Source organism: Saccostrea cucullata, unplaced genomic scaffold (assembly GCF_032062105.1).
Source record: "Saccostrea cucullata isolate Sc308-1 unplaced genomic scaffold, CSIRO_AGI_Scuc_v1 ctg1264, whole genome shotgun sequence".
Taxonomy (NCBI): Eukaryota; Metazoa; Mollusca; class Bivalvia; order Ostreida; family Ostreidae; genus Saccostrea; species Saccostrea cuccullata.
Genome location: NW_026921944.1, coordinates 29,842 through 101,930, shown reverse-complemented (window position 1 = coordinate 101,930; position 72,089 = coordinate 29,842). Strand labels below are relative to the sequence as shown.

General features: G+C 32.6%; 1 protein-coding gene across 1 annotated transcript; it reads right to left on the bottom strand.

Moving 5' to 3' along the window:
* Positions 1–26,906: 26,906 nt before the first annotated feature.
* LOC134260942 (uncharacterized) lies at positions 26,907–38,951 on the bottom strand. The gene is made up of 4 exons (XM_062743464.1): positions 38,483–38,951; positions 38,063–38,293; positions 27,617–28,096; positions 26,907–27,166 (listed from the first exon to the last, which is right to left on the bottom strand). The coding sequence occupies exons 1-4, from the start codon at positions 38,949–38,951 to the stop codon at positions 26,907–26,909; spliced, it is 1,440 nt and encodes a 479-aa protein (XP_062599448.1).
* Positions 38,952–72,089: the final 33,138 nt, after the last annotated feature.

Genomic DNA, 72,089 nt, shown 5'->3' with positions numbered 1-72,089 from the left:
CCCACTTCCGCCCCAGCCCGGGGTTGAACTCTCGACCTTCGGAATCTGTCTCCTAGCAGTGCAGGAACAGCGCGCTAGACCGCTCGGCTATCTAGGCAAGTCAAAAAACTTGCTTCCATGTAAAAGTGAATTTCTTTGTGCTTTCTATATTAATATTTCTTCACTTAGGGCAGTTATGTTAGTTTAAGAGTTGTTGTAAATTGTGCTTTATAAATAATAATTAATTTCATTACAACATGTATTGGTAACAATCCTCTGTTAAAACTAATGTCCAAATAACTGTATCTCACTTCTATTCTCAATGACCGTGTAGTGTAGGGCAGCGCCGCGAGAATTCCATCGGCATCGAAAGCAAGTTTTTTGACTTGCCTAGATAGCCGAGCGGTCTAGCGCGCTGTTCCTGCACTGCTAGGAGACAGATTCCGAAGGTCGAGAGTTCAACCCCGGGCTGGGGCGGAAGTGGGTATCCATGTAAAAGTGAATTTCTTTGTGCTTTCTATATATATATATATATATATATATATATATATATATATATGTTGCCAACTTCCGGAGGAATTAATTATTGGCATATAAAATACGTGAAGTTAATCATTATCATGATTTATAAATATCTTTGATATTTTATGATTAAAACATCTACAGATCATTTGACAAAAAAGTCTGTCTTCCTGTGCAGATATTGGAAAACATTTTATTTAATAATGAAGGAAAATAGCAATCAATTTTAAATCAGCTTAAAGCAGACAAGGATAATGAAGAAATAAAATATCAAAACATATCTTCTTATTCCAAACATGACCTTATTTTATTGTTTTTATGATCAAATCAATCCATAAGATAAAATTTAAAAAATCAATCAAAGCAAACACGACAGGAAGTCTTTTCATTACATGAACTGTTAAAGATTCTACTGTTGGATCTCAAGAATTGCAAACCAGTGTGATTCAGCATATTAATTAATAATTAAATTGCCAAATAAAAAAGTGTGGAAAATGATTTGTTAATTAAACTCAAAGATATCTCTTTAGCAAATTAAAATTTCAAGGGAGTACTGGTAATATTAGAAATTCAAAATGTCAATGATGTTATCACAACAGTTATTTTTTTGAAAGTACTCTTATTCAATTTACTTTTCTTTGATTAAACATAGAGACCAAGATAATTTCATTCACATAAATAAAATACTTTTATTTTCACATTTGATTTTTAGTATCGGATACTTTCAAAACCTATTATTTCAAAAATGACCTTTAAAAATATTTCTTTAAAAGAAATTCAGTTCTGTCTATGTGGTTTTTTTTTTTTTTTTATAAAAAAAATCTTGCTTCATTTGAATAATATTATAACAATATTGACATAATATATATCTAAACTACTTTTAAAGTTTGTAGTCTTTTAGCGAGCCTTCTTTCTGAGAACTGATAAAACGCCTAAAGGAAAAATTCCTCTTAAATGTATTAAAAAATGCCAAGCACAGGCATACAATCCTTCATTTTCAAAAGACAAATTGTTTAAGCATTTCCACCTTACATGGATTTATTCTGTCTAAAACCTTTTTTTTAGTATTTGATGTATAAAAAACGTAAATATGTTCTCATAGTCAAAAATAAAAAAAATGAAAGTTCGAAACTGAAACGTGAATATTTTATGTTTTGAAGCATGGACATTTTATTTCTTCCTTGTGCTTTTGTTATTTGCATTTATAAAATACTCAAAATTACGCCCTTTTGTTCTATATGTATCAGAGCCTTTCATGTCAATAAGATTACGTACGTATATATAGGTTTAATTTTCCTTTCGGCTATTGAAATAAGAATATTATTTGAATAAAGTTGTTTTTTCAATCCACGGGCATCTCATTTACTACAACTGAGAACACTATTTCAAAACTGTATTCTAAATAGCGATTGAAATGAGATTTAGTAAGGATACTAAAGTACTTGACAAACACTAGGTGTTGATGATATTTAAAAAAAAAAACAGGGACATATACGATGCTGCAAAATCACTAGCAACAATGTTAACTATCCATCTCAGTACATATACGGTGCGTTATTAAGTTTCATGAAAAAAGGTTTGGGAACAAAGAACTTTAAGGTCATTAGCGGTTTTATTTTTCAATAATATCATTAAAAAAATATTTTTTCCAATTCAAACTGTGTTTATCGCTTTGCAGTAAATCAAACGAAGCTAATAGTTTTGCTTGGGCGAGATGACTAAAAAAAAAAAAAGACAAGGAAGAAGATGTCTTCTTTTACAATTTGATTTATTTTCTTTATCAAAAGTATGATTTTAAAAATAGTTTCATATTTAAATATCAATTTAAACGTTTTAGACGTATTCAGTATAAAAAAATATTGCAAAAAAGTAGGTGTTGTTCCGCTCTCCCGTCCTTCCGAATTTTCATTCTTCGATAGGACCTTTGTTCCAGAAACTTGTCTTAAAACCTTTAAATACTCAAATCAGGGGTATTTCTTTCACGGTTTTAATTTTACACAAAATGAATGGAAGATGTCGCGTGTCATTGGTTATTAATAATGGGTGCTGTTAAAACTTATCGGGTCATCTTCGTACGACATGAACAAAGACCTGGAAATCCGATTAGACCACAGCTAGAACACAATCAGACAAAGTTATGAATGGTTTACATGATATTGAGCTGACAAATACCTTGTCTGGATCAAGGGTTTACATGCTTCAGTGCTGATTCAATTAGTATCAGATCTTAAATCAAATGAGTAATTCACCAATTTTTATCTTTTAAATTATAATTTCGAAAAAGCTCAATTGAATTTAGATAAGGGTGAATTTGACGTCAAATGAAAACGTGTTCTACTATATACGAGGGTTGATCCAAAAGTTCGTGGAATTTCTTCATAATTTATTCATTTTTAAGTGGAATTGGTTGAAAATTACAAATGAAAATATAGACACTTGGGGAATATTTTCTATTGAAAAACATTTTAAATATCTTTGATAGTAACTCTATGGCAGTTGCCATAGAAACAGTTGTTTGGAAATGCGGGGGAGACATTAACGCGTTTAACGTGTTATCATTTTCCTTGTATGTAATATGTAAAAATCTACCATCTAGTCTATTTATACATTGAACGCTTGTTTTTATATTATTTCTTATCAAAAATGCAACTCCTTTGGATGACATATCTACACTATCATAATAAATTTCACCGTTCCACAAATGTTTATAATTTTCTATAAAATCATTCTTCCAATGAGTTTCTTGTAATGCCACAATATCATATTTTCTGTCTTCAAATAAACTAAAAACCATTTTCATTTTATCAATATTGCACAATCCGTTGCAGTTCCAAGAGGTAATAAACACCATTGGTAATATGAGTAATGTAATATTTATTCGCATAATTTTATTTGTTCTTTTTTGCTTTGCTCTTATCTTTCCCCTCTTTTTCCTTTTTTTCTTTCCGTTGATGGTTACTTCTGACTCAGGATCAGACTCTGAACTAGACTTCTCTTGATCGCATTCGCGCATGTTACTATCAGTAATTTGTAAGTTGTCTTTTTCAGGATCATCTTTGTTAATTTTCTCGTCAGTTTCGGGGTTTCATTTTGAACATTATTATACGCTCCTTCTGCTTCGTCTTTTCCGTTTTCTAGGATGCGTCCTTCATTTTGCTCGCCCAGAATTTCCTGTTCCCCTTCCTTCGCCCCTAGATCGTCATCGATGTTTACCTTTGCACCGTCCTCGTTTGTCACCTCCTCGTCAAATCCCCATTCACTATTGTCATCTCTGTCCGATTCATTTTCACTGTGTTCACTCATCTGGCACGGACACTTATGCTACCATTCCCCGCATTCTTCACAGCGGACGGATTTACATGCCCTTGCATAGCGTCCTTGATTCTTGCACTTAAAACATGTGAATTTGGGACATGATCTGAACAAATGCTCACTTGAAAAACATAAAGAACACACTTTGATTTGTCCATTATGTAAACATTTACAATAGTCTTTCTGAAATTTCATTGTATAAGGTAGTGAAACAAATATTTTCAGGCAGTTTGACCTTTGCATATCGTGTGCCGTCGGCTATTGTCGTTCCAGGATAGAACCTTCTGTTGATTGGGGATAAAAGTTCAACTCCAATTGATCTTAGTGTCATTTCAATTTCATTGTCATCAATATAAGCGGGCAAGTGCATGAAACTTACTACCAGTGAACTTGGAAATACCTCGTGACAATCGAACGTATTCTGTCCTATTTTTATCCCTTCTAAGATGTACTGTAAGGGGGCTTTCCCATCCATTGTTTCCTGATTTTGGCACACAAGCCAACAAACTACCCACGCCACAATGAGAATGAATGTACTGTATCATTTCATCAGGTTTAACTGTGGAGTTGTCTTTCACATTTACATACAATGTATTTTCGCGGCAGTATTTTCTGCCTGAAAACAAATTCGTTGATCCGCCAAGATGGCGACCACTTGACGTGGCAGCCATCCCTACTTTTCGAAAGTTATTTACTTCTTTTGATTATTCAAAATTATGTACAAACAGCAAACAAAGTCAAAGTATATACAATAATCTTCCACTGGAAGCAAAAATATTTCCCTGGTTCACCATATACAGTAAACACTATGGATGTATTCGAACAGCCAAAATAATACGTGCTCACCTTTCCATGCGCAAACCAGAAGTCCAGAAAGACGAACGCCTTATCCATTAGGCTATCGCTGCTCTTGATAAAAAAGGAAAATCTTAAATATTTAACCTTTATTTTTTCAAAATTTGTTTGGACTTGTAAAGGTATTTATCCAAAAGTCATGAATTGATTTATTAATCAAAATGTAAACAATTTTATTTGTGGATCTTTTCGAAAGGCTTATACCACATTAATATTTCTACACTGAGTTCGGCTTTTAGATTGATGTACAGTAATGTTTTTTGAGTTCTTCGCTCTGTTATTCGAAAGTTTCCGAAATGTAAACATTAAATCATGATTGAAAATAAATTAATTATAGATAAAACACAAAAATTTATCATCAAAAAAGGAAGGAAAAAACAGATTCTACTATTATTTTTAATATACTGCGGATATTAACGTTTTCTGAGTCAACAATTTAGTGACAATCCTCGCGTAAGAGTTACCAGGTTAATGACGTTTACAAAAACTTTTTTAGAATATCATATTCAGTTTCAATTCTTTTTGTGTCATAATGGGTATCAAAATAATTGACTTTTTTACGATGAATCATAATTTTTAATTTATTATATGCTTGCCTTAAATTTAAATTTTGTAAAAATAATTGATCATTAAAATCTGTCAGTGTACGTTGTGTATACATGTATAGTTTCCTGTCAGTTTACCGGGGACGAGGGGACACCTAATTAAGGTCTATTGTCTTACCAGTCTTTTTACTGTACACTGATCATTTGTTAATCTTACCCCGTTTCTCAATGTGTATACATCTGGTCGGATGTCATGTTTAGTCTGATCGGCCTTTCCTCTGAAAATCGATTTTGAAATAGCAATCTTAGAAGACCGACTAGATATTGACAGATACTTTCCGCTGCATTGTTAAAAAAATAACAAATTAATTAGAATTATTCATGATGTAAAAGCCATTTAAAAGTTTTTCATGGTAAAAGTCAACATTTGTATACCAGTAGCTAGTCCCCCCCCCCCAAAAAAAGGAGATATTTTTTCATGAGATTATATAGTTATATTCCTGTGAATTCTGTAGCGGAATCTTTCTTTTAACATATGAAATAAAATATCATTTTGTTTTTAAAAAGTAATATATATTTTGTGTTCATGAATATAGATAATTTTAAGAACAAATTGATTTTTGGTATTGTTAATTTAAGATATTTCACAAGGACTTGCTCACAGTGTGTAATAATTATTTTTTTAAAAAAATCATATACACTACATATAAAAACAACGTATGTAATAATGATTTATTTAAAAAAAATAATATGCAGTTCTGATACAGTATGTCTTGCTTTATTATCACTGTACATGATTTAAAAAAAAAATTAGACACTTCGAGCAAGCCCCTGTGGCTATTAGCTAACTTTGTTCCCAGTGATCAAGTTTATGCATGTTGACAAAAAACTCGTAGAAATTATGATCGAGACAAAATTATGAGTTGGAATAGATTTTGCGAAAATGATATTAAAATAAATAAAAGTTAGTTCAAAGGTTTAATATAAGATGCGTAAAAGTTTAATGAGGGTTGACCATTAAGTCCCCATTAAGCTCAGCTTAATGGTGGCTTAATGGTAGCTTAATGAAGTTTGGACATTAAGCACCTGTAAGTTGCAGCTTAATGTTGGCTTAAGGTCAGACGACACGTTCCTCAAAAATATATAATTTTTCCTAAGAATTTGTCATTGAAGTATAGGTACCTAAATAAGATTCCTTGCAAAAAATTAGGGTACCTTACCAGGCATTTGGAGACTTTACCATAGGGTGAAATTTCTTATATATCCCTTATGGGTAATCTTCTGGATGACTTTTATCACCAATTTTGGTGTACTTTAATTTAAAAACATTTTGAAAACAGTGTAGAAATCAGAAGACAATGACAAATATGAATATTTTTTAATAATACCAAGAGATACAAAACATATATGTGAGGAACGTGTCGTCTGACCTTAAAGGAATTAACTTCTTTAAGCCACCATTAAGTCACCATTAAGCTACCATTAAGGTGGTCTTTCGTCTTGTGGTCGACATTTAGATATGACGCACGTGGCCCTCAATATCAAACTCCTCAAAAAGCTTCAAACCTTTAGCGCTCGTCAACTGCCTTTCAGCGCGTCCAGTAATCAACAAATTGTCTCCAAGCCTCTTACGCACTGAAATTAATTTATATTTACAAAAACCTAATATATATATATATATATATATATAAATATAACTGCAAACCAACTGTATGCATTACTCGAGAATGAAATTTAACCACTAAATGTTAAATCTGTTTATAAAAGTGAAATTGATATTTGTTGTCTGGTCTGACTGATAATGCATCAGATTCACCTGGCGAAGTTTTATGGTATTTATAATTTCCAAACATAGTTGGGAATATAAGTAGCACCTAGCAAAGGAACTCTGACGTCATCAATCTGTGCTGGAACATTTATCAACCCTCCAATCCCTATCAAACAGTAGTCGACTAGGATTTTTAAAATTATGTGTAAAGTTCAATATATTGTTCTCACATTGTTGACATTTGTTTAATTTATCTGAAGATTTGTTAACAGTTTTTGTTTCTCCTTTTCATTTTCCTGCGGAGTATTTTTTATCGTTTCAGATTAATTATTTTTTCAAGCCTAGCTGCGTCATTATAAGGAACCCCTCGTCAACGCCCTCTGATTATATCAACCATACATGGCAGCAGTTGACGCCAGGCATGATTGACTTTGCTGGTGTCTATTTAAGAAATAAAGTCTGCGTTTTCGTGAATGTTACAGAATAACCTCTGAGGTCGAGAAATCTTGTTTGAAAGATAAAAGCCGAGGTGTTAGCCATTCACGACATCAATGACTTTATTTCTCTTCTGCTACATCTACCAGCATCTCTCAAATACGTTTTTCTATAGAGGAACGAATTAAGTCACAATGCTACGATAACGCTGTTCCATTTAGAAGCAACGTGTAAAGGATGACTGCACTTAACGATCTGCGAAATTTGAGTTTAAATAATCTTTCAAACAGAAATTTTTCTTTTGATTGCAGGACTGATCAACATCTTATTTACAACTTTTCTTAATTACAATATATAAAAATACGTATTAACGATTTACGAATCTGATTTCTGAGGCGGGGGTCATGACAATTTCTTCAATCTCCGTACGATAATAAGGACGCCCACATTTTTACTGACTTTATGCATAGTCAGTGCATGTTTGTCTATTGTTCTTCTTTTCACAGAAGTTGTATATTTGTATAAGTAATGATATATTAAAAGGAGATTTGTATGTCTCTGTTATCTCTAATGTAACAAAGGGTTGTGACACGTTGAATATTATTATTTACCACGTGATATATTTCCTCAGGTAATTATGTGAATACTTAATTCCGTCACGTGACATAGATATCACGTTTTAGCTAATAAGGACACTGTGCTCGAACACGTTATGTAGTCAACCGGCTATTTATATATTCTTCAGTTACATGGATGAGCTCTACGTTTTAAACCTTTGTAAATAACGTACTAGTGCCATACAGAAAACAATAGGAAAATTATAAATAGAAATATCGTATTTTTTAATACATGTTATTGTTATTCATTCAGTCTAATTTTAGATTCATTCTTATGATATGTTAGCTCCGCCTCTCATGCATAAATAATGTTCAATCAAGGGCAGGTAAGTGTAAATTATCTGTATTTGGAAAACTGTAAGGACAAAAATATGAAATAAATAATTACAATACAGTCCAAAAATAGTTTTAACATTTAAATTTGGTGTTTAATTGACAGACCACTGTTACAGTTACTGTAGTAAATATATAAAAGTGAAGTAAGGTTGACAATTATAAGGAATAGAAGCGACCGAAAAATACCCAAAACACAACGTTTAGTGCAGTCATCTTTTGTTTGTTTACCTATTAAAAGACTGCAAACGATGTGTGGTTTCGCTGCATCAAAATTAGCCTTTAACATGTTTCAATTATAAATCTGTTTGTAACTTAATATATATAGATTCATCTTTTTAAATATACTATAACACAGTCATTTTCCTATTTTACCACTTTACCACTAAATTCACGGAGTTTAAATATGGCGTGGGGAGGTTCGTGAAAAAGCCCCGCTTGGCTTTAGAAACCTACATTCATCAGGTACTTTCTGTAATATGCAGTAATTAAATTGCAAAAGACGACACATCGATGTGGTCTAAATAAGTATTTATTCTTAATTTATATGTTACATGTACATTGCAACTGCACAGGTTTTAATACATCTGTACGTGTTTCTTATCTAATATTTTTTTGATGACGTTCGTGATTATTGAAGAATAATGTCTGCGGCATTTCTTTGACCTCGGCAATAATCATGGTAGAATGATCTCCATCCTAGCTAACAATGCCAAATCCACATTTATTTATAAAATAGTAATAATTATTTTTTTTCTTAAGGTCACGTATTACGAACGATAAAGTTTCCCCTGGTTCATAAAAATCCTTAAATTTCTATGGTTATATAATTTAATATACATATCGTACATGAGTAAGATGATTAGGATTAACCGTATAAAGATTTTTTTCAATAATTCCTCACTTCAGAATCAGATTAAAGTTAAAAAGAATTTTGAGAGAAATTGTAAAAATTGGAAGCAATGAAAATAAAAGAAATCAAAGCTTATCTAATAATTTAGATATTTCCTTTTTGTAAAATTTAATTACAACCAATTTAGTCCTAAATTATACACCAATCCAAGGATGGAATGTTTGGTTTTTGGTAAGTGCCTTTTGAGAGAAAAGGAGAAAAAGCATGCACGTACTTATCAGGGGGGAGGGCACGTTTTTCCAGACAGAAATTTTAATTGTTGAAAATGTTTTTTTTAAAAAGGCGGACTGTTGCATTTTGTTTCAACAGATTGAAATAATGGTTAATTTCTTAATTAAGCTTAATTTATCAACATTCAAAAATGAAACTACGTGTCTAGGAGAGAGAGAGAGAGAGAGAGAGAGAGAGAGAGAGAGAGAGAGAGAGTTTTCTGAATTTAACAGCTGTTATTGCCATCCCCCCCCCCCCAAAAAGTTAAAATACAGACTTCTATATGAAAAATAAAGGGAACTATAATTTAATCTTGTGTCACCCCAATATGACTTTTTTGCCTGTCAGAGAATTTTTGGTAACCCCCCCCCCCACTGAAAATATTTGCTTGCCCCCTCCCCCCTTCCCCCTCTACCGAAATTGCTTCCAACAACCCTGCCGCTGTATCCTAATGATAAAATGGGAGCAAGGTGAAAGGCTTTTCACTCTCTAAATTAAATGACCGGTTTCAATATTAATAAAATTTAAAGGACTACTAACCTTATGCATTAAAGAAAACTGACATCCACATTGGTGCACCGCCAGTGATCCTTATATCCATGTACGAGTACGAGCTCAAGATGGCGAACTCTTGAAATATCTAATACTTAAGAAATGAAGTTTGCGTTTTCGTGAATGTTGCAGGATAACCCCAGAGGTCGAGAACTGTTGTTTGAAAGATAGAAGCCGAGGCTTTTAAATTTGAAACAACATTTCGAGACCAAGGTGGTTACACTGCATAATTCACGACAACAAGGACTTTTTTGTATTCTACTAAGATCGCTAAAATACGGCTGATCATTCCCTCTTAAGAGAAACGAAACAGTTCACCGTGTCTCGATTACGCGGTTCCATTTAACAACAGAGGAAAAATTGGCTTACCTTTGTGTGGAATGCAGACGATTTGAGCCTTCTTTGCATAAAAAACGCCTTTAATTACAAATGTGTTCTTAATATTTATGGGTTCATTTTAATCATTATAAAATAATAAAATCATGTTTCTGTTTTACTGCTTTATTGAGACTATATCACGTTGTATGACTGTGTAGGGAGATCTGAGGAATAGCTCCGCTTGGCTAAAAAACTGACATTCATCAGCAACTATATGCAATTAACAGTGTTTACACTGCAAATGACGACACATCGATGTGGTTTAAACGTGTATTTCATTCTATCGATAAAAAGAAGGATATGGAGATAACGAATATTCAATCTCAAAGTCCATTAAACAATATACAAAATCAGAGCAGAGCAAACACGTACCTCCGAAACATCAGAGATGCCATGGAGGAGTTAGCATCCCCTGCCGACCGGTCAATTGGTATAAAAAACGGCAGTCAGCATTTGACTCAATCATAAATTGCATTTGCTGACAAGGCCATTGTTTCGACCATAGAACTTACGAAATGATGACTTTAAACGAGACTGCTGATATTCTTATTTCATCAACTTGCTTGTCAATAATTTACCTCGTTTAAGAAATTGTTCATTGTACGTAGAGCATGCTCATGCATATCGAATCAACTGAGATATATATACTCCGTATGCAAGTGATGAAGGTATATTGCTGTTTAAGTAAGGGAAGCTGACGATAGATAAGTAAAGTCATCACGTGTATCATACAGCTTGGTTGTTAGATTACCATTAGTGTCTTTTTCAAGTAAAAGATCCAAATATGAAGCAGAAGTGTCGCACTCTGTGGTATCTTTTATCTTAAGCTCACCAGGATATATCGTATAGACTTAGGAATGGAAATTATCATTATTAATTGACAATACGTCGTCGATATATCTAAATGTCGAGTTGAAGGCCACAGCAAGTGTTTTCTTCTTTTCAGGCATAAGATTTTGCATAAATTCTGCTTCATATGAATATAAGAATAAGTCTGCTTATAACGGAGCGCAATTTGTATCCATGGGAATTCCAATAGATTGTTGGAATATCTGGTCTCCAAAAACCACATAGATATTGTCAATCATAAACTAAAGCATCTTCTTGATGTCAATTTCAGAGTACCTATGTGTGCAATCAGAATCTGTTTTAACAAAATAATTTTGCAAATGACCAACGACGGGGTAAGTAAATTTACGTGTTCCATTTTTATTGAAGAAGCAGCTATCAATGATATCAAAAAGCCTGGATTTTAATTTGTCGTGGGGAATTGTTGTGTATAAAGTTGAAAAGTCGTAAGTTTATAAGCTGTTGATTTTTGTAAAGTCTTGTGATTTCAAATTCTCCAAAAGTTCTTTAGAATTTTTAAGTTTCCACATCTTATTCACATTACTTCTTGAATATATAGTTCCACAGTACTCTTGAAGTTTATCATTCACCACTGTCAGTATCTTAGTGAGGAGTAACGAAAGAAGCTTGGTTGAACATTTACTGGAACCTGCAATGTATCTTTGTTTGTAAGGATTCTTATGAAGTTTTGGAATCCAATTGGATAGGGTAGTTCAAATCCATTTTGTCTCTGAGGAATATTAAAAGTATTCAAAACTGAGAGGTGATTTTGAAGAATTTCTTCCTTAGAAAGGGAGGAATGAGTATAAGTAGGATTACAACTTGTAGAATTAAATCCAAGATCTTGTAGAATGCAATTTTAAAATAAGCCTTACAAACAAAGACAATGTTGTTACCTGCTTTGTCGGCAGGAACCAGTACGTACTGATCGTGTAATCTATCTAAATCTTTTTTCACTTCTGGTTTATTGAACACAGAAGGATAGATGGTTTTCATTTTGCCCCTCAATCTGTTAATACGTGACTTTAACATGGATCTGATACATTTATTCCATTCTGACAAGGTGTCAACGTCTTTGTTTTCATATCTGGCCCATCTTCTGGCGTAAATTTCAACAGAATCCATAATATTTATGAAATTCCGACGCCAGTTGAAGGATCGGGGTTCCCTATATTTAGGACCTTTTACAATAAGTGATCTAAGGTTCTCATTGCGAACTATATTTACGTCACTTGTAATAACCTGTCCAGCAGGAATATAGTTATAGGGCGAAGTAGAACATGAACACGAAGGGGGATTATTTCTTAGATAGTCGGTATCCAGGCCATGTAAAGTGTTTTTGTAATTGAAAAGTTTAGAAGCAATGGTCGATGTGTATTTGTAGAAAATACAAGGTGTAGTCTTAAACTTGAAATATAGTGGAATACAGGACTGGATCCTTTTGTGATTAAGAATATTACTTACAATGTATATTAATCGCGTCAATTCCTTTATTGGTATGTTGAAGTTTAAGGAAAAGACGGATCGTTTTAGCTGCAATTTTTTCCGTGAAACATACATTTGAATTAAACATGCATTTGAATTGTTCGGGTTTTATACGTGTTTCTGATTTGATAATTTTTTGATGACGTTCATGATTTATAGAAAAATAATGTCCGCGGTATTTCTTTGATCTCGGCATAATCGTGGTAGAATATGTGATATGTACTTCAAAAATTCAAAAAGAACATTAACTTACAAAATCCTAAGAGTGTTGTCAATTTTGTCATCATACGTTCATAATTTGCCAAATCATCATTAAATGAAACAAATATGATCACCCGTGTCTATCGCCGTTTAATTTGTTGATGTACGACAACGTTTTTGTTTCTTTATGTGCGCTCCCTCTATCTTCTACACTTTACTTGATGAGATTTCACGTAGTTAATGAAACATAAAGAAAACAAAATGTATTGAAGATCAAAAGTCAATACAACAATTTTCTATACAAAATAGGAGCAGAGCAAACACGGACCTCAAAATCATCAGAGGTGGGATCAGATGGCATGGAGGAGTGTGCATCCCTTGCTGTTCACATTTCAACGTGACTGACTTTGGAGACCCTGACAAAAATGTACATTAAATGTGCATCTGTTCTCTTTTTGAATCTTTTTTTTGCACTTCAGAGAAGTATACTCTAGATGTACGTCCTGTTTTATTTATTTGTAACTAGTTTAAATATTTCTTATGTCTGTGCTAGTTTTATCAAGGGTGAAACTTTGCAGAATGCTTATAATTTTCAACACTATTTTTTCTTAGACATTCTATATAAATTTAATGAAAATTTCACAGAACTAACAAAATGAAGTAAAATTAGCAAATTTTACGAAGCAAGTGTGTCCTATCACATGGGTGAATTACACTGTAACAGGAAGTTTTGATTACAAATGCTCACATCTTAAGCGATTTTTCAGTAACAATCAGGTAGGCTGGACTGCCATTAACAATTTAAAAAAATATATGATTTATATCCACAACTTTTTCACTAATAAAAGTAATTCTCATAATATGAAAAGCCTTTCCATAGCTTGTTCTTGTTGCTTGAAACACTAGAGAAGACATGAGAACTTGAGTTGAGTGAAAATGTCATTTATTGACCAGATAAATGACAAAAGTGAACAAAAGCACATAAATATACAATATTACACACAATCATGTAAATTATAGCTGGGATAAGGCCAAATAATGACTAGTTTTAACTTAGATATGATATTTTGCGACTTAGTGTTTATCCCAGCTATTGTTATAAAATGATTACCAAGTTTGTGTGACAAGAAGATAGCGTGAACAAAGAGGCCACACAGCATGCTAAATGCATGATCTTATACAATGAAGAAAAATCTATAAAACAAAATTCAACAATAAAAACAAAATTCCATTTCAAATATTGATATTAAATGGGAGGAGGATGGGAGGTGGCGGTAAATTGATTTCACTTCGTGTTTCTGTAAAATTAAATTAATTGAGTACTCGATCCCGATCAAGCCGAACCCGATCCAAACATGAGTTCGATCCCGATCCAGTCGACCGAAATACATAAAAATCAATAACTGTATTCTTAATTTAAATAAGTCGAAAACCATGTTAAAAATATTGTATAGAAAACATTTTATGAAACATAAAATTTTATTCATATCCACAACTTTTCCACGAATAAAAGTAAATCTCATAATATGAAAAGCCTTTCCGTAGCTTGTTCTTGTTGCTTGAAACACTAGCGAAGACATGAGAACTTGAGTTGAGAGAAAATGTCATTTATTGACCAGATAAATGACGAAAGTGAACAAAAGCACATAAATATACAATACATGTATTACAAACAATCATGTAAATTATAGCTAGGATAAGGCCAAATAATGACTAATTTTAACTTAGATATGATACATTGCGACTTAGTGCTTATCCCAGCTATTGTTATATACTGTAGATCACTTTATTTTCGCCACACCTTATTTTCGCGAGATTGTCATTTAGTCTTTGTAAGCGAGACATCCTTTTCATGAATAGTTGTCATTTCTCTATATAATAGTAAGGAATACTTTAATACGTGAGAATTTATTTTTTGCGAACGTATTGTCTCGAGTATTTACAGTAATGATTACCAAGTTTGTGTAACATGAAGGTGGCGTGAACAAAGAGGCCATATAATAATTTACACATAGAAAACTGTTTGAAAACGTATTTATGTACATGTTCCTAAAGTGCTTTTAATTTTACGGTGCCAGTCCGTGAAACGTTTTAATAACTCCTTGTATTAATATATATCTGTCTGTTATCAATTTATAATGCGATGAATAAAGTAATAATAACCATCCGTTCCAATACAAACATTGATATTATAAGTCTTAAGAAGTATTGACGAATAAATTGTTATTGATTGAATATAATATATGCTATATTTTCATCATAGTGTGCTATCAATTTTTCTTTTGTATCAAACTCACTTCAATATACAATTCATTGTCTTTTTCATCACGAAAGCCATACTATTTCAAAACACTTTCTGAAAGCAATTTAATAGCAACCAATACTTTTTCAATATTTCTATCTTATTTAAATCTACAAGAACCAATACTTTTTAAGTTCTTCTATATTGATTTTTTTTCCTGTTGCAGCAGTATTATGCTCGTCATCTTCAAACCAAACGTCCTTTGTATACAAAACCTTTTGGTGAAACATCTTTGTAACTCTGTCAAGTTTCTCTTCAACAATTCTTTGAATGTCATATATCTTCTCCACCTCCAAGAAATGTTCTAGCTCAGTGCTGAATACTTGAAGCTGAATAAAAGCTTCTTTCATGGATAAGATGATATTATAGTCACTATCGTGGAACAAGGCAGCGTTTTTGTACAAACATGGCTTATTTTCAAAACTAACTACTTCCCATTTCTTTTCTTGCATACAAGCAACAACAAGACGAAAAAAGAAGAAGCACGGCAGAATGTCAAACCTATAAGTGAGAATGGATGTTTCATTCTCCGCATTAAGAATCAATTTGGAAATTTCCTCTTTAACTCCTCTGCTATTCATGCAGGGGATGTAATGGGATTTTTCTCCAACTGCAACCAAACCCAGACTCTGCATATATCGGAGAAGTATATCTTTATGACAGGTAATGAGACCAGAATCGCTTGAAAAAGACAATGCCTGGTTGCTGTCTATCTCTTGTGCTTTGCCTATTCTCTGTTCCTCGTGGTTCCAGATAGCTATCAGCAGGCTGTCTCTCAAAAAACCTGTGTTGTAGAACTCATTGTAGTCCTCCTTGTGGGGAAAAATGCCTCTTAGATCTGGATTGTCTGTTATCATAATTTTGAATGCATTAACAAACCACTGGACATCGAGAACAACAAAGTTTTTAAGATAATTTTCATCAAGATACAAAACTTTTCCAGCGTCATGATAATACTGTAACATGTCTTGTTTCCTTTTAATTACATCTTGCATAGCCAGCTCATCCTCCGTATCGCTGACTTTTGTCAAGATTTCATTTTTATCCCATAAATCTAGTATTCTCTTTCTATTTTTTTTCTGATCTATTTCTAGTCCGAAAATGGCCCATTCCTTTGGTATGTTTTTCTTCCATCGTTCCTGACACATCATAGTGGCAATACGTTTTTCTAATTCAGTAATTGGATGGATAGGAAACTCAATGCAATAACAGTTTCCCTCTTCTATGTATTGTTCTAAGTCAGAATCTTGGGGTAATTGTCTTTTCAGGCGGTTTAAAAACTCTTCTTTATTCTGTAATGATTTATCATAAATTGTCATAATTCATTTTATCTCTACAAGCAAACATGTTCTGGCTGGGATTAAATGATACGATTTGATGAAATCTGTGTAAATAATCAATATAATATTAATCTTAATTATATATTATGTATTCCTAGATGACATTAAACCCCTATAAAGAAAGCTTGTAATAAGAGATAGGTTCACTTAATTCATAAAATGTACCTGACATAAATTCAATTAATATACTTTCTCCCGTCATCCCATTTCATATAATAAAATATGGTAGAGACTAAATGCTTTCATTTTCTGTTATAAAATTTCTTTTTAAGAAGCTAGGTATTGGAAAACAGGGTTTAAGAAAATAAAATGCTCTTAAAGAATTCGACCCACAAAATGCCTTATTTGGCCTAGCGAATTTGTAAATTATGAAAAGGACATTAGAAAATATGTTTTGGGTTATTATCAACCTAGAACATCGGATATTACAATGTCATACTAAATTCTAAACCGCAGCATGGTTCGAGATTTTCCAGAAAAATGCTCAAATTTTGCATAATAAATCCTGTTTTTTCATAGAGAACAGTCGTTACCACAAAATATTGAAACAGAAAAATAATCATTACTGTTCGAGAATAAATTTCCAGTGAAAATATTTTGCCGTAACAAGTATACTCATGTTGAAATAAAATAAAATGTCAACGCGTGTAAAAAAGCTATAATCAAGAACCACCATATTTTTCTTTGTCTATTATGCAAACTTTAAAGGATCAATTAGAAAGGTGTATAATATTGATTTGAGAGTAGATAGACACTCATATCCCACAAGAAAGAAAATGTTATCTGAGGCACCCATAGACACGTTTGACTGCTAGAATAAATATGATTGGTTCAGTCTAAAAAATAAAAGAGAGCCTTTTTTAAAAAATGCCGATTTATCGACTTTTCTTTTCTAAGTTAGATTGATTTACAGCCAAGTGCAACTTTCAAACTCATTATACATATGAATACCGCAAATAAAAACTTTGATGTCAATTATTATTGATGTTTATGGCTTTAACAAGTAATGAATTAAGAGTTATATTTAAACTTTGGTGTTATCAAGAAACGGTAATTTTTTAGAGTCAGTCACTAATTGGTGGGTCATAAGACATCGACTAAGTAGATAACACACAAGGTGGTAGAAAAAGCTCTTAATTGTTCTCTGAAGACAATAAATGTGGTGAAGAATTTGAAAATTACATTTTCTGAAGTCAAAGGGGAAAAACTTATAGGTAATCACAGTTGTACGTGACGTTACTCGGTTCACATCATTTATGACGTCATAATAGATGCAATCATTAGGAATCAATGCCAGGGACAAATGGAAGAAAATTTTTTTTTTTTTACATATTAAGTTTCCTGTCGCTTTGTTAAATTCATTTTGTTGAATGTCTATTATTAAAAAATTGGCACCTCTGTAAACTGGATTCAAAGTAGAACATGAGTGTTGGCACATCAAATGCCCGCTTTAACAATTCCCCATGTCGATGCATACAATACATGCATTGTATTATATATATTATCAAATGAATTAAGCAACAATTCGTTTTTATTTCTATATCTAAATAACATTTCACAACATTAAATCCGCGTAGAAAATTTTCATGCACTTGCATAAAAACGCGAAAAGTGATTTTCAACTGTAAAGGAGTCGGAGGAAAACTGAAAGGGCGGCTTATTGAAATTGTGTGTATGGGGGGGGGGGTGTTTAAACCAACACAAATACGTAAACCCTAATTATCAATGCCTAATGGCTATATTATGTATATCTTTGTAAAAAAGGGGGGGGGGGGGGCTAAGCCTATGATATATGACCCTGGATATTGTTTATTATTATTATTAAAGTAACTTAGCATCTTTATTGGCGTATACATTGCATACATGTAAATTGCCACAATTAATAGCTTGGGACAGGGTGTTATAAAAAAGCATATATTTAATTTGACAAAAATTCATAGATATTTGTTGACAAATATCCAGAGTTTTATATTTAAAAAATCCTGAGTACATAGCGTGAAATATCTGTAAAAGGTAGATTACTTGTGCATGACGCAGAGTTCTTTTTGTGATGATTTCTTTCAACCAATACTTTCCTTGTCGTAAATAACCGTATACTGGTAGATAACAATGCACAAATTATATGTAGTTAACTTATTTTATAAAGTGTCCTTTGGGGAAGGTATAAGGAAAAGGTGGGGTGGGGGACTATGTCTTCCTCTGCATTTAATAACGGCATATCGCTCGATCCGCTACCACGTACATCATTGTTTAAAAACCACATCCCCATCTTTTTTATCAAACTGCTTACTACGATATGCATGTGTTTTCGATTTAAAGAACAACACATATCATTTTTCACTGTCCTCTGATGCTGTCTTTAGTCAGGCCTTTTTAAGGAGCTTTTTTTCGGGTAAATCATTCTTTCCCGATAAATATTAGTAAAATGTTAATGTCTGTACCTGTATTTCACTTTTTATTTCATTCAGTCAGAATTATCATCTTTTTTGTTTTTAATAATTGACTATGAAGTTAATAAGATAAATAACTGATACTAATTACTGCATTGAAAGACCTATATTCGTATATGTCTGTAATAGCAAAGTCTATCTATCACTAATTGACGTGACGTTACATTACAAAAAATGACGTTCCTATTGCATTTTTCTATGAAAACATTGCCATATTGCAAGACCTTGTTTTTTTAAAAAGTATAATAGATATTGAAAAAAGGAAAACGGTTATGAAAAGCTTAAAGTCTATACTATCTATGATGAAAATTGCGTTAATATTTTGCAAGAGGCATTTTTTGATGGTTCGTGGACTAAGCTCTTTGCAGAAAACATTTTGGTTACCTTTATAAACAAAAATTAAAATGTAGCACAGCCCACGATCCAGAATTTTAAGCATTTTTTTTCTTCGGAATTAGATCTTTCATTATGTAATTCTATATATTGGAAAAAAAGTTTGTGTTTTGGATAACATTTTTGAAGAATGAGTCAATTGCAGGTCATTTTCAAAGGAATTTACAGAATATGGTTAAACAAGAACACAATTTATGGTGACATAATGCATTAACTAGAGAGAAAATTACGTTATGTGCAATATATACTAGGTCGAAAACATTCCAAGTGAAAAATACAGCACGTTTAATCTAAACTGAGCAGTTTTTATTTTTCAGAAATCGTCAGGGCCAAAAATGGTACATGTAGCTCTTGCGTGGCTCTTCCTTTTTATTATTATTTTTTTTTTGTAAAAAAAAAAAAGTTTTATTTTAGTTGTAAAATACAACACAAAAAAATATGCTACAATCGATAGGATAATTTTTCTCAATTAATTGACAAAGAAATAAAGTATAAAATAAAGTTTATTTAGATTTTAAAACACTGGAAACCTTGTGTCATGATGTTTTCTAAGCGTTTTTTTTTTTATCCCTTTAGAAGATTATATTTCCTTTTTGGTCCTTTACGTAGCTGAGTTGTATGATATATTGCATAATATATACGTCTGTATATATAAGAAAACCATTTCCGAAACTTAAGGATGTATATTATATAAAATATAAAATATTACAGTTATTAAGGCTGTGCATAGTCAGAAGTTTAAAATATCGTTTTGTAAAAAAGGGTAAAGCCCTGAAAAGGCAATTCCCGATAAAAAAAATTTACAGGCTACAAAAGGATTGATTGATTGATTGTATATTGTTTAACGTCCCTCTTGAGAATTTTTCATTCATATGGAGATGTCACCGTATGCCGATGAAGGGCTTTAAATTTTGACCTATACTCGGCACTTAGGGCCAATAAGCAATGAGGTTTCTTTATCGTGTCAGCGCCTACCTTGACAGGGGACTTATGTTTTCAAGGTCAAATCCGAAAGACCCGTGACTTTCACTTCTAGTGCGGAGCGCTTGGCAAAGGAACAGTCACTACCTTTGTTTACGTCTTAGGTATGACGCGGCGCCGCGAACGACAATCGAACCCGGGCCTCCGGATAACGAAGCGAAAGCCCTATCACTAGGCTACCGTGACCGGTGCCAAAAAAGGAAGAAAAAATACAAACAAATGAAGGATATGGAGATAAAGAACAGTGTCTAATATCGAAGTCCATAAACAATACAAAGTAGGAGTAGAGCAAACACGGACCTCCAAGAAATAAGAGGTGGGATCAGGTGCCATGGAGGAGTGCGCATCCCCTGCTAACTGGTCACACTCGCCGTATGTTACTTGTCATAATAAGAAAATTTTGGCAAACATACGTCGTCAATTCATTGTATAAATAATGGACTTAAAATTAGTATGAAAATGTCAGTCAGCATTTGACTGAATGATGACTTTAAACGCGACTGTTAATATAATAATTGAGATATACTGACTAAGAAAGCAGGAAACGCTTTATCATGTATTAATTTTTTTATATGAATTTCGTAGGAATCTTCCTTTTATGAATTATTAGGTAAAAAAAAATGAATTTTATTTTTTTATGTCAGATTTTTTTTTTTAGTGTATAGTCTAGTTTGTTCAAATCATTAATGTTTTGGGTAAGACTGGATTACAAAGGGGATCAATTATGCACCGAAGGAGTAGATAGGGAAAACATAACGAAAGTCATTGTCGATAACAAAAATACCAGACACTGTGGATTCAATTATTTTCAAAATACGACATCAGGAGTTAAACTAAAGCCAACATGTGGATCATATTTTATGTATTGGGATATATAGACAAAAATATTATTAAAATTTTCTTTTAAAGGTATCCTTAGATAATTTGATCATATTATGTCGGTCGTAGATAGGAATAGTGCCACAGTTGGGGGGGATCAAAGTTTTACATTAGGAATATAAACAATGTCTTTTAAATCTCCCCGAAAATAGCTAGGGTAGTTTAAATTCCTTTATATTCCCCCAGAATAGCAATATATATATATATATTTACATCCACTGAATAATTTCTCCTTTATTTCTTAAGAAAACCCATTGCGTTCATCACTGCATGAACTACATTGGCATGTCGCCAGTACAGATTTCTTGATCAGTGGCTGTTCCATCAATGAAACGTATAAAGACGTTTGCATCATTAATACAATAATTAACCTTTTTATTCAAACTTTAAATGATTATTAAAACAGATATAAATATAAACAATAAAATGCTTTCTTTGTTTGTTATTACTGGAATGAACGGTCGCAGCTATTGCAGAAAAAAATTACATAACCCGCTTACGTGGGTTATGTATTTTTTCTGCAACAGCTGCTTCCGTTCATTCCAGTAACAACAAACAAAGAAAGCATTTTATTGTTTAAATATATATATATATATATATATATATATATATATATATATATATATATATATATATATATATATATACCCGCCTATAAGTCGGTATTTTTGGAGTTGAATTTTGGTCCAAAACTCCATGTCCGACTTATAGGCGAGTTATAAGGAGACATTTTTTTTCTGGACTTTGAAATGTAGCATTTTATATATATTTCTGACGACAATTGAAGAACAAAGACTGGATTAAATATAAACTTATATGTTTTCAAAGATGATACATAAATTACAAATATTTTCTTACTTAATGGTTTTATTTTTATTTCAAGCGTGTATTGCTTATTTGTTTAATGATTCAAAATTAAATATTGGCATCATTTCGAGAAATATTAATTAAAACTAGGTCAAAAAATCACTGCATTGATTTAAAATTCTCAGCTGATCCTGGCAAAAAGTTGCACCGACTTATAAGCGGGTCAATGGAAAACCCTTTCAAAATTACCTCAAAAAATACAACCGACTTATAGGCGGACCGACTTATAGGCGAGTTAACGGTAGTCAAAATTTCTTAGTCCTCAGGCAAGTTTTTGCATTACACCGCTCTTATATTCCAATATTTTAACAGTATGATTTAATAATTATACAATATAGAAACGTAGCAATACTATTTCTTCTCACTTAATTTATTTTATTGAAGCACTTTAACACAATAGGCAAAAATGTTAAGGCACCCTAGAGCTAAAAAAATTCACAACATTAGACATTGCGTTATCCTTTATTCAAACGATAACACAGCAAGAAAACCGTTCCCCAAAGATTTAACTCTATTTAAGAAAAATTCTTTTATTGAATGTTTTTCCTGTGGAAACTAGGTCATCCTCTAGTTCTGCTAGATTCTGCTGCTGGAAAAGCTGTCCCAAACTCTTCTTCCATACATGTCAGTTAGGGTTGAGATTAGGATGACAAGGGGGCTTACAGGAAGTGTCTGTGCCTTGCTTAAAGAAATTACATATTGTCTTATTACATATGTACCCCACTCCTGCAGTTTGACATTGAGGGGATTGAACTTCCGGTTCCGGTTCCATTGATTTTTCCGGAAAAACTCTAGAATGATTTTGTTGTGTTTGTTGAAAATCTAGCGATTTCTAATGATTAGAAGGAATTCAGGTATGTTTTGCAGGTTTTTCGGGCGATAATTATAAAGGTTTAAAGTTAAATAAAGTCACATAGTGAAAGGAAACTGAATTCTTGTTAACAACGACCAGCTTTGGCCATTTTAACTTCACTTTCACATTCTTGTGTGGCCATTCACCGCATTATAATCATACTTTTTTATCTGTTTTTCTTTTTTAATTAAAGATGGAGAACACATAGAAGTAAAAAATACGAAGAAAACACCCCAAAAACATATCATATTTTAACTTCATGATTTTTAACAAAAACATACACAGTCGAGTAATCACACATTCGATTACATTTTTTTTTACCTTGACAGGTTAAGTATAGCGAGTGTGTGTGTGTGTGTTTTTGTGTGTATGTGTGTGTGTGTGTGTGTGTGTGTGTGTGTGTGTGCGTGTGCGTGTGCGTGCGTGTGTGCGTGCGCGTGTGTGTGTGTTGATTGATATTGTAATTTCTCGTTGGTTGTCCCTAAATAAAGATTAGTTTATTCATATAAAGTCACAATCCAGAAGGAAAAACATATTAGATTTGTTTTCAAATACGATCGTCAAAATGAAAACAAGATAGAGCCCTCTGACGGATACAAACGCTAATGATTCTTTACCAGACCCTCTGCTGGTCGGAGTTTTAAGGAGACAGCCGAGCGTCTGGTTGAACGAGACTAATGGATGGAGTGTTATTTTAGGCATTGTAAACTGAAATTAAAGACTTCTGAGATTTTAGACATTGACAGAGCCTGAAGGCGTTAAGTGAACCTTGCTCTTTATTTCTTCGATAATATACCTTTTCAAATTCATTATATTTACAAGGACTAAATATGATTCTTTTTAAAGAAAACCATTGATATTAATTTACAGTGTATCAGTCAGTAAACATCACTAAGGAAATCACATCTACATATTTCTTCAACAGTGGGTGTTCTATCAAATGTCATAATTAATGGTTAATTTATTATTAAAAATTATATTATGTATTTTTTACATGTATAAGTTCACCTTATATTTTCTTTGTTCTTCCTCCCAGTGAGTGGCCACTATGAGTACTATGGGTTTTTCATCTTTATTCTCCGTAGCGCAAAATTGGTGAATAGATTTCAACCAAAAAACAAAGTAATCTGCAAACGGAAAATAACTTTCTTTCTGCACTTTGAATGAAAATCTGAATATATTTTTTTTAAAGAAATTTTCCATAAACTGACACAGTATGTCAACGGTAACAGAAGGGAGTACATTATTATATTATAACATTGTGATTTGTGAAAGTAAAGGCAAGAATTGGCATGTTAAATTATTCTTTTCAGGCGTTAATGTACGGGGCTATTCAATGTATAATGTCCGGTACTTCATGACATACATTCAGATATTATATGACATTAAGCTTGACTTTCTCTCATTATTGAATTTTTATTGAATTTATAACAGTTCATGTGACCACTTTTCATCACAAAATTTCATTGTGAAAAGCTGGAAAACAAGGGCTATTCGAGACATTGCATTATATATGAATGGTGAAGAATCAGTAAACTAAAGTGAAAATAAAAGCTTCATTAAAGCTGCTGTAAAACTCGTTAAAAATCCCAAAGAAATATTTACTGAAATAAGTGACATTAAAAGCAACCAATACCTGTGTTATAGACAAATGAGCAGGTGAGTTACAATGATAAAAAATATATAATCGGCATCAAAAAGGGTACTGTCCTTGCCAACAAAATTATAACAACTTAAGTACTGTTTGCCAAATTTCAACAAATAATATTTGATGATGTATGATTGACTTTTAAAAGGCATAGCAAATTTGAAAGACATCATTGCGGGAGAATTTTACACTGTTTTTAAGAAACATTTTACGGTAAAAATGCTTAGTACTCAAAGGTCCCTTTGACACTTTGAAAAACTTTATCAAAAACATTGACACAATGAAAAACTTTATCAAAAACTTTGACAGTTTGAAAAACTTTTTCGAAAAGTTTGATACTTTGAAAAAGTTTATTGACCACTCTGATACTTTGAAAAACTTTAGCGAAAACTTTGACACTTTGAAAAAGTTTATCTAAAACATGGATACATTAACACTTTGAAAAACTTTAGCAAAAACTTTGACACTTTGAAAAAGTTTATCAAAAACGTTAACACTTTGAAAAACTTTATTGAAAACTTTAACACTTTGAAAAAAAATTATCGAAAACTTTGATACTTTGAAAAAGTTTATTGAAAACTTTGACACTTTGAAAAAATTTGGTTTAAACTTTGACACTTTGTAAAAGTTTATCGAAAACTTTGACACTTTGAAAAAGTTTAATTGAAAACTTTGAAACTTTAAAAAATTTATCGAAAACTTTGAAACTTTGAAAAACTTAATTGAAAACTTTGACGCTTTGAAAAACTTTGGCGAAAACTTTGACACTTTTAAAAACTTTGACGAAAACTTTGACACTTTGAAAAACTTTGGCAAAACTTTTGACAAAAAATTTGACAACTTTGAAAAATTTTAGCGAAAATGTTGACACCTTGAAAAACTTTGGCGAAAACTTTGACACTATGAAAAACTTTGGCAAAAACTTCGAGACTTTGATTTACTATAGTTAACTTTAGTAAACTATAGTTAACTTTACTTTTTTTGTTAGTGAAAGACAGATTTAAATGCAATATTCTTAAATATTAGTAGTATTGTTGTTCAAATTAGTATTCGGGGAGACAGTTTAATTTCTGGAGGAGTCTAGAAAGCAATATTTTGAAAAAAAAAATCAAAAAAAAAAAAAAAAATCAAAAGGTTTATTAGAGGAAGGACCCAGAATCATGAATCCACTACATTAAATTTCTTCATGACAGCGTCCAAACCCGCATGCCCTGAAGAGTAAAGAGGAGTAAAGGGGTTTTCGGGATAAATAGAAAGTTAATGTTTTTTCACATCAACAATATTCCCCAGATCTTTGACCTCTTGACTTGTTTCTATTTGCAAACTTGAAAAAAAACCCTTTCAGAAGGAAGAAACAAGTCCAGGAAATCATTGGATCTGCCTTTTTTCAGTATACTAAGGGTCATATCAAAAAATGAGTTCTAAAAACAATTAGGAATTGGGTAAAAATGTTACGGACATGCGTTTTAATTCAAAAGGATAAATAAGTTAAATCATGAAGACTAATTTATTAAAAAGCGCCTTTCGCTTCTTTCCGAGTACCGAGGACATTATTTATTTAACAGCCCTCGTAATGGAGTTTTATGAAGAGACTTACTTTTACATTTGACAGCTGACTTTTACATTTTAGTAAATGGAGTTTGTATGTGTTTAAATTATAAAAGTCAGTCGTCAACTGTAAAAGTAAGTCTCTTCATAAAACTCCAATGCGATAATATTTCAGTTTATTTTAAACTGTCTCTTTTGTTAGTTTTAGATTCATGTGACTTATATCTCTTTTTAATTTGTCTTTCTTCTACTAAATCAGTATACAAAATGTTAACACTAATTTTATACCTCCAAATGTCCATTCAGAGAAGACCCATTCATCTTGTCTGCAACCGGCCCCGCTGGCCTTTTGATGTAACTCTTGAGAAGCATCAACTACCACGATGTAGAACGCCTTCCGAGTCAGGTAAATCTGATGGCAGGCGTAGTAAATACTTTGTCCTCCAAAGTCAAAAACAGTCAACCGTTTGGCATTTAAGTCTCCTTTGATATAAGTGCTTTCTTTTTCTTTATCTCCATTGTTGACTGTTGCTGTAAAATTAAATTAAAAGTAATGAGTAAAAACAAAAAGATAAACAAACATGCATATTATATGCTTCAAAGGCTGCTCGTGAGGTTTGAATTACTACTTCCATTGATAAGTGAATTGAAAATTTGTCAGAAAGGCACAAACAAATTAATGAATTTTATTTCAGGTCCTACCCTTGAAAAATTCTCCAGAAATTTCGAGTATATCTTCATGAATTTCTAGCCCTTCCGTCGTCGTTACATGCAGAATATTGTCCTCACTGTGTTTGAGAAGTCGCTTCAGTAGCGTGGTCTTGCCGGCTCCAGCGCATCCCACAAGCATACATCTTGAGTGATGCACTGTATGTGTTTCTTTTCTAGCGTATTCAACGTATTGCTCTCTTACTTTCTGGTGCCAATTTAATATTTCTAATGGAACGTTCACTGCTCAATCAAATAATTTCATTGAAATCAATAACTTAAAAGAAAATTAATTTAGATTATCTTTTGACATTGTAATTATTTATTATATCATTTCAGATGTATAGTGAGCTCAAGCCGCATGTTAAGTCGCATCCATAATTAGGCACTGGATATGTTTGGCTTTACACATTTCATTTAATTCAGTGCATGCATAGAATATATGGGGATAACTGAGTATTTATTGTATGTTTCGTCTATTTAGTTTGTTATTTTTATTAATCTGTATACGTGTAATCTATTAATAAATCAATTTTGTTTCATATTGATCCAGGTCTATCAGTATTCAGTGTATATATCGGTTTAAAATCATGAAAATATTTCTTGTTAAAATACGTTCATTTATGAATTCTATTCAATAAAAATAGACAAACTATGAATTAATTTCATTCTTTAAGAATAGGCCATACTTACATTTTTTAGCGACACTGTTCTGAAAAGTCCAATCTGATAGTGTGCAATGTTTTATGATATCAAGATCTAGTTTTTCTATAAGACGGTCATACATGTCAGTTGGCACATACAGACATCTCTCTCCGTCTTTCCTTTTATAATTCCAGGACCTGCAATACTCGAATATTACGTTTTTTGGTGCTTCAGTCAGGAAAAACTCCAAATCATCGTCTTCTATAAGACATTCAGTAACAAATGCATACATTACTTTGTGACGAATGTCAGCTGAGATGAAAGTTAATTCACCATTCTTGTTTTTAACGATTGGTTTTGGCATTTTACAGTTGTCTCTAGGTAATGAATGCTTAGGGAAAAAAGCATCTCTGATTTTCGTCAATATACGTTTAGATGTGTCGTGATTAAGTTTAATTTTATATTCTTCAGCAAACAGCAAGGAGTATATCAAACATCTTTCCATCGATGAAAAATCATGATAGACACCTAAAGTATGTATTAATAAGATGTATTGTGAATTTGGAAAATTGGCGTGATTTTTCAAATATGGTATGCCTTAACGAACAAAGTGTCTTAAGTCTCAGCATGATTCTTTAAACTTGAATAAATTAATGAAACATTGAGATTTATGAAATTGTGTAAAATTAAAATAATTACAAGCATAAATTTAGTATATTATATACCCCACCCCCCAATATTTGTAATCTTGGAAATATGTTTATAATTTATATAAAATACTGAAAGGTAAAGGAAATGCAGGATAACATCATTTGTTACATATTTTTGACTGAGTGGCCTAAAATTATAAAAATTAGTCGGATATTTAACCTGTCTGGTGTTCATAAAAATCGGTGTTCAAAACTACTCTCCGTAAATAATATGACATCACGAAGGGAAAGTGAGAAAAAGCTAAACACACATATATCACCGGGGAAAATAAGTGTCAAACTTTCCGGCAACAATGAAACATAAAAATGCTAAGGATGGAATGGCACTTTATTATAAACTAAGGTCGGTAGGGTGAATTCTGGAAATCCAAAAATCTCACACGACTCAGCTTTGTTAAGGACCAATATGGAAAATGTGACCTTTGCACCGTTTTAATATGTATTGCTTCTTTTAAAAAATTTTAACAAAGCAACTGAATACTTGTAGAAAATGTAACATAGCTATCAATAATGGATAGAACTGGGCCGTAGTTATTACCGATTATATCGAACGTTTCAGCTGTTTGTTACGTGACTAGTATAAAACTGGAATTGTTAAGCTGAATGTAGGAAATAGGGATAGTGTAAGGGCATACGCTTGTTTTTCAAGAAAAAAAAATGATACACATTAAAAGAGGTTTATATCCTCTACCCCAAAAGTGCTGGGAGCTAGTCAGTGCTGTTTGCGAAGTACTTAAAATTTTGCCGAAAATGCTTATAATAGCTAGAAATTTCCACTTCCCTTAAATTTTGCCATAAATAAAATTAATGTTATGCTGACCAGGATCAGCTCCCAGAACTTTTCAAAATATACACTTTATGAGCAATAAATATTCCAAATTTCAGCTCAAACAAAATAGTCTATGCCCTTGCACTTTTGATGTAAATCACGAATACGCTCATTGTTTTAGCGATATTCTCTATATTCCTTATCCCTGTGCAGCTTCAATGCTACTAGATAAATTCATATTCTATACCCATTGTATTTAATAAATTATTTTCTTGGGGTTTTAATGATTAGGTCTAAAAATTAGCAATGGTATCATATTTATTTAAGCATTCTTGTAATTATTAAACCAGTGAATCTACTCCTCTGGATCACTTGTGCTGCGTCATGTCAAGACTGATGACGTCATATTTGACAAAAAGCTTTCTTGCAATTTTACAAGATTTTATGAATAATCGATAAAAATATATAAATTCAAGTAACTGTTGTTATTTACACAAGATCATCTCGTCAATTAATTTTTGTTGCTTGTTAAATTTCAATGACGTCACAATTAAACTTCCAATACGATGTATAAGGAATGTGAAATCTGACCTTCCTTAACATAGCCGAGGAACAATCCGAAGCCTAGGAGTTAACTGATGAACAATGATTCATGTTACATATATAAGTAATAAAATATAACAATGGCAATTAGCACAGTTCTGAGCATGAGTGATATATGGCTTAGATTGAATAACTAATGACATGTTGAGTAAAGTGATTAATAAATAATGTCCAGATTCGGAGTTACATAGTAATCAGCATAATTAAAGTTTTTCAAGTTGTTTAAAGTAAATACAGTAAATTAAGAGTATATTTTAAAGTCAGCTGAAACATGTCATTAAAATTGTTTTATCAAATATCACACCGTGATAATTCCCTCCCGCTGTAACGCAGTTAGTTGGGTGGTATGGCCTGTTGATTTGAATAAATTGCAAATATCTTCTGAACTTAGGTCTTGGAATGGTAATGATTTTACTAACTGCAACCTATCGTAATAATTCTTTATTCTTCTTGAATCCCTGCGCCGTTTGCTTACGGACTTGGTCTGCAGACAAAGTTTGCTCTTCGTTTGCGTTTCCGCAACAGCAACACTCATCAGACTAGATTTAGAAGCAGTCCGCGAAAAACACACACCTGCAGTAGAATCACATGTTGCCGACTTTTTGTCAGACGATCCTACAGTCGGGTTCAAGCAGGCCCGTCCTGACCCCTTGGCTTGATCCTTTTTGATCGTTGAGTGATCGATGGACGCCACTGGAAATGATTTCCTTTGGGAGGAACGGTAAGGTGTGGTTGCAGAAGAGAAACATACTTGCGCAAAGTGACCATGTTTTCCGCACACGAAACACTCGGAACGTGTAGCTGGACACGTAAAAAGGTGGCCGTGGAAGAATTGTTTCCCGCACCTATAGCACCGTGGAATGGATCCTGGTGTCGAGAAAATTCGTGCTGGTCCTGGTGTGATCCAAGGACGCGAAAGACAATGGCGCTGGTTAGATGTTGGGGGGGGGGGAGCGGTAAAGTCCTTTTCTCCAGGTTGGCATGGTGTTGTTGAAGATAGGTCTTCTTGGGGGAACTCGCTTAGTTAATGGTACTCGGGATCAAACTGCTACAAAATATATACAGCAGTCCCGGGTGTAATACCCTTAGGATATCTCCACCAAATTATCATCGGGGAAAATAGGTGCCAAACTTTCCGGCAACAATAAAACATAAAAATGCTAACGATAGAATAGCACTTTATTATAAACTTAGGTCGGTAGGATGAATTCTGGAGATCCAAAAATTGCACCCAAACAATCCGAACCTAGGAGTTAACTGATGAACAATGATTCATGTAACATATATAAGTAATAAAATATAACAATGGCAATTAGCACAGTTCTGAGCATCAGTGACATATCGCTAAGATGAAATAACTCATGACATGTTGAGTAAAGTGATTAATAATTAATGTTCAGATTCGGAGTTACATAGTAATAAGCATAATTAAAGTTTTTCAAGTTTTTTTTAAAGTAAATACAGTAAATTATGAGTATATTTAAAGTCAGCTGAAACATGTCATTAAAATTATTTTATAAAATTATCACTGAGCAAAATTAACATTTTTGAATTAAAATAACTTTTTAATATTCTATATCAAATTTGGACGTTTATCTGTGAAATTCTTCACCTGTTTTTAATATGTGCTTATTTGTAGTTAACTGTGTCTTATTTATCTCATTCCCTTTGAAATAGGATTAAGACATTTCAATTGACACTCTGTGACTCTGTCAAAATAACTGTTGCTCGTTAGGTGTTAATGCCTCGGGATTCGTTTATCCTCTACCAATAACTTTATTTGTACAATTTCTTTATAACCTCTTTCATGACCACTTTATTAAAGAAACACAGCTGTCCATCAATTAAATCAACTGTCAAAAATCAATCATTGTTTACTCTTAATCTTACAAATATCTATATCCATTATTATCTCTTCAGTTTGGAGGTCCGACGCTCTACCGGCCACATCCAACTCGATTAAGTCTCGTAAGATATTGTTAAAATTCATGTTTGTTATTCACCATCATCTTTAATAAATTTGGAAACCTGATTTACCAATTCTTGGACTTTATATTGGAAGACCATAAGGAATACGGCACCTTTACCCTTAATGTTTTATTATGGCCCCACAGCGCCACTACGATACTATACCCGCCAACATTCTTTCTTCCCCGTTTACCCTAAACAGCGGATTTAGTCCAGGAATCAGTATTCATATCTTATGACCAAATCTAACTGGTTATAATTACAAGTAAAGGCCTTAACTTTTTACAATTGGCGGTGGTAGCACTTTACCACACATGACGACCGGAAAAGTTTACCTTCGCACTAGCTCTAGCACAATTGAGTTGCATACGTTTAAATGATTGAATGAAGTCTCCTCTAAACAACCGACATGCACACTGTTCAGAAGCGACCAAATCACGCCCAGGAACACGTTAAGACAGTACGGTTGTCAGAAACCTTGAAAGTTGAGCAATGAAAAATAGCTCACCACCATGAAAATATACAGATGAGGTTATGATAATATCCATCCGTTGTCATTCAAAACTTATAAGAATATATAAATAATGCCTAAACTACGACTTTTTGACCAATTCCGAGATTTAATTTAAATTTTGGGAAACAGATACAACATTCAGTATTCAATACAAAAATTAACGTGTTTGATATTCAGAATGCAATTTGATTGGCAATTACATGCTCCTGTGTGAAGTCATTACCGTCAGCTTGAAAAGTATATGTCTCTTATGTTTAATTATTAAATTGGCAAATTTAGCTTAAAACACAATTTTCAAGCAAAAAGTCCGTTGTCAGCACAGGTTATGTTTATCTGTACGGTGTCATTTTTTTAACACGTAAATTTATCAATGAAATACAGAAACAAGTAAAATTAATGCAAAGCATAAAAAAATTCAGCCTTTTAAAAAGTACTATCACAATTTTAAACGCATCGGTGCAAGGAAAGCACAAAATATTTAAAGCTGAAATAGTGACCATTTTTATTTCATGCTTTAAAGCAAAATAAACAAGAGAATTTTGTAAAACACTTATGCCCCCCCTCCCCAAAATCAAGTAGAATTTTTACAAGTCAAAGGGGCATAACTTTGTCAAAAATTGCGCGATCGTACCCAAAACAGAACATGACCTAGATACATGTATGTATCTGATAATCTATATAGTAAATTTCATTTCAGTATGTGCAATCTCTGCACAGAAAATGAATAGAAACAGTAAATAATTGGATTTGTTCTAATTAAAGGGACATAACTCTGTCAAAAATGGCACGACCGTAACGAAAACCAAATTTGGGTTAGATATTCTCATGATAAATCTGTATACAAAATTTCATTATGTGTAACTGCTGCGCAGAAAATGAACGAATACTTGGTGGACCAACAAACAGACCGACCGACCGAAAGACAGCAGCAGAGGAAATTGCCCTACGTTCTTGAAAGGAGGCATTATAAATAAATATTTTAAAAAGTAAAATATAAATTGTATGCCTTTGTTCATTAAATGGATTCATCCATATAATAAAGTCAATGATTAATTATAAAGAAATTATTATTATTAAAATGCACACATCACACTGAAGATGTAGGCCTCTCAATACGAACCAAATGGTGATACCCTGGGTATTTGTCACAGGATAATGCCTATAGTTTCTACAGAGTTCGATATGCTGCAAGGCGAAGTGCAAAATTTAAAATGATTATTATATTTAACTTCAATTTAGTGTGCAGTTTTTCATTACGTCACGATCTTTTCGATAGCTGCATCCAGCGTAAACAATTCACGTGATTGGTCAACTCATATTAACAACATTTACACGGAATTAGTCTGTTTCACGAGCAATTAATCAGAAATTAGAAGAAAATTCCAGTCGTAAGTCTTAGGACGTTTGCACTATTTATCTTTAACGCAGCTCTCATCATATGTACGAAAATTCCTTAAATATATTTAGTATAACTAATACAAAATATTTGATATACATGAACTTTAATGAAACAGAAGTTTTTTTTAAAATACGTATTAAAACTATTGACAAACAAGTTGCTGAAACAAGAATTTCAAAAGTCTTGTTTCATAAAAGTCATATTTCAAAAGTTCTTTGGTCGAAAAAAGGATCTTGGGTTTTTCATACTAATTGTTAGGCCACTTTATAAACGCTGTATCATGTGCATTGTCGACAGATTTTTTCCCATTATTTTCCGATCATGACGAAGAACATAAGTTGGGTGTATACGGTCGGCAGAGGATGCTCACTCCAAAAAGAATTTTATGCATGGGAAAATAAATTCAAAATGAACAAAAATAATATTCATTAACCACTTTTCCATAAAATCTTTGAATATTTCTCCATCTTCAAATTCCTTTACTTTGCATTGAAGATAGTTATGAAATAAAGAATTCTTTTAGTTCCTTAATATAACTGGTTGGTTCGTCCATGTATTGAAATCATTTTGAAATCTATCAATACATAAAAAATCTAAGATCAACACATTTCATAGTGTATACATACAGTACAAAAGCAACAACGTACCGATGACAACGGACTGATTTTTCGCCTTTTCATAACTAAGGAAATAAATTTTAATGAATCAAATTTTTGATTTGCTTTATTTTTTCATGTAATGGCCGATATGTCTTGATTCTGACTGCACCATTTGGCATAAATATAATATTCGATTTACAAAAAATATAGCCTTTCAGAGGGAAAATGAATGAAATCCACGTTTGATTTCATCAGGTTTTAATATCGCCAATGCAAACTCTTCTTTTATTTATCCCTGTTGAGGATCTGCTGGGCTAGCTATAGATATTTGGCCTGACGTCGTCGCTGAATCCCTGGACAATCACTCATAATTCATGTCTGGAGACATCGGTCGACTATATAGCAAGAATTATTCACCTAGGCCACACTGCTGTTCGCTTCAATTAATCCATTTAGTTGTTTATTTGACTCTCTGTCATTATTATTTCTACAAGCTACATGTAACCGTTTAGGCATAATATGCATAATAATATATATGATTCTGAATCAAATCTACTGTGGCTATTAAACATCACATTGGGTAAAAACAGACTATAGGAACTCTTTTATTCGAGGAGGTAAACAATTTTGTCACGGGAGGCATGTTTCGAACGGAGATTTCAGTCTTTTATATCTTATTTTTAAGGCTAAATTTCATACAACACCAAAAGGGATGTCCATCCTGTTCCCCAATGCAATTTCAGTCATTAGTTTAAATGATTTAACTTAAAAAATGAAAATCTGCTCACGGCATGTCTTCTCAAATAATGACACCGGGCGGATTTTGTCATAACCTCACATGTTAATTCACGAGTCATTTTAAGTGCTTAACGTTAAACGTTTCTGACAATTATCATAAGTATCGAGTACATCACTGAAAAGTAATTTAAACCCAAGCTGATCATCATAACTGTATCAAAACATATCAATCTAATGTGCCAATTATTAACACAGGTAAGGTTACTGCGTGCGTTCAGCCGTAACTAATCGCCTCATTATCGTACTCAAGGTGTCAGACAGTGTAAACAAAGGATTCACCACTGGAGTTTAACCAGCCATGTAATTATGTCGGATATCGCAGGTAACTGCAATGCAATTAATAAGCTGTGTTTACAAAGAGGTGTCGGAATCTGGAATGGACAGTGGTCGGATTGTAAAGTATTATATAAAGATTTTTTGGGGAATAAAGATCTGCGTCGGAAGTGCCAGTTTGCCATATTGCACAGTTGTCGGATTGGACAGTGGGCACTGTATAGAAATAGTTCGCGAATTTTTATATCCCCCCTCGTACATGTGCTTCTCAGCAGCAATTAGTAAACGATATTATTAATTCAATTGATAAAGTTAATTGTAGTGATTACAAGAGACGGACTATATGCTTGTTATAGAGGTGTAGTATAATTTCACATCAACTGGTTTTAACAATGAAATTTGAAGAAGACTGATTAAAACGATACAAAGTTTAATACTTCTGACGTAGCGCTAGTTGTTAAAAGTCCTTTACTTTTATGACATTCTGAATTTTTTTCTATGTTCTGAGGGACAACAACAAAGATTCTTGAAAATTTAACCTTTTAAGGTCACCTGAGGCACTACAGTGATTTATTGCTATCCGTTTTAGTCCGCCGTCGTGCGTCGTGTGTCGTGTGCCGTGCGTCGTATACTAACATTTGAACATTTCCAGCTTCTTCTCTGAAATCACGGAACTAATTTCAACCAAATTTGGTATACAGCATTTATGGGTGAAGGGGAATATAAATTGTGAATTTCATGGTCCCCGCCCCCCTTGGGACTGTGGGGTGGGGCCAAAACCACTAAAATTTATGGAATCTTTAAAAATCTTTTTCTTTACTCCTGGACATCAAGCGGTAAAACTGTTAATATGAATGTAATGAGCATTGAGTCCTCTACCAAAATTGTGAAATGCATGGCCCCGGGGTCTAGGGTGGGGTTTAATAGGTTATAAAATGAAAATGCATTATTTCTTTGAAAATCATCTTCTCTGCTCCTGGGTATTATATGAACTTACTAAATACATAGTTACATAGTGATGAAAAAGAGTGGCTCTACAAAAAATTGTGAATTTCATGGCCCTAGGGTCAGGGGTTCTAGTGTTAGGGCAGGGCTCTATTGATCATGTAGTGAAAATTCATCATTTATCTTCTCTTCTGCTCCTGGGTGTAAAATAAACTAACTAAGTACATAGTTATGATGAGCAAGTGTGGCTCTACCAAAATTTAGAATTTTATGTCCTAGGGTCAGGGGTTCTGGTGTAAAGGGCCTTTCACAATTGGCTCACGAGCACTATTTTTATATTTTAAAAAAGCATTATTTCTTTGAAAGTCTCTCTGCCCCTAGGTATAAAATAAATAACTAAGTACATAGTTATGATGAACAGAAGTGCCTCTTCCAAACTTGTGAATTTTATGGCCCTTGGCTCAGGGGTTATTGTGTAAGGGCGGGCTCTATTTATCATATAGTGAAAATGCATTAATTCTTTGAAAATCTTCTCTTCTGCTCCAGTGTATTACATAAACTAAGTACATACTTATGATGAGCAAGGTTTTTTTCCAAAATTTAGAATTTTATGCCCTAGGATCAGGGGTTCTGGTGTAAAGGGCCTTACGCAATTGGCTCTCGAGCACTTTACAACACTTTGCGATCGGAAAATTTGAGCTTCGCACGACCTCTCGCATACGTTGCGCGATGTCTCGCATTCGTTGCATGTGTTTTAGAGGTCGCATCAAGTCTCTTCAAAATAGTCAACATGCACACTATTCAGACGCGACCAAATCCGATCCAAATTATCGCTATTCAATGCAGGAAAATTAGTATGAACGTCTTACAACGTTTTATGTACTCGTAACAGTGATGTACGATTTTTAAAGATCGTGAGATGAATCGCAGTTGTCTTTACGTGTGTTTTGCGACCATGAGACTGTTGCTAAACATCTCTCATGTAATCTTGCTACGTGTTACCATCCATTGCTTTATTTATCACTTTCAATTGTCATTCTTTGCAACAGGAATATACTGTAAATCACTTTTTATTCGCGAGAACTTTATTTTCGCGCAATTACGCGAGACAATGAGATCGCTAAAATTTCATTCACGCGTATAAAAGTATTCCATAACATAATATAGAAGAAAAAACAAGAATTCATGAAAATTATGTCTCGCTAATAAAAAGTCAATGACTAACTCGCGTAAATAAGGTGTCGCGAAAATTGTGTGATCAAAAGTTCACCGTGTATAGTTATAGGCATCTTAATTTTGTCAACTGAAGAGCTTCGGAAACGGGTGGTATATATATTCGGCCGTCTGACTCGCTTTCATTCTACAACAGTCGCATATAGACACAAGATATATCGCAAGATCAAATGCACAACAGTCGCTTTAGATCTTGCGAATTTCGTACGAACACTTTTTTCATATGCGATTATTTTGGCAACAGCTTACGATCCTTAACAAAATATTCGGTCGCAGGAATATTTTGTCGCTTCCTCGTGCGCCAATTGTGAAAGGGCCTTAAGGGAGTGGTTCTATTGATTATATAGTGAAAATTCATTTATTCTTTTAAAACCTTCTTCCCTGCTCCTGGGTATTAAATAAATTAAGTGCATAGTTATGATGAGTAAAAGTGCCTCTTTCAAATATGGCCCCAGGGTCAGGGGTTCTGGTGTTAGGGTGGAGCCCTTTTGTTCAGTAGAAAAAATGCATCAATTCTTTGAAAATCCTTTCGAAATTGTGAATTGCATGGCTTCTGGTTTAAAATATGAACCAAATTCAATTGTTCAAAAGTTGTTACATGATACTCAGGTGACCTATAAGGCCCGTGGGCCTCTTGTCTTTTATTAATGTCGTTAGTGATTTTAGTATAATTATATACTTACTGTGTTCTCTATATGCTTGAGTGTTGATGATATATATATCAGAATGGTGATGTAGACCAATACAAGATCTTACAGTCTTTAGTCTATAATATTTCTTTAGCCATTTGACGTGTTGAGATTTGTGATGTGTTCTAGATCTGTCATATATTTTCTCGCCACACTGTTGTAAATTCCTCACAAATTCTTCTCGCCTAACTTTACTCTCTTTTATTATGTTTCCTGGGACGTGTACTAAAGAAACACAATGGTAACATTCAAGAAAAATTGTATTCACTGAACCACAGTAAAGCCAGTTTTGATATCTTACACAATAATAAATGAGAATTTATGTACTTTCAAAGGAACATATGTTGCATATGCATTAACACTCCTTGTTTTTGAAGAATATTCATTACATTGTTAAAAATTTTATACACTTACATATCTGAGATATTTCGTTGCACATATCCGTATCCTTTATGGTCTTATGAGTCAGTATATCCAACTGAAGACGATGTATAAGACATGAATCAAAATTTTGGTTTTTATTAAGGACACACTTCTCTTCCGGTTCCTTTTCATAGCTACTTAATCTAAGGAACATGTGGATTGTATGATAGTTACACAGGTAAATTGCTGAAAATTTGAATTCCCATATAAGTCGATATAAAATTTCATCTGTGGCGTCCCTAGTAATGTTCTGAAAGTCTTTTTCAAAGAAATTAGGTTCTGCTCTTTTCAAATCGTCTAGAGATTTCTGTGCCTGTTCTCTTTTGATTACTTCTAGATGCATGTGTGCTTTAGCTCGTATTTCATTCAGGATATCTAAGCATTCTTGCTTGGTAAAGTCTGGGGTACCAGACTCGCAACACAGAAAGCAAAATAGCATGCATATTTGATCACAGCCCATGGGGATAAACGAACCTAGGAAAAGAAGAAAAACATTTATATAATTAGTTTGTGAAATTTGTGAATCATTCTTTTGGATTCTGAGTCAAATTGTAGGGCAATATTGAAAACAAACACGTTGTCCATGGCCCACATTGCTCAATTTAGCACATTCGCTGAAATAACGGCGCCTAGTTGTTCTTGAGCAAAATATTTAAAGAAAAAAATCCTTATGTATTTCTTTGTCTTCGTTTGTAAGGCTCATTATATAAATTGCATTCTAGAAGAACTTGGATTAAATTCTACAAGTGGTAATCCTACTTATACATATACTTCTCTTTCTAAGGAAGAAATTCTTCAAAATCACCTGTCAGTTTTGAATACTTTTAATATTCCACAGAGCCAAAATGAATTTGAACTACCTTATATATATTGGATTCAGAAACTTCATAAGAATCCTTATAAACAAAGATACATTGCGGGTTCCAGTAACTGTTCAACTTAGCCTCTTTTTTTACTCCTCACTAAAATATTGACAGTAGTGAAGGAAAAACTTCAAGAGTACTGTACAACTATATATTCAAGAAGTGGTGTAAATCAGATGTGGATACTTAAAAATTCTAAAGAACTTTTGGACAATTTGAAATCACAAGACTTTACAAAAATCAACAGCATAAAAATTTACGACTTTTCAACTTTATACACAACAATTCCCCACGACAAATTAAAATCCAGGCTTTTTGATATCATTGACAGCTGCTTCTTCAACAAAAATGAAACTCGTTAGTTTACTTACCTCGTCATTGGTCTTTTGAAAAATTATTTTGTTAAAACCGATTCTGATTGCACACATAAGTACTCTGAAGTTGACATCAAGAAGATGCTTGAGTTTCTGATTGACAATATCTATGTGGTTTTTGGAGACCAGGTATTCCAGCAATCTATTGGAATTCCCATGGGTACCAATTGCGCTCCGTTATTAGCAGACTTATTTTTATATTCATATGAAGCAGAATTTATGCAAAATCTTTTACGCGAAAAGAAGAAAACACTTGCTGTGGCCTTCAACTCGACATTTAGATATATCGACGACGTATTGTCAATTAATAATGATAATTTCCATTCCTACGTCGACACGATATATCCTGGTGAGCTTGAGATAAAAGATACCACAGAGTCCGACACTTCTGCCTCATACTTGGATATTTTACTTGAAAAAGACACTAATGGTAATCTAACAACCAAGCTATATGATAAACGTGATGACTTTAACTTTTCTATCGTCAACTTCCCTTACTTATGCAGCAATATACCTTCATCACCTGCATACGGAGTATTTATATCTCAGTTGATTCGATACGCAAGAGCATGCTCTACGTATGAACAGTTTCTTAAACGAGGGAAATTATTGACAAGCAAGTTGATGAAACAAGAATATCAACAGTCTCGTTTAAAGTCATCATTTCGTAAATTCTATGGTCGATACAATGACCTTGTCAGCAAATACAATTTATCATTGAATGAAATGCTGACTGACGTTTTTCATACCAATTGTTAGTCCATTATTTATACACTGAATTGACCACGGATTTTTTCAGTTATTTCCTGATTATGACAACGAGCACACGGCGGGTGTGACCGGTCGGCAGGTGATGCTCACTCCTCCATGGCACCTGATCCCACCTCTGATGTTTCGGAGGTCCGTGTTTGCTCTGCTCTTATTTTGTATATTTGTTTAATGGACGTTGAGATTGAATACTGTTTGTTATTTCCATATCCTTCTTTGGAAACATTTGATCCACATTTTGGCTCTTCTCTATTCCCAAGGGTCATGATTTGAAAAATATCTTTAAATCTACACTTATTAGCTAGCTTAGGATGCATCCATACCAATATGACGAAATATGACTTTCACTGTTCTTGAAAATATTAAAATCGATTCCAAACAGGTGGTAAAATTTCTCTTCTAGATGAAAAGTTTTATGCCTGTCAGACAAATTCTACGCCTATTAATGAACAATAACATTGCAAAAGATAATACCCATCGGTATAATAGAAATTTTGTTCACCAATCGGAACGTGTTCGATATACATACAGGCGCCTGAAATACTTTTTCATACTTGTATATGCCCATGTAAAAGACCTTTCACAAAGACATGAAAATTCACAAGTTTTCAAGAGTAAATAAAATATTTGATAATATGTATGTTAGTGTAGTCTACTTGTGTGCCAAGTAATATTGAAATCAGACCAAAACTGTAGGAGGAATAGCATTTTGAAAAATTGTTTTCAGACGGACGGACAGACAGACAGACAGACGGACGGACGAACTGACGACGGACGCATTACTATTGCATAAGCTCTTCTAGTCTCTGACCAGTAGAGCTAAAAATTACATGTACTCTACCTGTGATGACATCTTTTCAAATACTAGTTTATAATGAAATTTGACCTTGAAGTGTTACCAACTTTTCAAAAAATTCAACATTGCTTTAAATTGACCATAACTTTTGATAGAGAAAGGGTTGCAGTGTTAAACATGTTGCTTATATCATGCCGAGTGTGTCATGGCCTTGAATCAAGGTCATTGAGGATTAGATGTTTTTGCTTGTTGCATTGTCTGAAAGAACATATGTGAATTTGTCAATACGGTAGCACACAAATGGGATATGCTCATCAACAGCATGTGTCATTTTGACAATGTCAAGGTCAAATATACCTTAACTATCTTTTTAATAGTAAAACATTATAAGATGACATTTCCTTTAGAAAATTGCTTTAACATTAGAATGTGGCATGACCTAGACTCAAGGTCATTTCTCCCTGTCCGTACCTCTGACGGAAGACTTACTGGCTGCTTTGCAACGAGCTTGGCTCTAGTTATTATTCTTTTTTGACAAATTTTGAGCAGGCGATTTCTCGAAAACTATTCAGCAGTTTTTGATGAATCTTTCACAAAATATGTGTCAATATATGTTTTTGTTACATCTGGAGAGAATTTTGGAAAACTCGCTTTCAGTTCCAAGTTATTGACAATTTCCTGATTTTAAAATACAATTTTCTCACCCCTTTTTGTCAAAAGTGGCTAAAGCTATCAACTGGAGACTTATTGGAGACAAAAGATCATGACTCTCTGGTTTACAGAATCACCTTTTCGTATGTCGTCAGTACTTCCGGTTGCTACCGGAAGCGTATTTAAAAAATGCTATTTTTAAACTTTTTTGTTTTTCAATATTTTTCTTTGATACTATTAATCTTAATTGAAACCCGTTCGAAATTACGTAATATGTCATTTTTTGAAGCGGCGTCTTCAAAGACCAAATCGTTAGTTCGTTGGATTCTTACGAGAGCGACCCGGGTTCGATCCCCCGTATGTACAATTTATTTAGCACACTTTCTTCCAGATTTTGCTTTAGAATAGGACTGGAGACCCCTGTTCAAATTTTCAGAGCTAGAATGGCGCTAGAGAGGGATCAAAAGTTAGAACGCGGAAAACATACAAAAAATACACATTTTCCTTTATTTCTTGAAAACTAGAAATATTTTGTTAAAACATGTAGAACAAAAGTTGTGTACAATTGTTCAGGCTTTTATATAATACTAATCAAAAGGGTGGCCCCTATGATTAGGGATCTAGGGCCCTTGAAAAATTTTGCTTTATAACTCAAAAACGATAAATAATAACATTAATTGTGAATTATAGTCTTTTTTGTTATGGAAATGTGAATCTTCATTATCAAAGAAAGTTTTATATAAGTAATAATATAAAACTTTCTTTGATAATGAAGATTCACATTTCCATAACAAAAAAGACTATAATTCACAATTTATGCTCAACTGAGCTTTCAGTTCAATATCTGAAGTACAAATTCATTTTACAGCAGGGCAGACGAAGAATGTTTTTATTTATCAGATTTTTAGCTCTACTGGTCAGAAACCAGAAGAGCTTTTGCGATTAATGCGTCCGTCACCCGTCTGTCTGTCTGTCCGTCTGTCTGTAAACAATTTTTCAAAATGCTACTCCTCCTACAGTTTTGGTCTGATTCCAGTATAACTTGGGACACAACTTGACTACACTAAGATACATAAATCTGTGCATCAGTTTTTGTTTTCGATGAACGGTGTTGTCGTGGTTACTAAAAATAAAAATTTCTGTGAAATTCTTTCAAAATGCTACTCCTCCTACAGTTTTGGTCTTACTTCAATATAACTTGGCACACAAGTAGAGTACACTAAGAACATTTTTAGTCTGATTATAGTATAATGTGGCATGCAAGTAGACTACACTAAGAACATAAAAAGACTTAATCAAGGACCATTACTCTATTTATTGCTGTTGAAAAGTTTTAATTCCCAACTGCTTTTAAGTACTTTTCTCTTCCTTTGCTATAATTACAAACCAGTAGAGCTTCCGTCTCGACAGAGACTTCTGGTTTAAAAATTATATTGGTCTTAGAAAGCTAACAGCATACCCGAAACGCCTGTCTCCCAAACACTGTAATCGCCTACAATGGTTGTCAGGAAAGCTAAAGAAGAGAGACACATTTTTTAAATGGTAATTTTGAATAAAGAAATACACGCAATACAACACCCTCGCATCCCCCGCCACACACACACCCTCACACACACCCACACACACACCCACACACACACACACACACACACACACACACACACACACACACACACACATATATATATATATATATATATATATATAGAGAGAGAGAGAGAGAGAGAGAGAGAGAGAGAGAGAGAGAGAGAGAGAGAGAGAGAGATTGAAAAAGACTTATATAAACAGTTCCTATTTTAAAAATCCCCGAACCTTCAGACTCTTTGTAATTTAGAGGATAATAATGCTTTAAAGTATAAGGCCTGGTTCTTGTGTCATTGACTAAAGATGCGTCTCTATCGGTTTGTTGGTTTGAATTCTCTCTTTCCCGTTCCTTGTTGACATCTATCTCTAAGTAAAAAAGATATAATAAAATATTTAAAGTAAGGAAAAAAAACTTTTTTAGATTTAGTAAATGATCATTCATCCATCTCCCGTAAGCATAAAAGAAGTTTAATTGGAGAAATTGTAAATTAAATTAATAACACTCATTTCTTTGAGCATCCTATCTTGTTTAATTATCTATATTCCTGGAAGTTTAATCAACGTTTGAAATTCTGAAGCTCTATTTTTAAGTTCATATTGATAATAAACTGTGTTCTACAAAAACGCCAAAATAGGGTAAAGGTCCAATTCATGTACACATTTTTCTTTTTGGTTTGCCTGTAACAGCCTTCTTAAAGCAACATTTTAACTGTGATATGCACAACTACAATACTTGTTTTCTTTTTCACGGAAGCGTAAAGGGCTTATATATATTTATACATTTCAAAAACAAGCTTTCCTGAAAACATTATAAAAATATGCCAAGAAGTCTGTGTCACATTTACTCTACATCTTTTTTATTTGCATTTGTATTATACTCAGTTATCCTGTGGGTGACCTCTACTATTTTATCATTTATGGAACCTCAATTCTTCAAGGCTATTTAACGGGCACTGTTGAGTAAATCACTCTCTTTTCCTGCCGTGTTACGCTAAAACATGCACGGGTCTTGTATAATAATGTGAATTCATATGTCAGTTGCATATAAATGTGCTTAATAAAAAGGCATAAAAATGTTTTATGAGCAATTGATTAAACTTTCACAAACCTTTTCCATTCAGTAGAACCTCCATTTCACATTCCTCAGGACACGCTGCTAGAATATCGGTCTCACCTTCAAATAAGAGGGAAAATGAAACTATTTATCTCTCTTTTCTTGTCTATAAAAAATTGTATTTGCAAAAAGAAGCTCATTGACCTTGATGATCAAATGAGTAGCAGTAATTTAACATTCAAATTTGTTTTACATTTTCAACAAATGCCTTTTACAAAAATGGTTGACATCGACTCGGCAGCCTCTTGATATATACTCAACAAAAAAAGAAACGCATATTGCTTTACTTGTCAAAGAAATTTTTCAAATGTACATGGAACAACTATCTTTTATATCATTGGATACATGTGACCTATTTAAATGACAACATGGGGTTTTTAAACCCAAGTGTTGAATTATCTCCCTTGATTAAACGCGTTTATGAAAGTAGTGTTTTTCATTATTTCTTCTGAATTGGACGTGTATTTTCGTTGATATTTTGGATTTAGAGAAACTATCAACACTCCTATTAAACCCATATTTAAGATTTGATTGCAGTGTTGATGCTGCAATGCCACGCCGAAACAAAGATGAACACAACTAGGCTAACGATGATACTAAACGGAGCTGCGCAACAGGAAGTTGCAACTGCATTTGGAATACATCAATGGGCCTTGCAGGCGTTTAACTATCGTCGGAAGACCAAGAATTAGCCGTCCGCAGGTAACCACACCCAGACAGGACCGTCTGACCCCCCCCCCCCCTTTCAGCACCTCACGCAATTCAGAACTTGCTCTAAAAACTGCTGCTACAATTGCTGAATGAAAAAATCAGCATAAAAGTGCATAAATTGTTCGCAAGAGACTGAGGAGCTGGTATTCATGCACGACATCCGTATATTGGAAATTCACCAGCGCTTAGACGTCGCAAAGGACATATGGATTAGTTTAGACGGTATGCCCCAAGTATTTGGAGGCGTCGGCCATAACATAAACTTCACTTTTCTACTCGCAACACATGATATGTTTAATTTTTATCAAAACCCTCTAAACTCACTTTAAAAAAAGGATTAAGCTGAAAACTTAGATTATCATGTTTAATCTAAATATGCGTTTCTTTTTTTGTTGAGTATAAAAAAGAGGCTAAAAGTAATTAGATCCTTTACATGACGAAATTAATAACGCACGTTGTACAAAAACGAATAACATAACAACACTTTGGTGCTATGTGAAGAAAAATGAATTACAAATAAACGTATGCATAGGGGTCAAAGATGATGGAATAAAATGTCTTATGTTAGAACTGAGAAGCTAGGTACCGTAACTGGAATGCCGGATCATACCTGCACAGTTGATTCTTCTTCTCCTTATAAATCCTATCATCAGTAGAATTGCGAAAACACAAACAAAAATAGAAGAAGTCACCCATACTAATGCATCAATACTTTCTGATACAGCCTCTTGCAAAATTATTGTATCGTTAAGAAATTCTGTTGTGTTCTTGATGTTAGTCGATGTAGATAACTCCATCGTTTGTTTCTCACTGGTACTATTATTGAAGCTTCTACAAACGTACAAAAAGTATTTTAACAGCATGTTTTATATTTTCATTCGGATTGCAAGACAATTATTTAAATCTTGGGTAGTTACACACGTTAATACTAATTCATTATCATGATTAGTATTGCATTTATATATAAATTTCATTACTATTGATATCCATTTGATCATAACCTTCTATCGTTTCTTAGAATTATTTATCATTCATTGATGGAAAATTAAAAATGTGCATGAAACAAAATAAAAGGGAATTAAGAAAACGTCATTTTCTACACGTACTAGCTGCAGATCTGTAGCGTTAAGATTTTGAATATTTTGTCTTTGACCATAACGCTACAGATCCCGTTATGCAAAAAATGTGCAATTTACAGCGCAATATCTTTTGCGCACTTTTGGGGAGAATTTCTCCACTTTCCAGCATCGTTTAATTAACTACCTTTCACTACCTACTTCAAGGCACATTATTTAACTAATCTGTATATTTTATCCCTCCTCCAACCCTTTATAGTCGTCTCTACAAGTGATAAACTCACTTGAATAAAGTTATTTGTTAGATTGCTGAAATTTCACTTCAAGCGAGTTAATTACCTGCACAGACAACTATAAATGGTTGGGAGGTGGAAAAAATATACATATTCCTACAGAATGTGTCTAGAATTAGGGTGCGAAAGGTAGTTGATTAATCAATGCTAGAAAGTGTATGTCTAAGACCTTACATGTACTTATGTAGGACTTATGCACAGTCCTAAACTTAAGACCCTAACTAGAAGCATATTTAGACTTGTCAATCTTAGCAAAACATAGGCTGTCGGAAGGTGTGACTTAAGTATGTCTTAATTGTTTTTATATACATATTTAGAAATATTCAAAGTTGATTGTTTTAAAACGTTTTTACGTTTAAACATTCCTCTGTTCATATGCATGTCATTTATTAAAATTATTCTGAATATTTGAATTTGATAACAGCAGAAGAGCTCTACTTTTACATCAGGGGTGGGAGTGGGGGATGTTACTGACAACTTATTCCAATATCACTCTCACACATGTTGATGCAAGATTTCATTTTTGAGATGCTTTTTTAATACAAATATACATATAGTTAAAAAATATGAATCTGAATATGTTGTATGGAATGCAACAAAAGAAAATGAGATTAAATGTAGAACGCAATAAGCGCGGGTTAGGGAGTAGGGAGTTCACTACAGTCACAGAGAAAGAGAGAGAGAGAGAGAGAGAGAGAGAGAAGGATGGTAACCGTTGATAATTTGATGACATTTAAAAAACTTTTCAAAAAATTCATTTATATGACATCTATAATGATTACATGACAAAAGCGCTTTAGTTGTCAAAATTGTCAATTGTCAAAAATGGTAACTTTACGTGGAGCAACAAACTATTACGCAACACTATCTTGTGCGGAATAGGGCTCCTATATATAGAGAAAAGAGATGTTTACTATGACATTGAGAAACATAACTACATGTCTAAGAAACAGGTTTATCTGTAGTCTTTCGCTCTGTAGTATTTCGCTCTGTTAGGTTTATGATCGGATTGTGAAATTGTCTATTAAGAGAATTAGGTTTGCAATCTTTTTGTAACACTAGTATTTGTGATGTATAACTAAAACAAAATTAAATCCAGTTTAAGCTTAAATGTTTTAGTGGTACAGTTTCTAGAAGAAATTCACAAACAGTTTCGCGAGATATGTTTGACGTCATCAGTGTTGCACCAACAGGTAATTTGTTATATTTGTTTATCTTAGAGGAAAATTTTATTTATACAGATATTTCATTGCAATTTTTAGGCATGATTCAAAAAATAATGATTATGATGCGTGTCAATTTCAAACTTTATAGTCATAGTTAAAAATGATATTTAAAATGTTCGCGTATTTCTGGGACATCTCTCGTACATATATATTATACATCTTCATATGGAACGCCGTCACTGCCTTATAGCAGAACACAACATTGCATTGCGTCAACCTTCCACTAAATTTTGTCAACATTTTATGCCATTTACTCACACTACTATTGCATTGTGTCAACGTACCTTCCATTACATTATGTCAACTCTTTATGACATTAACCCACACTACTATTGCATTATGTCAATTTCCATTACATTATGTCAACTCTTTATGATATTAACCAACAATACTATAGCATTATGCCAACCTTCCATTAAATTAAGTCAACTCTTTATGACATTAACCCACACTACTATTGCATTGTGTCAACCTTCCATTACATTATATCAACTCTTTATGACATTAACCCACACTAATATTGCATTGTGTCAACCTTCCATTACATCATGTCAACTCTTTATGACATTAACCCACAGTACCCTTGCATCGTGTCAACTTTCCTTTATATTATGTCAACACTTTAAGAGATTCACACATACTACAATTATATTTTGTCAACTTACATTTCGTTATGTTTACTGTTCAGGACATTTCATTAAACAACAATTACATTGTTTCAACCTTTCATTACATTATGTCAATTCTTTATGATACATGTATTAACTCACACTACTGTTGAACTGTGTCAACCTTCCATTACATTATGTCGATTCTTTATGTACCAAAATCGAACCATTATTTCAACACCAATTTGCATGATGTAAATATATTATATATATAATATCAACATTGTATAATATTAGGTAGATGTATTCATACATAATACAGACGCTCTTTATTTTGACGTTGGTAGTACATTTATGTGATGCGAAAATAGTAAATACACTTCGTCAATATCTTATATTATAACATGATATGAATATATGTCTTATATGTCATGCAAATCATCCATTCCATAATATGAAATTATCACTCAAAAAACCATCTTAGTTTTTATTAACTATGCGAAAAGCTTAAGTAATACTGTGCGCACTCTTCTATATTATGTCAATTCATTTTTTCGTAATGCGAACACGGGTATCTTCGGCCTTTATATGAGCATAACGTATTTTCCGCGTTCGGCAAGCACTAAAATTGGCGGGAGAGAAAGCTCTCGTAGAAGAAGTTCTCAGCGATTTTGGAATGGCATTTTTAATAAAAACAAATAGTTGACAACCTCGAAAAGTGCAAAGCCTTTACACTGCGACTGTGAATTAAAGTTACGTCGAAATTCAAAGGCGTTTACTTAAATCTGATGATTAAATAAATCAAATACTATGAGTCGTGCAGCAATTTTTTTTCTTTTTCTTTTTAATTTTTTTTTTTTTTGGATGAAAGTCTTAAACCTTTGATCTTACTAAGAACATCGTCATAAGATTTTTATCAGTCTTTAAATTTCCTTATTTTAAGTTTAAACACATCGTTTAACACACGTGCACTGGTGGGTTGGGTAAGGGGGGGGGGGGCAGAAATCCCGCCCTACCATCTTTAGTGAGCGAAATATACATAAAATAAATAAATTTATTGGTTTTACTTTGTAGGACATTGCATTAGTTTCACATAAAGTTTAGCTGAATTAAGTTGAAAACTTCTTTTTCTGTAAAACTATAAAGCCTGAGAGCTTCTCTGTTTCCCTCCTTGGTCTCCAACCATTGGCGTCGGAAGCAAATTGAAAGTGGGAGGGGGGCATGGGTTGATAAGTGTAAGAAATAATTTTGATACCTTCATAAAAAACCCGACAAACAAAAAGAAGGGGGAGGTAGATTCGAACATCATTAGCAATTTTTTTCGAAACAACCACTTTCCACATTATTTTAACCTAGACTACAACGTGTCTTTGGAAGGTCGGGGAGGGGGGGCTTAACCTACGCAGCGATGTTCAATGTCTATACTAAATGCCAACCACATACCGTCCCCTTCCTTAATTGTTCAAGATCTCCATATCCACCACTGACATGTGCCCATGCATGCTTACTAAGGCATATTCAACTGATTAAGATGAGGGACTGGTAGATTTTTGTAATAGAATTCTGGCCCTAAAATGGTTGAAAAAATTTCTGATTCCAGTGACGTAGCATCTTGTTTGAAAGGGGAGGTCAGCCGGAAAAAAAATATTAATTTGCTCGAAAAAACTTGACAAGCCCCCTAAAATTGTCCAAGCCCGAAAATTTTATATCGGGGAGGGGGGGGGGGTGTTCAAACTTCGATCAGTCTTAAATTTTTTTTTCAGATATACTACATTGCCCTCATATGAAAGCCCAATGAGCTCATTTTCGTAGGTGAAAAAAATAAATGTTTCGCGTTGTAACGCAAAACTTTCGCGAATAAACGCGTAACTTTTTGCGTTATAACGCGAAACTTTCGCGATTTAACGAAATACTTTTGCGATTTAACGCGAAGCTTTTGCAAAGTTATAACGCGAAAGTTACGCATTTATTCGCGAAAAATTTGGCGTATTAAAAATTTTATTTTTTTACCCAAGAAAATGGGCTCATTGGGCTTTCGTTCCCTCAGTGGACTATACTTCAACAAAAAGTGGAAGTAGGGACTGTACTTTCAATGAGCATTACATTTTTTATAGTAAAGTTATGTCTTGGAAAAGAGGGGGGGCTGTAACTCTTCCTTATCAATCAGGACCCCCCCTCCATCCACTCCTTAACAGTCTTTGAAACACAGTCGTCAGCATTCATTGTATACTAGATATACAGCTTTGTGATAATGTAAATGTATTTTTATATCAGGTAATACACTTTTGGAATCAACATGATAAAGACTTAACGCAATATAAAGATATTTTTAGATCACTTAAGATTGAGTTGACATAATGTTATAATATATCCACATCACGGTATGGAGTTTTGAAGATATGCGTAATAATGCGTTGATATAATAGAAATATACACTCTCAAAAAGGAATGGATTTTTAACTTCATGTAATGATAAGTTCAAAATTTATAAATACAATTTACTTGACGTAATGCAATTTTGACCTCACATATTAAAGAAATGAAATGATGTAAAGAAACATTCATTTCACGTAATAAAGTTTAAACACAATGTAAACACATTATCAATTCACATAATGATTTTTTTTACTTCAAATTATGAAGTGTTGACATAATGAAAGGATGAATTAACTTCATGTAATGCAGCATTTACATGATGTTAAGATATTTTAACATCATCTCATAAAAAAATAACATAACGTAAAGGTATGTTCACATCACGTAATGATAAATTGACTTAATAAATGCATAGTTGTATGCTACAAGGCAGTGATGGCGTTCCATATCTTCAGTATTGGTCTGTTGACATTCGCTGCTAAATTGGATAGGGGAGAAAACAAATGTCCCCTATTTTTTTCGTAACTATGTTTATAAGAGTTTCAATTTCAAATACTTGTAAAAAGACGTCAGGTTTGTGCCATGTCTACAAGGTTGACAAAGCGAGTGAACATTTGACAAACAATTTGATAACACAAGATCACTGAAAACATGGGAGCCGCAAGTGATAAACAAAAGTGTTACATTACATTAAACACTTGCCACATTTTGAACGTGTGATTATTTGGAGGTTTTATTTTAATTATAAGAATCTAAGTAATATAAGTAAACTATTGTCAAACATTACATTTCAATACGCTTATGAAAAGTTGTGTATAAAAAAACAGCTGCCACGTATTTAAGCACCAATTCATGGATCTTGTCGAAAAAAGCATCCTTGTATTCTTAGCTTGTGTAATTTCCAGTCTGTATCAATGGTGTAACGTAATACAAATATTTAGCCTAATCTTTTACAAGATTGTGTTACCTTAGCGTAATCTTATGAATCTGTTTAAAAGAAAAAGATAGTCAGACTTGTTTTTATGAAGTTTTTTGAAGATTATGAAATACGCATTTTCATATCCATTTGTTAATTTATTTTTGGTGTTACGCATCATTTGATTGGAAAAGAAATTAATCAAAATTGTATAATTTGGTTTGCCTACATCACAGTGACTTCGCTTAACGTTACTTTTAAAATATGTACAATTTGAAGGCGTTTTAGGAAGATATTGTTTCTTTTTTTCTATAAGTAATGATTGAAAATTAAATTATAAGTAATTTATTAAATAGCAATCAAAGGTAAACTGGAATACCTTTGGTTGGAGCAGTTTTTTTTTAACTACTTCATTCCTAAACGAAGGTTGCGACATTCCTCTAGGAAATTACTCTTGGCTACATGTATCTACATGCACAAAAATCTCTTGTTTTTTTTTCAAAATATTCTTCTTCATTTCCAAATTTTATGATTTTTTGTTCCTATATATTATTACTTCGTAATAATTTGAATTTGATTCCCCATTGTTTCCCTCCATACCCCAAAGGGCCATGATTTGAACAAATTTATATCTTCAATACATGAAGATGCTAACATGCCAATATGACTAAACATAGAATTTCTATTCTTGTGACTTTCCCCATTCTTTTTCTATGTATAACTTTGATCCACCATTGTGGCCCCACCCTGTCCCCGGGGGTTATGATTTAAACAAACTATAATCTACATTACCTGAGGATGATTCGATATAAATATCACAAAGCATGGCTTTGAATCACTTGAGAAGATAAATTTAAAAGATTTCCCTATATAATCCTACGTAAATTAAAACTTTGATCGGTCATTTTTAACCCACGCTTTCATGATTTGAACAACCTTGAATCTACACTACCTGAGTATGATTTCACATGAGTTCATCTTTCGTGTTTCAATTGTTCTTGAGAAGAAGATTTTTAAAGATTTTACCTATTTATTCCCATGAAAATCTTGATCAGACATTGTGGCCCCACACTATCCTCAAGGGTAATAATTTGAACAAACTAGAATCTACACTTCCTGAGGATGATTCCATATAAATATCACCAAGCATGGCATAGAAGTACTTGAAAAGAAGATTTTTGAAATTCTGCCTGTATATTCTTATGTTAAACTTCGATCGACAATTTTAGCCCCACCCTACCCCCTGGGGTCATGATTTGAAGAAACTTGAATGTACACTACCTGAGGATGATTTCACATGAGTTTCATCTTTCCTGGCCAAGTGTTTTTTGAGAAGAAGATTTTAAAATATTCTTCTTATATATTCCTATGTAAAAATCTGATCAGTCATTGTGGCCCCACCCTACCCCTAGGGGTTATGGTTTGAACAATTTGAATTTACACTATCTGAGGATGATTCCATATAAGTTTCAGTTTTTCTGGCACAGTGGTTCTTGAGAAGGAGATTTTTAAAAGATTTTTCCTATATATTCCTATGTAAAATTTGATTGGCCATTTTGGCCCCACCCTACCCCCATGGGTCATGATTCGAACAAACTTGAATCTACACTACCTGAGGATGATTCCACATGAATTTCATCTTTCCTGACCCAGTGGTCCTTGAGAAGGAGATTTTTAAGGATTTTTCCTATAGATTCCTATGTAAAACTTTGGCCAATTTGTCCCCAACCTACCCCCAGGGGTCATGATTTGAACAAATTTGTCTCTACAAAACATGAAGATGATTCCACATGAGTCGTTCTGGAGAAGAAGATTTTTTAAGGTTTTTTCCGATACACATCTTTGAAAAACTTTGATCGACTACTTTGGCCCCACCTTACCATCAGGGGTCATGATTTGAACAAATTTGAATTTACACTACCTGAGGATGATTTCACATAAGTGTCATCTTTTTTTTTAAACTGTCATAAATTTTTCACTTATTCATATTTATCTCCCAATGGAAGAAGGGGTGGCCCTTCATTTGAACAAACTTGAATTCCCTTTACCCAAGGATGCTTTGTGACAAGTTAAGTTGAATTTGGCCCAGTCGAGCTGGAGAAAATGAAAATGTAAAAACTTTACAACGACGTCAACAACGACAACAACGACGACGACGACGACAGACAACGGACAAATTTTGATCAGAAAAGCACAATTGAACCTTTGGGTCAGGTGAGCAAAAATAAACATTGTGATAATTTTCTTCCAAAATCATCATTAAAGGTTATCTTCATTCATCATAATAAGTTGGGTTTACTGTTTTTTAACAATATGAAGAGAAAAATCCGGATCTTCCTTCTCGCAACTAATGTTTCGGATGACATTTAACATTTACCTTGGATGCCAGTAATGAAATCATTATATTAGCAAATCCATTGGACTAAAAAATATATTGGAAAGATGAAAAGGAAGATTGTAAATTGATTAACGTCTCATTCGAGAATTTTTTTACTCATATAGAGGTATAGAGACGTCACCGTATGCCAATGAAGGGCTTCAAATTTAGACCTGTACTCAGCAATCAGGGCCATTTAGACAGTGAGGGTTCTTTATCGTGCAAACGCCTACCGTGACACGGGACCTACTTTTTCAAATATAAAAACAAGGTCTGCTGGTCTCAGATTTAAAATTTAAAAGAATGAAAGGGGATGGGGTACAGCCCCAAAGTGCCTGCATAATTTCTTGACCAATCCTAGACTAGGGAGTGCAATTCACAAATATCTTTCGAGTATCCTGAAAGAAGTGTATATACCTTTGAAGGTGTTTCTCCATGTATAACGCACCGATTCTTAATATATTTTTGAAGGTGTTTCTCAATGTATAACGCACAGTTTTCTTAATATGTCTTCTTATATAAATTTTGAGAAATATGTATTTTATCAACAGTAACTTGAGCCAAGGGGTCTCGTTTTGTGATCCGATGACCTGCACCTGTCAATTCGACGCGATACGTCTTTTCAGATCAAGTTATTGTTATAATGATAAATACATGTATACAACCACCCCTCCACCCCCAAGAAAAATAACGTTATGTTTCTGTGTAGAGAGGATACAGTTTCAGAAAAACAACAGTGAAGTTAAGTCAGATTACACTGTCACGCGATTTACGAATCCATATTAAAATTAAGAAATACACACTTGAGTATATAATAAAAATATCAAAATTAAATAAACTTACAGACTTGGGCAATTTGGCTCAGCAAGGTAGCAGTTGTATTCTGTATTGATTTTATGACAGGCTGGATCTACATTCAATAAAAATAAAGTATGACGTACTTGAAAAGAATCTTTCCTTTTTGATTTAAAATAAAATCTTATTCATTCATAATATCTTAGAGTTTAAATAATGCTGTTCTACATTTGTATATATCTTTGCTATTGAACTCATTGTCCGGACAGCCACTCTTAAATCTAGAACAGTTTCTTCGTACAATCTGTCTCTCGCTTGTTTCCAAACAATTTCCTTTAAAAAACAAGAAAAACATTAAAAGAAGACAAAACATAAAATCATATACATATACATGATATATTGAGGAATTAAATGGAATAAAAGTTATATTCTAGGGATTGCAACCGCAATACCTTTTCAGAGATTAATCAGTTTATCGTATCAAATGTTTTCCATATATTACATGAATGAAAGCTCTATATGTTACCTGCAGTGATATAGTGTTAAATTTTGATCATTACATTAAAGATTCTGTATCATTTCATTTTTAATGGACAAGAAAGAAAAAATACAAAACGAGACTGATAAAAAATTAACAAACCCAAGAACCATGCCTGAATATTTAGATATATTAATTTAAAGAGAAGAAAGAAGAAGAGATGGCACGCAAGTTTATATTTTGCATTGTTTGTCACCATAATCATATTAAAGTCTGAAAACTAACAAGGTTTATTTAATAATACCATTTGTAAAGGATAAAAGAGGTATGAATTGAACATATTTTATTGACAATTAAAGCCAAAGGGATAAGACACAAGTTCTACAACAACTTAGATAGTCGTCTCCTTATACAAATTTTTTATTACATTGCCAAAATAAAGAATTATATTCAATAACAAATAAATTAGTAGTGTCAAAGACTGTATGCTCTTGATACCAGAATACAACTCTATATATATACAAAAAATTAAGATTTTTCAGAGAATCTGCCACATTCTTTTAAAAAGGTATGAATTACGTTAAAATTTCTACATTTTGTTGATCAGAGAATCAACACCCCATACCATCAAATGGACATGTATACTAGTAATATACAAATTGTTTAATGATAATAAATTATTCATAAGAAAATATCTTGCTTTTGCATATTTTCTACAAACAACAAACAAATGATAGGGATCCTCTATTTGTCAACATGATGAGCATTTTGGATTGACTATTAAATTACAGCAAAATAGGTCGGAATTTATAGTACAATTATGTCTTTACTTTGTGTGAATAATATTCTAAAATCTCTTTCCAAAAGAAAATACTTTGGAGGTTTTACAATATTGCTTGACAAACATTTTTAAAAACATTTCATGGTAGTTGCCTCCCTTATGTTGAGATTAATTGCATTCCACTTTCCACCAGTATCCGGAATAAAGGATTTATTGAATAATTGTAATCTGCATTTTGACAAAGAATAATTGGACGAATTTCTAGTGGAGTATTGTGAAATATTATACTTGCATGTAAATTAGTTGAATCTGATTGGTCGAGAAACATTTGTTAAAAAACACTATTATCCGCTGAATAATGAAGCCACGCCCTCCAGCGTAGCAACAGTCAACATTGCTTGACGACGGGTGATATTCCAAAAAATAGCGACTGCATAGAATTTATACGCGTACGGTTCACTGTTTTAATTTTTTGTATAAAACATTCAGTATAATATAATAAATATAGCATGTTGTTGAGTGTAACATTGAAGTTTTTCACCCCTCGAAAACCATTGTCAACCTCGGCTGCGCCTCGATTGACAATGGTTTTCTTGGGGTAAAAATTTTCAATGTTACACTACATGCAATATTTATATAATATTACCTCTAATATCAGGTTCTATATTTTGAATGTATGTTGGTACTAAATTCTTGTGTATTTGGTACATTGTTACTAGATAAGTTCGATTTCTTCTATTTTCTAAAGGTTCCCATCCAGTTTTAGATAAAGTGAATTATTAGAAGCAAAAGCCGCAAATAATTGAACTTTTTCAAGCTTTTCAATGTCTGCCTTTGTACACCAAGACCAAACTTCAACTGCATATTCCAGTTTTGGTCTGATAAAAGAAAGGAAAAGGAATCTGGGACAAAATATCCCTTGACACACTGAATTTTAGTTTTTCAGTAAACCAAGTTTTTGGTAAGCCTTCTTTACAATGCTATCAATATGATCAGACCACCCCAAATTTGAAGACAAAAGTATCCCAAGATATGTATCTTGTGTGACATATAAAGTTATCAAAAATTAGATTTTGAAATTTTTTCACAGATTTCAAGTGAAAAAAAAAATACAGCTTTTGTTTTCTGTGGGTTGAATTTCAACAACCATTTCTTCGACCATTCATGTAAAATTCTTAGATCATGATTAAGATTTTGCTCAATTAGAGTGATATTTTCTAAAGACTGTTGTAGAGAGTTATCATCAGCATTTAATCTACAAACAGATATCATATTTTGAGCATAGAAGAGATAATGAATACATTACAACTACATAACAGTGCTCTAAGATGAATTAATAAAAATCTTTAAAGAAATACAAGACTTTTGAGTAGCGCTTTAATGTTATATACACCCACTATGAAAAGCGATAAACTTCTCTAACAAATCAGCCGAAATACTATTAAATAAATGTATGTGAAAATGCAAATATATCAGATACAGTGTATTTTCCTTTATACTTTTTAAATTGAAATTTAAAGAAATTATGATTGAAGAACTTTACACATATTTAATGCAATATGACTGCATGTTTGGCATCGGAAAATTTTATTGCAAAGAAGAAAGTTCACATTGGTCCATTATTGGCCCTGTGAATTTCTGAAAAATAAGAACTACTAAGTTTTAGTTGAAAATATGTCATATTTCACTTGGACCCTTGGTGACTTAATATCAAATAAAAATGACGTATTTTTTCTCTTGTCTATCTATTATGACGTCATGAATTTCGTCATTTTCCTCAAATCTTGAAAATTTCGTTAAAAATGACCAAAAATTTAAGCTGTTTTTTAATATTTTGCATAGCCCCCAACCTCTGATCTAAAATGTTGATTTATATAATGAAAGAACTGTTTCAGAAGATTCTAATCCATGAAAGAATTTTTGGATCGCAGGGTGGGCTCATATTTTTATCAAAAGTTGAAGATGCTCAATTTCACCCATTTCCTTCAAAAATCAAGAACATTGCGCTTTCATAACGCCTGAGTTTCCAAACTTGGACTCTCAGAGGAAAATTATTTATAGGAAATGAAAGCACTAAGTCTCTACTTTATGTTGATGATCAAAATAGGACGAAAGGACTTGGTCGGTTATTTAGTATATTGACAGGGCCATTTTATGGAGTACGTGAATCTACCTCTTTGTGATTAACTAATTCAATGACAGAAAAATAAATCATATATAAACTTCTGTTGTTCTGATGGAAAATTTTTTTATTAGCTTTGATTAAAGCAAAATTGAATTGTCATCCTATACAATAATGATTTCTTACATAAAATTGTATATTCGGTTGTACAGAAATATTTCTTCTGAAACATTTTTAAACTTTATTTTGGGCTTATTGGTCATAAGGGTTTAAATTACATACAAATTAATCATAATAGCACATTTTACCAGCAAAATAAAATTTTCGAAGATACAGCTCATATTGCTTTAAGCTTTTTCCCCGACCCACAGGATTACAGGTTTTCTTACCGATTACCATCGTTCTGTTTGAGTAAACGGTTAAACGATTAAAAATTGCCATCCCTTTTATTCTCATAAATTGGGTCTCTCCTCAGAAATCTTGGCAAATAAATGATAAAAGGACATAAATTAGATAGTATAATTTCATTTCGGTCTGCTTTTATTCACATTAGATAATTTTGAATATAAAATGTAAAAAAAAAAGAAAGAAATAAACATAATAAAATAAAACAAACAAACAAACAAAACTGAGAAAAGCATGAAATCAGATCACTTACCCTTTACTATAATCCCCATGACTCCGTCATAACATAATTCTACAAGGGCTGTCTTCTGGATATTAGGTAAACAGAGATATTGGCTATTATTATACTTGTCCTGACCACATCCCAAGTTTATAGACGCTAAACGGACTTCTGTTATGTTTTTTGGACAAATAAAATCAGACATAGCTGTAAAATGAAATAATAATATTTATATCCACAAATTTTCCTGTAATGAGACAAGACAATTCTAGTTTATCGAAGCTTGTTTTTGCTCTACCTCTTGTATAAATTATTAAAAACACAACTGAGTGAAATTATTATTTATTGAACTACCAAATGACTAAAACTAAAAATACATTACATATTACAAAAAAAAACTTATATAATAGTTAATTGGCTAGGCTTAACAGAAAATATACGGTTAATGACAAATTAAATACGTGTAGTTAAACATACAGACTAGTCACATGACATAATTCAGCAGCAATGTGGCAACGCACTTAAAAAATCATAGTAAGCTAAATCTTGAACATAATTAATGCACTTTGAAATTGTGTTCAAAGTGCATCAAATTTTGGACAAAATCATTGTACTTTGAAATTGTTTTCAAAGTGCTTTAAGAGCGTACATCAACAATTTTCACAATTGAGGTACTTAACGCACATCGATAAAAATATACAAAAATAATTATCCGGACTAAGATTTAATGGGATTCGCTCCTTAGCTTTTCTCCAATATTTTGTTTTTACATGTATTTAAAACATCTGCATAATGTTTTACTTCACACAATAAATTCGGTTTCTATTATACTAATTAAACTATATTCAATTAAAACCCCATGATTAAATATCATACCGTAAACATTCAGTGAGAAACTATATTTTGTGGCGGACGGTTTTCCAGAAGAAAAAGATAGTTTTTTCTCTTTTGAATTATTCAGTATTGTTAAGGTAGGATTCCTTTTTTTACATGCAGCCTGCACACAGAGTAATTTCATGCATAGAAACGTTCAATGTTGATCCTAATTGTTTAATTAAATTAATTTTCATGAATTCTATCATTATACTTGGCAAATACATAAGATAGTGTGAACGTCCTTGAAACTTTTTTTTAGCCCAATCGAAACTTAAAATACATGTAATATAAAAATATTAGTATCATAACCCCCGCTTTTTATTTCATTTCTATCGAATTGACACCATGATGCATATTTTGGACGTTTAAGGTGGCTCATTTCACCACTTTTTGTAACGTACTACACAATAAAAATATAAATCTCCATTGCGTCGACCGGTTTCCTCTGGGGACGAATTGTACAGGTACCTGTATAATATGACCCTGACCTTAAAAACGCTTTAAAAATAGATGAAACATGCGGCGTTATAAACCAGCTATTCCCGTTGACGCCGTATAGTAACATATGGAAGGCACAATTCGTTCGAATTTTTTATGTGAAGTAAACATTGATATGAAAGTGAATACACTGGATCTTAGGAATGTAAATTGAAAGGAACTGATTAAGTAGGTAACAGGAAGTTTATATAATATATTATTTCTCTTAATGTACATAAAAATCATTTCATAAAGATACTCTGAAGCAAATGTACTTTCCATGAATAGCACAGCATATGCGAAAATTTTCATATATTAATTTAAAATCTAAGATTAAGTAAGATCGATTAAGTACTTTCTAACGATTTTTAACATAATTTATGATTTTTTCATGAATAAACTGGTTCTCTAGAGAGTCGCACAATTTCCCACAATATTTTTTTAAAAATGTGTCTTCATCGGGATCGGAGACATATTTGTCATGTTGTGATTTATGTTGAATGAAACGTTACAAGTCTATAAAAGGGAGTAAATTTAGTATATTATTTACTAATATTCATATATTTCCTATTTTTTCAATTGAATATTATTGAAAACATGAAAATCAGTCATTTGGATCTCTCCTTTATTTCAATCACGCTCGAGATTCATCTCGAAGTTGTCTTTCTTGATTAGCTCTCCTAGGTGGTAGAAGTTGTCATTGTTTGGGTATATTTAGGCATCAGTACTGACTTTATTCCGTATAATTTAATGAAAAGGATGCTTATACCTTTCCTCTTTCAGACTTTACACCTCAAAAACCAAATTAATCTTGAAATCTTTCTTTTAATTTTTAGGTGGAATAGCTATATAAATAGTGAAAACAAAGTTACGGATTCATTATGTATAAATCAAGATTGATTGATTGTATACTGTTTTACGTCCCTCTCCAGAATATTTCACTGATATGGAGACGTCACCATTGCCGGTGAAGGGCTGCAAATTTGGGCCTATGCTCGGCACTTACGGCCTTTGAGCAGGGAGGGATCTTTATCGTGCCACGGGGCCTCGGTTTATACGGTCTCATCCGAAGGACCGCCCCATTTAGTCGCCTTTTACGACAAGCAAGGGGGTACTGAGGACCTATTCTAACCCGGATCCCTACGGGGCATAAATCAAGAAGAATTGCTTTTAAGCAGAAACAACAGTCAAATCTTCGCCAGACAAGTAATGTCTATTTTATAGCGATGCATGCAATGAGCTATATCAATCAATGATATGTTTGTACATGTATAGAGGAAATTCGAGTTAAAAATCTACAACCTTGTTGAAATTAAAAAGTTATTTACTTGCACTATTTACTGTGTTGGTGTTAATTTATATATTTGCTTTATTGATTTAAATGTATACTCTGGCAATTTTAAGCTTTGTTCTGAATTTTAGATGTTACGTCAAACGTTCCTTAGTGTTTTGAGTCTTGGGTAATTAGGAAAGATAACTCTTAAAAATGGACTTTTTATACCAAATATTTTTTAAATTGGATTTTTCATTTCTTTTAAATATTCTTCATTTAATTTGACACATGTAATTCATTGAAATACATTCCTTGTCTCTTCAGAACTCATTTTATTAATGTTTTGTATGCATAGATTAAAGAGATAACGAGATTAATTGTTTTTTTAAAGAGAAATTTTTCTAATAAAATTATTATTAGGTATTATGAGGTATTTTCACTATGTGTACTTGTCTTAAGAAGATGACAATCATTTGACACTGAAAGTTCTGAAATTCTATTGATAATAAACTTGAAATGAAATATTTCACTAAAATTAGACAAAAACTAAAAAATTCTATAAAAAATATTTATAATATCAATACCCCCCTCTGGATATTTGACATCTATATTATAACTTGTGCTATATTGAAATCTAAAATAAATTGTGGATGAAATGAGCCACCTTAAGACAGCCGTGGCGTTACCCAATTTTCTGAGTATATGAAATAGTATTAACCAATCTGCTCAATGCAGAAAAATGTCTCCTTGAGGCCTCTATATAATCCGTTTTTTCTGAACAGCGTATGAAGTTTTATATCACAAAGAAACGTAACCGAGATGAGTGTCGATAAAGTTCAACTTAAATTGTTAAAGCAATCAATAAATGAAAACTTTAAAAAGAAAATCCATCAAATGATGTTTTAGTCAACATACAGTAATTACAAGTATTTATCAGAATAATTCGTCCTTGATCATGGCCATGTTGACATTAATGACAACGCTCTAGAGCGAAAGTTGCATACCAACGACGCCCTTGATTAGCTTTTATTTGTTCAAAGATCGAGGAAGAGTATAGATTGTAAATATTAATATGAATTTGATGCTCATGAGGCAAGGGTCTGAGGAAGTTTTTTTTTTCGTATCACATCAATACCAAATTTATTTCATTTTTATTTTATTCAATTTCATGTTTCTTGTAATCATAATTTAGCTTTAATTAAGGGAAATGGAAGTAACTGTTGTCATTGGTTTTTATAAAGGCTATAAGCAAGGTCAATAAAGTATTTTTGATTGTAAATAAAATTATCGCTGTTTTAACTTTTTCTCGAATTTATTTTTGTCAAATCGAAACACAGGGATTCATCAAATATTTTTTTTAAAATTTGAATTATATTAAAATAAACCATATGATTATCTTCATCATTGAACGATATATATATTTCCAATGGAATATGAACAATTTTTTAGGCCATCATAGTAACGGGTGAATGAATGATAGCCACGTATTTGAGACAAGACATTGTGAAATTTTCAACAGGTTTAATATCATGTAAACTGAGGATGCATCCCTGTAAATATATCAGTAGTATTCAATATTTTCCTTTACTTTTATCGAATAATAAGTTTAAAATTTAATCTTTCACATTGTGTTTCTTTATATCAGGGATTTGTAATTTTGTAATCTCTATCTTGTTTATCTTCTAAACATTTGCTTTAAATATTGGGTCTACGTGATTCAATCGCCGGGTTCACACCTGACATGCACTAAATAAACAAAAGGTATTGAGTTTTAGGTTTGTATTCATTGATAACCTTGCAATTTGTAATTGTATAAATTTTAAAAAAAATCAACACTTCTTTTTTTATTGTGTTATTGTGTTCCTTAATAAATGTTACAAGCTCCTACTGCATTGCATTAACTTTATCGCCTCAGTCCAAGAACTTTTTAACCCCTTTGAGTAGGGAGTAGGGAAACATATTCAAATATTAATTTTACTGCAAAACTCAACACGGCTTTCAAACGTGTGCTTTCACAAAATTACTTTGAACATTGTGCATTAAATGCCAACTCCTCTATATCACCTGACACTACAACTCTGAACTTGATTACGGTTCGTTAATTTCCTTTCTTACATATTGAAATTTTTTAAATGCCTGAAATCCCTTGTTGATTGCTTACTTAATATTCAAAGTTAAACAGTACATGATTTATTGTAGTTTTTTCCAATGCATTACAATCCACATATTCTCCTCATCGATACTTTCTTGTCTAATTAAGTTATATTTCTATTTAGCAACTCACTGACATGTGTATAAATGCCTCTGTACTTGTAATAAGGTTATCAATAAGCATTTGTCTGATCATACTTAAAATTAATTTCCTTCCATATGTATCATTATGAATATGCAAAGGAAGAACTACATGTACATTGAAAAGACTAGATAGTAATGGTTACCTTGACTTCTAGGTGTTAATAACATAATCGATATCAACATGATTGCTGATATGATTAATATGCATTTAACCTGCTTTCTAGGAGTATGGCCATTGTGACGCCTATCCATGCTCAGCTAAAGATTAAAAATCCAAAGATGTATCAACAAATATTATGGAAACCTTTCCTGACTTTCTAGATTACGTTTACATTTTGCTGTTAAACACTACGTAGTCTTTAGAAAAGAAAGTAGAAATAGGTTCAAGATACGTGTATTCAAAGATGTAATTTTAGATATCGTTCAACATTATTTAAAAAATAAACCACTCATCATTTTTCCTTACCTGTTTAAATCCTATTTCAAACCAAATCAATATAATTTGCAATCTAAAAATGAAATAAAAATTTAACTGTCATGGCGTCACTGCGTAACCTCTACCTTTAGATTTAAATACATATTTACTTGTAAAAGATAAGTCATGATAACAGTCAGAGGATGGTGTGATATAACTGCTATCTAGGGCCCCTTTTTCCACGACGAATTATTTTTAATCTACAACTATTTTGGTAGTTTTCAAACATGAGTAAATAAATACGACGTCTTTTGAATAGTTTCAATAGTTCAGACAAATTTTAGTTATAAGGAATACTGTATTGTGTATGATTTATAGTATCCTCTAATGATAAAACACCGCTTAATGATACAAATATCTTTAAGCCTTGCAATTGTTATTTACAAACAATCTGATGAAACAAAAAAATCAACATTTGTTTAAAGTCATCATTTTGTTCGTTCTATGGTCGATAGAATCACATGTACCTTGTCATCAAATACAATTTGTCGTTGAGTCAAATGCTAACTGACGTTTCTCATACTAATTGTTAGTTCATTATTTATAATTTATAAGTAAATTGACAACAATTTTTTTTGTTATTTCCCGATCATGACAAGGAGCACATGGCGGGTGCTGCCGGTCGGCAGGGGTTGCTCACTCCTCCATGGCAATTGACCCCACCTCTAGTGCTTTGGAGGTTCGTGTTTGCTCTGCTCCTTTTTTGTATTGTTTTATGGACTTTGACATTGAATACTGTTCGTTATCCCCCTATTCTCTATTAAATGATCCTGTACTTGTTAAAAACCCCGAATATACTTTGAAACGCTCATAAATATAGTATATTATTTTTCTGAAATTGGCTACATATTCTTCCAAAATACTACCGACTTATTGACGACTAAAAGGAGAGTATAGCAGGATGGATCGTTATTTACTGAAATTGCAGCAGAGACAGACTGAAATCTTTCTAGATACGAAAAGAATTTATAATTTAAACCACTGGACTTTCGGTATATAAAGTGTGTCATTTTCGGCGCTACATAATTAAATTCTAGATCGATTCCCCTTGGTCAAAAGCGTATCCGTATCAATACGTATACATGTAAATTAGCACAGATGCAAGCAAGGAAAAACTCAGAAGTGTTTGAACATTTTCTGTGTGCTGTCTCCTTGGCAAAAATAAGCACGAGTTAGAGTTCTTATTGTAATGACATTTATTTATTTTTCAATCTTTATCGATATCGACACCTCCCATGGAAATACTTACTTTAGAACTCTGGGTAGCACATGTGAATTTGGGTGATACGAAATACCTAGGTTGCATATAAGGCAAGTCCGTTCATTGAATATTCTTTAATCAGAATAATTCACATGTTTTTTTAAATTATCTATAAGAGGGAAACAGGGGCGGGGTGTTAATAGGACGTCTTAATCTATTTTTATTCTCTTTTTACATGTATGTAATCAAAACCCGACTAAATGTATTTCGAAAAAAAAAAACTGGTGTCATTTAGCCGGGAACGCAACATGTACATGTCGCAAAACAGGTTTTCAGTTCCATATACTCGCAGCCCGTGATCGCTTTTGTAAATGACCATGATCTCAGTTGAAAAGGCGGAAAGAAGATTCAAATATGTTTTTACTTTTTAAGGGGTGTGTCGGCGCACACAATTAATTAATGATTTAAAATAGAGTAAAAAAAATCAAGCATTTATTTAAACTAACATTAAAGTTAACAACAAAATCTGAAAGAGTGTACAATCATTTTCTTTTGACCCCCCCCCCCCCCCCCCCCCCGGCCAAACAATAACATTTCCCGGGAATTTCTAAACCTGTGCTCGTTGGTGCAAGTGAATTAAAATTCTAATCCATTTATTTGATTATGAAGAACAACAAATTAAATGTATTAAAAGATATTTAAAAATGACACATTGTTTCATAACTTTAAATGTAAAGGCAAGAGCGGATACGTTTCTGCTTACAACAAATATATGTTAATATGTATGAATGCGTATATATTTCTTTCTTTGAGAAAAATATTCAAAATAATATATTGAACTCATTCCCTTTAGTATTTTTGTGCCCACATGTACAGTGTATAATTATGATAATTTATTTGAACACATTTTCTTTAGAAGATTAAAAAACGCAAACAAATGTTTTATACATTACCGTGTAATTTCATTTAGTTGTTCCCATTTTTAACGCCTTAAATACCAGAATAATTAATTCAAGTAATAAAATGCTAACACAGTTTGACATCTTGACCAATCGATGGTCAAATTAAAAAATGAAATTGAATACATTAATACATTTAATTTGACTTCTGAATGAATCTTACTCGTTTCTAACACGATTTTTGCACGAAAGTCGAACGTTTCTCACACGGATCTTACACGAAATTCGCACGTTTCTCACACGCTTCTCACATGCTCGCTACACGGTGTACACGAAACGCTTTGGAGCTTACACGAAACGCAGCACGGTTTACACGAAACGCTACACGGTTTGAACGAAACGGAAAGCGTACGGAAGCTACACGCTTTTATGGGGCAGCAGCACGTCTCAGGGTATTTAGCTCAAATTTTAAGTACCTCTATGAATCCTAACCCTGGGGTCTATTTGAAAAAAAAGAGAAAATGATGTTAAAGTCTTTAATTTTATAACTTATGATTTCAATAGACAAAAATATGCATGAACATGAAAAACCACTGTTAAAGTCAAGATCTAGTGAATTCTTTAGATTAACTTCCTGGTACTACATGTAGATCCATTATGACATCATAATCACTTTCAACTTTCTTTTTCCTGTACTTTAATTACGGCTCTAAGAAAATTATGTAGAAAATAAAGTATTTTCATGGAATGCAATTTGAAATCAGATAAAAAGTAGTCCCAATACCTATATTAAAGAACTATATGCGGTATATTGCATATATTTGCCCCCACAAAAGTCAAATTTTGAAAACTTCCTGAAATGTGCTGAATTCAATAAATTGTATGAGAAATATAAATTAACAGAAAATGTTATAGTGTCAAAGCAGTGTATTCACAATTTTTGTTTTAATGACGTCAAAAACTAGTCCGATTTTATATCCTTTTTCAGAAAGAGGACAAAATCGACAAAATTTCAACAATTTTAGCTTTAAAATTTATAGAGCGCAAGTTTGTTCAGGAACAATATTGACATATTTCATTGATATTAGCATTCTACAAATTATATCAAAATATTGATCCTGAACACACATGCGCTCGGTGACTTTTACTCAAAATATCGACGAAATATGTACATTTTTCTGTAAAATTCATTAAAAACTGAAATTTACGTCATGTTTGTGACGTCATTACGTACATATGGCGTCATTACTTATGAAAATATTCAGTGCTTTGAAGTCAACATATACTCCCCTGTTTAAGAACATAATTAAATATATCTCCATCAAAGTTTGATTTGGGGGGCAAATATTGGTTATTACCGAATAAAGTTCTTTGAAATTATTTCAAAAAGAAAGGCCATGGGCATACAAAATACTGTTTTCTGAGAGACTGTAGGCAATCTGGATACATTTTCTTTGTCAGATATGGAAAAACTCCCATATTCATGATTGTTTTTTTTTATTTTTTATTGGAAATGTCAGCTTAAAATATGATTTTTCATATTGTTTACCTAATAAATATACCCCGATAAACCTTTTTTGACCCATCTAAAGCTATAAAGCATCAGTAAAGAAATTTATTTCTCAAATAAATCTGTAGGCATTATAGGATTGTAGGCTTATTTCTCAAATAAATCTGTAGGCACTTTGCAGTTACTATATCTTGACGTTAATTCAGTAGACTATCATGATCATTACATTCACAACAAAACTGAAAGAATTAGATGTTGCGCCCGGCGGCAAAAAAAAAAAAAAAAAAAAAAAAAATTCAAAAATTTTTTTTAGCATATAGGTCAAACTCAAGGTAAAAAGTTCATTGATCTTGGTGTCTTTTGAAAGAACTTAATTAGTGAAGCATGTATACCAAATATGAAGTCTCTTTCTTCAACATTCAAAAGTAATGGCGAACGTTTGTGAAAGCTATTTTTAGGATATACTAGTAGGTTAAGGTCACTGAACTATGTGTCATTTGAAAGAACGTATTTAGTGGAGCATGTCTACCAGATATGATGTCTCTATCTCCATTGAGTCAAAAGTTATGGCGAACGTTTGAGAAAGCTATTTTTAGCATATAGGTCACAGTCATGTCACAAGGTCATTGACCTTGGTGTCATTTAGAAAAAAAAATAATAATTAGTGAGTATATGAAGTCTCTATCTCTCACTATTTAAAAGTTATGGCGAAGGTTAAAGTTGACAACAGACAGACAGAGAGACAAACACATAAACACACAGGTAGACAGGACAAAAACAAAATAAGCCCGGATCTATCAATTTTGGCGCATAAAAATTACGTACGTATTCATGGTACAATATTGTGATTGTGCTTGAAGGCTGGCAAAAGTGAGGGTATTTTTCATATACATGTAGGTATACCCCGGTATGATTATAACCTTTTTAGTGTGTATATGTATAGTAAACTACAAACCAACTGTTCTTTTTGAGAATCTGATCATATAGGATTATAAAATTATTCCATACACATAGACTTCCATTGCTATCACATTGGAGTTTTTTTATTATTTTGAAAATGAATTATTTAACCAGTTAACACAACATACATGTATCTATGTTACGATTGTTGAATCTATAGGAAATAATTTTATTGATCAAAATACTTAGACACTTTTATAATGCTTCAATTAGGCATAGATAAAACAAAACAATATACTTCTTTGTTGAAAAATAATATAAACTTTCAATATTTACACAAAAATAAATTGACGAGTCGAGCAAAAAGTAAAAAAAAGATGTCAATTTAAAATTGTAATGATGTATACTTTTTTCATCAACGTTGAGATTTGTACATGTAATACAAACACTGACAAATTTATGGAGAACAATTTTCACATTTACATTGTATCTTTAATTCCGGTCATTTTTTCACCTGTTACTCTAGTAGACTTATGAGTATATTCTCGCGGAACACAGGTTGGTCACCCGTGTCGAAGATGTTAATTTGAATACCGATATTCAAAAATCATTAATTTGAGTTTTTTATTTTAAAAAAAATTATTAATTGATCAAGGCAAACATGTTTTCGATGTTTCAGAAAGAAGTTATAATGAACTTATATTGTAAATATTGGCATTCGTTGGCTATACAGATGCTCTCTCAAGCTCTTGTATTTGTGCAGCCAATTTTACCAATATTTATCAAACCTAAAATATTTATAGATGTATAAATGCTGTATTTCACACAGTTTGAATCTTACTTCCTGTACTTTTTTTTTATTATAAACTTATATTTAGAAATACTCTCCAAAATTACGTACATGTTTCAATACCAAACAAATGATACGAGACATATTTTAAATAAATTAAGAACATGTTTTAAAGAGGAAGTCATTCGCCAGAATATTTTGAATGAGTTGATATTATTGTGTTTGAAAATATTTCCTTCATTTGAACACCACATGGAGATAAGTTTCATTATTACCGTCGCTCAGTTCATGTTTAGTCTTTGGACTTTTACGTGGTATTGTTCCATCTGACAAAGCGGAAGACCATCTGTCATAATTTTTGTCACTATTTTTAATTTTGTCATTTTTATCTTTGTATGCATGTGTAAGCTCAGCACTGGCATGCATTTCCTCTGCGGAAATGCAAAAAGGTTCTTTGATGGATAGGTCATCTACGTTTTCTACTTTTGTACACGATTTGTGCTTCTCCATGAAGCTGGTATCTTTTTTCGTTTCAGCTGATTTTTTTTCTCTTGATATTGGGTATAGGTAATAGTCTTTGAAATCAGTACACAGTTCTCGATTCTTATTTCCAGAGTCTGAATTCTTTTCATCGGGAATATCTATTTTTTCCAAACTTTGTTCGATTTCTTGGTAATAAGGCTCATTTCCATGGTAAACGTCTTCAATATCTCTGTGATTATTGGTTTCTCCATAGATCTTATATTTCCTCTTTGATATTCTTCCATGTTCATATTTAAGTCTTAAACGTAATTGAATAATTACAACTAACAGGAGACAAACTATTACTATTACCAAGCTGACAAGTAAATAATTTTTAAGCTTTTCCTGTGATATTATTTGATCTTGTATGGACGATGTAGTAGCTGATATAGTTGTATTACTCAAAGTTGAAAAATTAATTTGAAAAGTTAAATCAAAGGTTAATCTCTTTGTTGTATTTGATGTTATATTTAGAATATTCGCCTGGATACCACTTTTAGTGACTGTTGCATCTACAAACAAACAAGAATGATTTTCAGAGAAACGTGATGATTTAATCAACTAAGTCTTAGAGATTTCCTGGAAGTTGTTTTTTTTTTAAATTGATTTAAAATAAAACACATTGATATTTAATCCACGTACCAGGCAGGGACTCTTTTAGCTCATTTGTGTTTGATTTGGTACACCCTTCCACGGGATCACATTCCTCAAAACTACATTTAGGAATGCATTGTCCACCACAATAATCCCCATATGTTCCACGGGGACAGGAATACTCACAAAAATCACCATAAAAGCCTGGAGCACAAGCTGTACGTATCATTAAAAAGAACTGATGAGTTTAGTGGAACAAAAACCTTTCAGTTGAAGTACTTAATATGAGCTATTGTACATGTATGTTAAAGTCCTAGATCACTTAGCATTAAAAAAGGTACAATTAATTTTGCTGCTTTAAAAGAAAATGAAAAATTTATTTGGCACTAGGACACTATAATAATTTAAATGTTCGCAAGGAAGAAAAAAATAAATATCAATTGAAAGCATTTTCCGTAAATCTTTTCTTGAAAAAAAAAACTTATTCATGCATTCTCAATACTGTGAATTGACTTTGCCTTATATATATTTGATTTGATTTCATGTTAGGATTTTCATAACAATATAAATATGGCAAAAGCAATGCAACGGTAATATGTTTTTTTACATGGTACATGTAAACTAAAGAAATGAGCGAACTAAAAACAAAACAACATTTTTCAAATGTTTAATTAAATCTAAATGTTTAAAAACAACACTGTGACAGTTTCTCCACGTGAAAGTAAATTAATTCACTACACATGCACATTGTAACCGTACATTCACTATATTAGAGTTTGTCATAACACTGAATTTTAAAAGGAACTATAATGACCTTTGCTTTGGATACAAACACTCTTTAATTTGCTATATTCGTCAATTCGCCAAGAGATGCACAAAATGTGTTTACAAATGGACATTGATATTTTTACGTTATTGGATTTTACATACAATATTTTTTCCTGTGTAGTGAAATATATCTCACAATTAATTTTTCAGAAAACATTTAAGTACATCGCAAAAAATACTCTACCCTGACAATTTTTGTTGATATTTAGAATTATTTAGGCAATTATATACAATTCATAATCCATCACGTTTGTTTTTCTCCTCAGTATATACCACGTAACAATTTTTTTCAAGTGTATAAGTCATATCATACATTAGCGAGCATAAGTGCCCTCCCCCGAAAACAAAGGATAACAAAAATAATGGTAGTTGAATAACTAGCTTGGAGAATCATATTTACTGTTAAAAAAAAAGAATTATTTTG

Coding starts and splice junctions, on each gene's coding strand:
- LOC134260942 (XM_062743464.1), bottom strand. CDS start 38,951: ATGGGCTGTGATCAAATATGCATGCTATTTTGCTTTCTGTGTTGCGAG. Junction 38,294..38,482: donor CAACGAAATATCTCAGATAT/GTAAGTGTATAA, acceptor GTGTTTCTTTAG/TACACGTCCCAGGAAACATA. Junction 27,167..27,616: donor GAACAGTGTCGCTAAAAAAT/GTAAGTATGGCC, acceptor TTGATTGAGCAG/TGAACGTTCCATTAGAAATA.